The following is a 71,309-nucleotide window of genomic DNA, read 5'->3' as shown; positions in this document are numbered from 1 at the left end:
CAAACTGTCACACTTTGGTAGCGCTAACAAATAACGGAATAGAAAATGATTCAATTCAATTAAATTCAATGCATTGCAATGTATAAAATAATCACTCAACACAAGCAGCTGTGGTTTGCTGCAGTGCCAGGTGGTTTGGCAGGCGTGACGTTGGTTTGAATGATGAACATGCTCATTATGGGGCATTACATGTCAATTACACACAGCCGCGGTCACTGATATACACTCTCACCCGCACACACACATCGTCCATGGACTCAAAAGATAAAGAGAAACGTGTCTGCAGGTAGAAGCAAACAAAACACTGCATATTTGAAGTCATTAGAGGCCAATTTTGGGGTTTCTGGTTTCCACTTGTATGTCTGTTTCCTCTACTCAGAGGGAGGCTAATTCACCTAACAGCTGTGTGTTCCTGTGTGTGTGTGTGTGTGTGTGTGCGTGTCCAGGTATTACTAATGTTGTGGGGACCTAAACATGTTTACACAGTCACATTATGGGGACTTGTCCTCCTTGTTGGGACAAAAATCAAGTCCCCATAACGTAAATTACTACATTTTAAGGTGAAGATATGTTTTAAGGTTAGGTTAGGGTTAGGGTTAGGGTTAGGGTTAGGATTAGGATTAGGCCAGTAGTAATTGTGGTTAAGGTTAGAGTAAGTCTCCAAGAAATGAATGTAAGTCAATGCAATGTCCCCTCAAGTCATGAATGTCGAACATGTGTGTGTGTGTGTGTGTGTGTGTGCATAAGAGAGAGAGGGAGAGAGAGGACATGAATGGGAATGTATCATTTCAAATTGATAATCTTTCTCTCTCCCTCTCTCTCTGTTCGTGCGTGTGTGTGTGTGTGTGTGTGAGAGAGAGGGAGAGTTTGGACTTCCTGCTCTGACAAACACATTAACCTACAAAGAAGTCATCCAGGCTCACGGCCAGTTTCAGTGGGGACACTTTAGTTCAGATTAATTGTTTCCAACATTGAGTTTTCATTTTTCTGCGCTAACAAGTGGCAGCTGCTGAGAGGAAAAACAAATGTTAGTCTCAATACCAAGAAAATCAAGTTTCTTTAGCACTGTGGTCTACAAGATGGAGGACGGAGATGGGTTAGGTTTGCATGGTAACACTGATGAATGTGAGCGTGACTGAGAATTTTCTTTTTCCTGCTGTGTTTAAATCATTGTCTGGGATTTAAATGCTTGTATCTCTGTGTGTCCGTAGGCTGCAGGTTGCCTGTCTTAGTATGTTAGCAGCCAAAATTACATAAATAACACTTAAAGGTGCAGTACATAACTTTGGGTCATTTCTGCTTCGGTTTATGCCAGGATCAGATTTCACAAATACAGGCTGATTTTCAAGAGATTTTGACTATGAGTGTCATAAACACTGAACAAACATGTAGTGTAACATAGTGAAAGCACAGAGATTTGGTGTCTGGAACACTCTTTGACACCCTGGCAAGAAGTCTAGCATTTCCCTACATAGACTGACATCTTCTACGATGTGCTCCTGGACGTTGACCAATAGGGTAACAGAGTACTCTGATACGGCGTAACAAACAGACATAAACCGATTAACTTGCGCAGTGAGTGAGGGCTCATACTTGTATTGTCCTAGTCCTCTGAACAAGTAAAGGCAAGAATCCGTGCCACTGGGATTGATAATCTGACATGGAAACCAACGTAAAAGGCAAAAATATCGTGCAGTCTGATTACATCAACATCTTATCTGTATGTTGTGTCCTTCATCACTGTTAAGCAAAACCTGACTGGGGGAGCATTTGTGTGTATACAGCTGCAGCACAGTTCCGGGTGGTGCAAGAAGCTTTTATCCTGTTGAAGTTCTGAACAACCTGGATTTTTAGAGGCGTGCAATTCACTTCTTAAACTTCTCGTGGGTGCTTTTTGTGTTTTTTGCAACATGTTTGCAGCTGTCTCACTTTACAAGCACAATGTTGCTATTGGCTCCATCTGTCTGGATGTAAACTTAATAACTTCCTGTGCACAGCGCAGGAATGTCATCTCGCGACACTGGAACAAAACACTGTTACACAAAGAAACACAGAGAGTCAGGCAGAGCTGAAATACTCAATCAGCGTTGTGTGAACTCATTTGACAATTGTTGGAATGTCACACAAATGTTTCCACGTTTAGATTTGAAAATGATACAATACAGTTCATGCTCCAGGGAAATGATTGGAAATATATTGTATTGATTAGATTGTATATTTAATAGCAGGGATTTTTCAACTGGAGTGATCAAGAAACAGGCTACTATTACCAAATTGACAAAAATAATGTTAAGTAACTTGTTTCATTGTAATAAAGAAATGCAAACAGAAAAATGCTGAACCTTTAAACCTCCAATAACTGATTTACCTTTTTGTTCTAGCATTAGATATGACTCTATATGAAGGATATACCTGTCCTTTATTTGTTCCTCGCAGGGAAGTCAGAATGTAAGTGCAGGAGCTATTTGAGATTCTTCATTGGTCAAGGATACTCTAGATGGCGGGATGCTTTGTGGCACAAGAGCTTTAACCTGGGTCGTCAGGTCTCTAATGACTTTTCCACCTTGTGTCTAAGATCATAAAACTTGCACTTAACATTCAAAAAAAAGGCAGTCACTGATCGTATGATATACTACACCTATAACCATATTGTCCACATTAGTTTAGCCATGCATTTTATATTTTAACACATTATAAACACAGGTGTTACATGACCCTCCCTCATAATACGACTCAGAAAGGACCTCAAACTGTAGCTACAACAGCTTCTATGATTTTTACTGAGCAATAAAGGCATCCATTCAGTGTGAGACTCCAGTCTTGAGGGATATCATGATGACAACTGAAAGCTAGTTTCCTGTTCCTGCTGTCCTTCTTCAATTGCTTTACCAGCTCTCCTGAGTGAACACACTGGAGACAGTGCAAGGAAAGGACAGGATGATAAGAGAAGGGGATACCAAAAAGAAAAAGAACCCCAATAGAATTGAAAACATAAAGAGAAATGAGGAGACATGAGAAAAGGATGTGTCTGCACTATGGAATTACTCAGTAACTCTCACAGACTTGCACCTGACAGAGATAAAGTGCTGTACTTCCATCAAGAGAGCCAGAGCATTACGCTGCCTGACTTTCTCCTTATGAAAATCATATGTTCACTGGCCTTTGTTTTTTTCTTTCTTTATATGGCTTTGCTTTATCTCCATGTTACAATCATCCTCTTATTCTGCACTTTAAACATGATGACTGGCTCCACTATGCAAGAACTATGAGGATGTGGTAACTCAGTGGCTCTCTGTCCTGAGTCCTTTTCACCAGATGAGCACAGACAGACAGACTAATGCACTTCATACACAACAGATTTTCCCGGGCAATCAATTGTAATGCTCCACTGATATAGATATGCTTTCAGTTTTGCATTTTTTTGTCCAACTCTCTTTTAGACTCTTTTTAGGTTGCTTTTCCACGCAATGATGTGTTCAGTAGTGCACAGATAGATGTAGAAAACAAGCAGTAACTATAATAACAGTCGCATGTCACAGACAGGTTGACATAAACTCATCTTACATTAACTGCATCTGGAGTGCATTGGGTTTGGACAGAGAAGACACAATGTCTTTTGCATTTGGGTTGGGCTTGGTTAGTACTCTGTCAGGTTTGAGTTGGAACAGAGAAATGCTGCCCGTGCAGCGCTGTAGTGTACACTGAGTAGAACAGCCTCTAGAACCATGTTTCCACCTGGTTCTACATAGACCCATGTTTCCATTAGGAACAGTGCCAAAAATAACCTGATCCAACCATTCCATTTTTCGGTTCCCTTCCGTTGGGGTACCAGAGCAATGATATGTATGCAGTCAGCTGTTTGGTCGGTGTTTCTTCAACGCCCGCAGTGTATTCTCATACAAAGCTTGACGTCTTGCTGAAGGAAACAGGCTCAAATTGAGCAGTTGTCTGTTGTGTTTTTGTCAAAACGTCACGTATCACGCTGACACAGCCATCAGGCACAACGCACACCGCGCCTACCAAGTAAAGGTACTGTTCTCAGTCCAAACACAAGCCTGATCCAGGGCGTTACCATTCCAAACCGTACCATACTGTACCAAACCAAACTGTATCATGATGGAGACACGGTTTATAAGCCCCCTCTCTCTGAACTCACCTGTGCTTGGTCACCGTCTCAGCTGCTATAGCTGGAAAAACATCAGAGGAGGCGCTGAACCCTGGTTCCCTCCATGATTTGATTTACAGTACGCTGAAAGTTTTTTTGGGGGGATTACAGCTCAATATCACCATACATACAGTATGTTGCCTACCCCAGCTTTAAAGGGTCACCAAAATAAAAAGCAAACCACTGGGGCCAAACTTTTGCTTTAACTTCAATCATCAGACCTATGATGGAATCTCTGTTTGCCTGAAAACACATAAGCATAATCGGGGTCGGAAAAAGGTAAGGATAAAGAAAAATATAATATTAAGTAGTGCTGTCAGTTAAACGTGTTATTAACGGCGTTAACACAACCACAACTAGTAACGTTAGAACACCACACCGGATCTAGCTAGACTGGAAACAAAACAACACGCACGTTGCACACACTTGTTTGGGCTTGCGAGCTGGCGGTGACAGAAATATTGTCTCAATAAAAACAACATTTGCACAAAGCAAGCTGATCCACGTTTCTATGTTGATAAGAGCATTAAAATGAGAAAAACTGGCACAAATAGAAATCAAGGTACATTTAGAATAGATAACAATGTGCGATTAATTGCGAGTTAACTATGACATGAATGCGATTAATCGTGATTACATTTTTTAACCGTTTGACCGCACTCATAATGAGTCTTGTGTTCCTGACATCCAGTGTGATTGGGCAGCACCGTGAGAGCTGTTTGGGGGTCTACAGTTAATTATTCCAAACGAATGGAAAAGCCAAAGCAATTGGCGCAAAACATGGTGTGCTCCTTTAAGAATGTCTAAGTGAGGCCAATACATCTTAATGTCAAAAGCATTACGCTGACTGCAAGCCAAGTCACAGCTGCTTGGTTCAAGATAACACATGTCAGGAGAGGACTACAATATGATTCCCATATGTTTTCCATGCGACTCGGTAATATCATGTGCTGTCCATATATCCTCATACAGAAATCTCTTTCTTCATCCTTTGATAATAACAGTGTCCAGAAGGTTATTTTGCTTGTTTAAGAGACTAATTTTCTGACAAACAAACATATTCTATGAGTTTTACTAAACCACCGACTATCTGACATATTCATTTGTTTAAGGTTGTTACGCGATGACATAATTTCTTCAGAATCTTTACATTTTTTGAGACACAAAGCATAGGTACAATGTTTTTGGACGTATACTGAGTATAAGGACGGATGAAGAAAATCTTTAAAACTATTTTAAACAATTTTAATGGTTAGATTACCTTCATATTTTCCGTCCAAGCCCTGGTAGTAAATCTGTCAGTGTTTCAACATGGTTGGAGAAGCTCATATGGCTTTCAAACAAACTTTAAATACTCCATACACTCCATATAAAGGAAGTCTTAAAAGTTTACTTTCTGCTGTCTGCTTACTATTACAAAAAGCATGGACCTGGATTCATCACAACAATGTTAGGACGTAGTTATAGTTTGATAGAGGTCGTCTTTATGATAGATCATTCATGTGTAAGTGTTGATGCTCTCTGAAAATAATGATGGTGAAGAATGGGTTCCAAATTGAAGACAAGCTCTATTTCACTTCACTTTTCCTAATAGTTCTGGTTGGAAAGAGTCAACAGATGAATTAGAGCAACACTGGCCCCATTTGTCCCAACATGACAGTGAGTGTGAAATCTGATTTCAATGTCAAATGACTCCTCAAATGTTGCAAATACGACATCTAAAACTGTCACTTCACAGACAGAGTTATGTGATTTAACTGACAGCTCTGAAGAAGGACAATTGGTTACCAGTCATAACGCATTTCTGTAATTAAACTCAAACCCTGGAGGAAAATCACTCAATTTACTTTTCGGGCTGTTGCATCGACATATGAGATACATTTTCAAAACTAGTGTTCTGCACAGATAATTGAAAATGTTCATTGTGTTTTCATTGTGGAAAAAAAACAGACTCACCTGGAAATTCCCACAGAAGGGGTTAAAAAACCCACGCGCTGTTCAAGTTCAAATCAGACGCCAAAACAAGTCTTTTAGTTTTCACTGCAGGTGCAAAGTCAGAGTTTTACAAGAAAAACAGGCGTAAAAAGTATCCACTTGATGTTTTGGTCCTCTGGATGTTTGCTGACTTGTAAAGCCACTGATGTCCCGAGGTCTGTGAAAGAGAGAGTGGATGAAGCGCTGTCTGTGTGTGTGTGTGTGTGTCTGTGTGTGTATCAGTTTGACCCTCTGGCATCTGGATTTCAGATTAACTTCTTTCCCTCCTTCCTGCCCCGTTCTGTAACTGTGTGGTCAGGAATGCAGCTGCAGCTTCTCCATCCCCTTACACCTACGCTCCTTCCTTCACCTCCTCCAGTCATCTCCTCTTGCACTCTCTCCCTCTCGTCTGCTGCTTCACCTTTGCCAAACTCTCCCTCCTCAACACCTCCCCACCCTCCCCAATGAAACATTATCGCTTCCCCCTTTTTTTAAGTTTTCGCCCTCCTTTGTGTCCCATTCTCCATACCTCCACTTAATCCCTGCTTTCATTATCTTTCTCCTCTTTACACACTTTCAACTTTAACAGTGCTTCCACAAACACCCCTCCCACCCCCGCTCCCTTTTCAACCTCCTGAGATACATTACAGTTTTGTGAATACAGATCAGACGATTACAATAATCTGTCTATAGATGTCGAGCCTGTGCCGGTGGCAATACAGGCTGGCACACATGTTACAAAAGTTGGCAGCGAGTCAGTATTGTTCCTGTGATCTCCCGGGATCAAATTTACAGTGAATAAAGTCATCTATTTCAGACCAGTTGTCTGGCAAATGGGTGAGCCCTGGTACTGCACATAATACCTGCAGTGTTGACACACTCTGGCGCTATAACTAGGCTGTGTTGACACAGACGTTTACAGCACTGAAGACAATTTCTTTCTCAAAGAAATTCTCAGCTTGTCATAACATGGCCGGTTGCATGCATGAGCTGAATTTTGGTCTTAGAACTATTGTGCATTTTGACTGTGTAATAGGTTCCTTTTGTCGACACCATTTGGAAACACTTAAGTCACTGACCTGCTCATTTGTTGCTCGAGTGGAATTTCTAAACAAACCTATATGAATAGGCCTTTTGTTGAGGTGCTTCACCTTTTACGTCACTTTTATTTACTTCACCGCAGTGGGGGCAGAGAAAGAGATGCAGCCATTAATGTGTGGTTTACAAGCTAAAGCTTGTTAAATGTCCTTTCAGTTGAAATGTTTTTCAGTTTATGTTACTTTTTGTGTTACGTTAATTAATAGGTTTTGAAATATTTCCCTTATATAAATGTTGCATTTGCTGCCATTAGTTTATCGTCATCCTTTAGCTAATCCTACCCTGCTGTATATGTTTCCACTGCAGTCTGTTGTTTCTTTGACTGGTTTTGACAGTTTAAAATGTAAATCGTTCACTTTATTTGAGCTGATTTTGTGTAATTTTGCCTTTATATTACATGCTTCCAGCCACTTTTGAATAGTGTATGATTCAGCATATATACAGCAACAAACAGGTCATTTATTTTCTACACCACGTTCCAAATTATTATGCAAATGATATTTTTCTCTGATTTTCCTAAATAGTCGATGCAAATGACAGTCAGCATCATTTTCATTAGGGTCCTTGATGATATGAAAATGACCTCTGAAAAGTATGTGGAGTTTCTGACCGACCACTTTCTTCCGTGGTACAAAAAGAAGAACCGTACGTTCTATAACATAATCATCTTCATGCATGACAATGCACCGTCTCATGCTGCAAGGAATACCCCCGCATCATTGACTGCTATGGCCCCCATCCTCCCCTGAACTCAAGCCTATTGGGAATCTTTGGAGGATCCTCAAGCATAAGATCTATGAGGGTGGGAGGCAGTTCACATCCAAACAGCAGCTCTGGGAGGCTATTCTGACGTCCTGCAAAGAATTCAAGCAGAAAGTCTCACAAGTCTCACAAAAACTCAAGCTCAATGGATGCAAGAATTGTGAAGCTGCTATCAAATAAGGGGTCCTTTGTTAAAATGTAACTTGACCTGTTAAGATGTTTTTGATTTTCGAGTTGATGACTCGAAAATGATGCTGACTGTCATTTGCACTATTTTGGAAAATAAGAGAAAAATATAATTTGCATAATAATTTGGAACACGGTGTAGAAAGAAGGTTTTGTGCATTAAGAAGGAAGACAGAAAACATCATTTGGCCTTTGCCAGACCTCCTTCTTTCCTTCCTATCTTCCTTCATTCCTTCATTCATTCATTTCTGATCCTTGTCTCTAAATGGAGACAACTGTGGATCTATTTTTACATCAACAAGGATGCTTGAATGTACACGCGCACACACACACACACGCGTGCATGCTTCAGTCATCAGCTTTTCATAGTGATGACAGCGAACGGTGCCAAGTCTCGCTGGCATTCCTGCGCCACATTCTTAATGGAACACACACGCGTACATTCACGAAAACATAAACGTACACATACACACACATAGAACTGGGTAATCGTAAGTGATAACAAACGCTGTATCCTGTTTTGACAGGTTTCTTTCATGTGTACTTATTCACTGCGTACACGGCGCTCTCTGTTGGCATCTGAATTATGTGGTAGAAGATTGAAGAGTCTGATGAGCTACTGCAGTTTTGGTTGGATTAACTACTTAAAGTTCATTATAATTTCATAAGTTATAAGTTATTTTCATTACAGAGGTTTGCAGACATTTAACAGCCGTGTTTCATGTTGATCTGTTTTGCTGGAATTACTCTGACAAACTAAAACTCCACAATTTCATCAACCATACATTTGTGTTAGTGCACCCAATTATTTCATCTTTGTTTATTTCTTGCTTTTATCAGATCAAGCTTCTTCCCAAGAATGTTGTTAACTGACATTTAATCAAAAACAGTATATTCTGTGTATTCTGTCATAGGTTTATGGCAGGGAACCTCTCAAATCCAATCACTTTGAGTGCCAGTGAACCAAATTTTAAGGAATTCCATCACAGCATTATCACTTTCAGCAGGATGGACTACCTGAAAACATTATGCTTTTTTCTCAATTTACCGGGTCATATTTTATTTTTTATTTTTTTCATTGTGATTTCTATCTTAACATTTCCATCACACTGCTTATCTCCTTTATTTCTGTATTTCTGTTTGTGTGCGTCATTCTTTCCATCTCACAAGATGTGAGTCTCCCATCACAACATGATTTCCCCTTTATTTTACAGCACATCCCCTTTGAAAGGAAATCATCCGTTCATTTGTAATGGTTTTAGTGGAGGAGTGGCTTCATTTCAAATATTAGCCTGTAGATTAGACACATGTTGACTGTGGCTCAACTCGAGGCTTGACTCAGCTGGTGGGCCCCAATCCTGTGTTGTCTGTCTTTTTCCTTGTCTGCTTCTCTTGTGGAAAGTGAGAATATACACGAGGACATTTACTGTACATGTTTTATTAAACTGGGACAAGAAACAAAAGCAGTGTTATGAGAACCATCTGAGAAATGTTCAACATATTTGACACCTATAATAGTTTATAAACCAGACGGTGGCTCAGTGATAGAACGAGTTGCCTTTCAACTTGAAGGTTGTGGGTTCCCAGCTCTGCTAGTCTACATGCCCATGTGACCCTGGGCAAGACACTTAAACCCACGTTGCTCCTGAAGGCTGTGCATATGCAAGATGAGTGATGAGTGAAACGTGTGTGAGTGAATGGGTGAATGGCAAAACTGTAGTGTAAAGCAGCTTTGAGTGGTCATCATAAATCTTAAATGGTCAAATAAATGCAGACCATTTATTTTTTCAGGCTTCTTGTACCGTCAGTGGAGGCGGGACTTCCGGTACAAGGAAAGGTTTGTTTAGAAATTCCACTTGGGCAACAAATGTAGCAGGTCAGTGACTTATGTCTTTCCAAATGGTGTCGACGTTTTGTTTGACCCTGTGTGGCTCCTGTAGAAACATGGCGTTTCGCTGCTGAGGACGACTTTGCAGTAGCGGCCCGTGACCATGTTATTATAAATGGCTTATTCAAACGCTATGAAAATTATACAATAATTACTATACATCGATTACATAACACAGGTGTTCATAATATGGATAGTAAATTCGATTTTTGCTCATATATCCCCAGGAATACTACGAAATGTACCTTTAACACAAAACTACTTTAATAGAATGTCAAGAATTGTGAAATTTTCACTCAACTGTTAGAAATCCCAAAAACTTCAACTTATCAGATACCAGAGCCACATTTTTACACATGTATTGATTCATCTGGTGCAGATCAAGAGAAATCTTATTCATATGATAAATGACTTGTGATCTTTCATGGTCACCACATTGACATAAAAGACTAATTCATAATTACTTATCATGAGATTGCATTCCTAACATTTTACGAACAGCAGATACATTTAACAGTTTTAGCATTTGAATTCATGCTAAAATGGCATTAGAGTGATTTCAATGCACCTGCACCAGGTCTTTACATCTTATAGATAGCTGTACTAAATTCCATGACAATGTCAAACTTATTTACACAGGGAAGTCAAAGAGAGATAAAAATGTTTGCATCAATGCATTGCAACAGTTGTTGAGACTTTTCAGTTACAATCAAAGTGGTGAGTTTACTGACAGACAGACGGGTAACGTCGTTGTTGACGAGAGAATCGACAGGGAAGAGATTTGTCCCAATGTGGAAAAATGCTTGTTTTAAAAATTCAGGCTGTTTTAAATAACCCCATGACTGCACACTGCATAGAGATCAGTGTTTTAGATATAAATGATCATTTTCTGCTTTCACTGGAAAAACAGGGGAGCGATATCTTCTCCCAGTAGCAGTAGATGCAGACAGAGGTGAAGAGTTACAAGCTCAGTCAAAATGAACATTTAGACAGACAGACCCTCATGAACACATGCCACAAGCATTGCAGAAAACTGTAAAAGAGACAAAGATGGAAGCTGCTCAAATGGCAGTATTTGAGCACCTATAGCACTTTAGCACTGTAGAATAGAACATCAAATGACACTTTTCATAGATTTCACATGGAAACTCCAGAAACCAACATTTGCCTCTAAGTGTATATGAATAACATAGAGTGATACATGGTTGCGTTTGTGTTCTCATGGGTTTCCTCCTCCTCTGTTTTTGTTCTTTATGTTTTGCTGCTCTCAGGTCCATTTTTTCTCTCCAGTACTGTATATAGATAGTTCATGGCAGCTGTCTCGATTTGTCAGCAGCAATGAGAACAGACACAGAGCAAACTCAGACCTGTGTGTCTCTCGTCTATTTCTCTCTGGTGCGTGTCGCGCACTTTCTGTGTTCTGTCTTTCAAAGAGCCAAGATTCCATCAGTGGATGGACCATAAAACACTTATGTTCTCCATTTGCAGTGTGTTGCACTATTCTATGTTTTCCCCAGCTCAGGTTTATACATTTAAAAAAAAAAAAAAGTCATATTTTTAAAAGAGGAATGTTGTGCGGTTTGACTTCTATGTCAAACATAAAATGATTAAAAAAAAAGCTCAGAGCAAAGTAAGATATATGGTGTTTTTGCATGTATCTATCCTCCCTGCAGGTGAAATCCATTCAGAAAGAGTCCCTTTACACCACATCCTCTTCATTTTCACAGGATTTAAAGAGTTGTTTTTTATTCTGCCACAAAAACAACTCAGTAGATCAGTTATGCAAACACCCTTTTATGATCCATTGTTGTGTTTTTGTTGTGAAGCAACATCTTGTGGGCATGTGAGGCAGGAGGTTCCAATATGACATTATTTACATTTATGTGACAAGGCCCTCTACTGGCCGTGATTATAAAACACATCAGGACAACACTGGGATGAAATTAAGGTTGACGATTATAAGTTGAAAAATTGTAATTGTAATTTAATATGGTAGACTACTTTTTATCCGGTTTCTTAATGTACCTTAATGTAACCTTAACTTAACACTGGAGTTCCTATTTTATTTGAATTTATATTATGATAGTTTATTTTATTCTCGCCATTGTGTGCGTGGGTTTCCTCCCACAGTTCAAAAACATGCAAATGTGGGGATTAGGCAAATTGGACACTCTAAATTGACTGTAGGTGTGAGAGTGGATGGTTGTTTGTTGATTATTATCACCTGTGTCTGTAGTTTAAGGATGAATGTGCTCTCACAATTTAAATCTAATTATTAGAGTCTGATGATCATCACGTACCCTAGAGCCAACATTTATCCATCATACAGTGTCTGTGGGTTAGGGTCCGGGTTTGTTCTTATCCAAGGAGAGCCAATGAGGAGTATAACATTTGATTGGGTGTCATGAAATACTTTATATACCTGGATGCACTTATGAACCTTAAGATGAGATATAGCGATTGCTACGTGTTTTCATAAAATTCTCCTGGGGGAAATAACAGGCAGGGTTCTTTAGATGTGGGGAAAGGTATTCTGTCCTGCTTGCTACAACAGGTTTCTCTTTGTTTCATAAAGCTTAGTGTTACTCGCACCTATGGTATCCCTTGAAAGTGTTAGGTCTTCGTGTTAGATATATTCTCAAGTACATTTTATATCTCTTAGCGTCTGCAGGGCCTCAGGAAATGCAGCAGCATCTGCATTTGGTTTTATGGAGAGAATATTAAAAACATGAGACTATCTTAAGATATGCATATTTTAATTCTCAGCATTAAACAGACTAGATTATAGTGAGAAGTGTTTTTTTCCCAGGAGTCTGTTGACAGGAATCTGCTCCTGTCTTCACCTCTCTGCTGACATTTGAGCACTTCGTATCACAGTTCTGTTTTTTTTAACTAGGAAAGCTGCCTATTTATAAATTTGTCATTCAACAGAAACAGAATGAGGTGTCAGTTTGCCAGCACATCCATTCAGTTCTCCTGAACAGTACACTTTATAAACTGCTCTAAATCACACCTGTCTTGCTCTGCGTCAACGCTTCACTCAGCGTGACAGAGCTGGCAAACTGCACACAAATGAAGGGATCGTTTTTGGCAATTGTTTGCATGACAACTCTCACACTTTTACAGCGCATCTGTCTATCTCTGGACAGACTCTTGTGACGCTTGTGTATTTATAATATTTAATCGATCATTTATTACGAGAGTGGTTTGAAGAGTACTTTATTCTCAGCCTGCAGAGGTCACATATAGATGAATCCTGTCTCTGTTGGCAAAATTTAAACAGTTGAAGTTTTTCCATTGAACACTCATAGTAAAAATGAAAGGAAATTAGTGACTTTTACAGAATATCTTTTAAACTGTGTTTCTTTTAGCATCACTCCTATCTATAGATTATTGTGGTTATTATACTATTTTTCTTTTTCTCCCCTGTTCATTCCAGACAAAGCAAATTATTCTTCATTCACAGTAATGCCCTAGAATCACCTAGAATCCAAATGTTGTTGATATAGCTCAAGTGGATACTGTTATAGTCTGTCTTCCATCAGGTCATCTGGTCAAGCAGCATATTATTATCATGCATGCGGTTAGATTTATTACCTATAGCTGTCATAGTAAGTATGCAAAGGAGGAAATGAGGATCTGGTATGTCTGCTACATGGTAGGCTGGAGGACTTGATATGCCATAGAGTCACTATGCTAATATAGAAATAAATCCTGAACTGGATGAAATTAACATTTAACCAATATTGTGTTAGAGAAACAAACCTGTGACATTAAAGTGCACATATGTAAATGTGCATGAGTAGCTCCACCAAATATTATCTTGATGTGGAAAAAAATTCTAGCAAATTGCAATTGCTAAGCATCAAATGGCGCGCACACAAAGTCGGACGGTGATGAAAGAGGAGCTTGACTCATTGACAAGATGGCCTTGTGGAAGTAGTTAGCATTTGGAATACGGAGTTCTTGTGAACTTTGGGAGAATGAACTTGTATCATCATGAAAGAGATGATCTACAGCATATATGACACTCATCAATCAACATCTTCACTGTGTCTTTATACTGTAGAAGAAAGGAAAATCTTTTATTCAGTTGTAGATGGGTCCCCCTCACTCTTGCTGGTAGGTGGCGGTCTCCTTACTGGGGACCTGGACGAAAAGGTGTGCCCGGGATGGTTCAGCCCCTGTCCGTGGTCCTGTGATTCCGTATCGTCCAGGGGTTGATCCTGGAGACACTTGACTTTTGTCTCTCTCTCTTTCTCTCCTGCCCCCCTCCCTCCATCATATAAATTACATGGGAGTTTGTGTGTGCTTTTAACCCTTTCGCTTGTTTATATTTTAAATAATAATCTTAATTCTTTTGTAAAGGAGGAGCTGCACCTGAGACAGTAGAAAGGTACATGCTGGAAAGCTAAATTCGTATTCACCGTACCTGATACAGGAGGCCAAGAAGAGGAACTTAAAGGTAAGAACTATTTTGTTGCTTTATTACTGACTCACCTAATCTCTGGATTTAAGGAAGATGTGAGATGACAGACTGTGTTACTGGTGTATGAATGCACTTATGTCTGCACATGCCCGTGCTATGCATGTTGTGTTTGAAATGTTAAGTGAATCTGACACCAAAGCCAACTAAAGCCATCTCGATTCTTGAAAATGCCTGAAGGTTTGAATGGGGACATGGTTGGTTGTTTACCTTCACATGCTGGACTGAGGATAGTGTGTCACATGCTCACCTGCAGTTGAACACACTTCGTGCTGTACCTATAATATCAGAAATACATCATAAATCATACAGAAAGCATTCAATCCGAAGAAAGGTTGCCATTTAGCTGCAAGCAGAGCAGCATGGAGGTGAGTCAAGATCGGTGAGAAAGAAAGAAAGCGGTAACTCCGACATACATTAAACATGAAACAGCCGACAAGCCAATACACATCCGTGGAGGAGGTGAGGCCGCGTGTTGCTCTGTGAATTACAATCCATACCAGCGTCTTTATCACACCCTCTCTCTCTTTTACACACATGCAAAAACGAAATTCCATGTTTGCAGTAACTTCAGAAAGAAGCATGTTTTGAAAACAAGGCAGCGCAACCTTTGCTGCTTCTATTCGACCCCCATGTCAATAATTCAGCATTCCCATAAATAATCCCATGGCTCTGTTGTACTTGCAGCATCACTCCCAGTAGCCCTTATGGTGGAATGTAAATGCAAATGTATCATTAAAGCATTATATTCTACAGACAGACAGGGAATCAGCAGAATGTGGGTGGTGAAAAAGGTTGATGTTATCTTTAAATGTTATATATAAAGTAATAATGTCGTACATACACAACTATAGATCTGTAGCTTTTTTCAATTTTATAAATGAAACCCTCACAGCCTCTTGTCTAGCCTGCATACATAAGGATTTGCTCATAGGCATGTTGAGCACATCTGATATGACTCTCTCTGACTCACACACACAATAGGTATGTGTGTGTGTGTGTGTGTGTGTTTTTAACTCTCTGAGTATTAAATCCTCTGGATGAAAGGTAACATGTCTGCTTTGTGTTGTCCACCTTTCACCTTCTTTCCACTGCCACGTGTATAAAGTCTGGTTTCCATCATTTTATGATCTGGAAAATTCTGTAAGGTCTATGGAAAAATCTCCAGCAATATCTTGTTCACAGGTTTGAACCAACAGGTGTTTTAAAAATATATGCAGGCTGATTTCATGCTCATCATCTGCTCCTGCAGTTAGAGTTAGAGGCACATCAATGCAACACAATAGGGATGATAATCACTCAAAGCATGAATTTGAATCAATGTTCGCATCCACCTAACAACAGAATTGTTTCTGTGCTGCATTTTCCAGGTCGTGGTGACAGGATGAAACAAAACATTATAAAATAATAAAAATACTACACAATTCAGTCACTGGGACTTTAAAATGTAAATTAATTAATTAGTTGTGTACCACTTTATCCTACACATGAGTGTTGCAGGGGAGCTGCAGCCACCCTGGATATAAACTGTTTCAGCATGGTGATTCTGTCATGATGCACTGTTGGAAGAAGGAGTTATTTCACCTGAAGGAGGCTGGAAGTCCTGGGTCATAGGTCAATTTTCCTCACAACTGTTATTTGTTAGATTATGGAAAGGATGGTTACTGACCGATAAGAGCACAGACTGGAGCAAAGTGGGTATTCCTCTCTTGCTCAGAATGGGTTTAAACTGGCCGAGGGACTATGGAATCTGTTTTGATGATTAGTCATCAAGCTTTTCAAGAATTTGTGGCAGAATTTTTTACTGGATTCAATATTTTTCCAAGACTGTAATTATAGATAATAAGACGCTGCAGAGGTGTGCTATTACTCTTCTCGCGGGTGTCTAGTGCAGAGGTCTGCAACCTGTGGCTCTAGAGCCACATGTGGCTCTTCAGCCCCCCTGCAGTGGCACCCTGTAGCTTCAAAAGAAGATTTTTGTATTTCAAAGTGAACACCTCACATAGAGAGGTGATAAATAAAAGTGTTTTAATATTTCATCAACCAAAAATGTGTATCACAAATAAAGGAAGCACAAAAATAGGTCTGTGTTTTAGTACGAAATAGGCCTCCAGAGTATTTTTTTGTAGTTTTATTTTTTTGTAGTTCTTAAATTTCACAAATGCAGCAAACTTTAGTTTTTATATTTATAAAAATGTATGCATGATGTCATCTAAAATTGTTTTTGGGTTAAATCGGTTTAACGGCTCCAGATGAATTATATTTGGGTGGAGAGGGGTCAAAAATGGCTCTTCTGATACTAAAGAGTTTTTTTTATTTTTTTTATTGTTAAATAAGAACAATATCTAGTAAGGAGATATTGAAAAAAGAAGACCAATATAGTAATATTCATTGACATCTTGCCACATTTGTGTCCTACAGGACATCCTCACAACAGGACACCAAATAAAATGCTTGAAATTTAAATTATTGTTTGAAATTTTAAGGATCATCTGAATATATCTGAATAGGTCCAATTTTGAGTTATTTTAATACAGGCAGAATATTTGAATAAATAGATGTTGTGAACATTACTAAGATCTTATGATATCTTTTATTTACTGAAGATTTATTGTTTAATGATTTAGTAATACCAACAGACTGCTTCATATGGATAAGGGGAGAACTGTCATTTATTTTGTTGTGTATGTTTTGATTCACTGTCGTTTTTATGTAGGAGAGAGGAGAGTTTTACTTGTTTCAACTAAAAATCAAATGTGGGAGATGTGGACCTTTAGAGATTAGGCTCTAAAATGACTGTAGGTGTGAGTGTGAGAGTGGATGGTTGTTTGTCTGTATGGACCCTGTGAGTGCTGCCTGTGCTTTCTTAAAATGTCGGTATTATGACTCGATGAGGGAGTTGTACTTCCGCACCAGTGGGAGGCAGTAATGCATGGAACGTGGCGACTCTGCCGGTAAGTACAGAAGAAGAAAACACAGACGGCACTGTTTTTACTATGGCGGGTTTCTGCTAAGTGCAGAAAAATGCGAGTCTTTTAGCTTTAAGCGCACAATTTTTCAAAGGAAGGAAAGCCAGAGGATACTTTTACACAATGAACAACAGAACATCTTATTTTTATGACCCAGACGTGGGTAACTTTCATTACGGTGAGTTTGGCGGTCGTAGTGAACAGGCCTACAAAGGGAATGATGCCAATATAAGCTAGCTACATGCTAACCACCTCAGGGTTGTGTTTTACTTTTACATGAAATATTCAGTGCATCTCAGTGCGCTATACAAAGTTTGGTTTGCTCGTTATCTTTACAATCCCGCCTTATATTCACAGCTTAATGTATGTGTATACATGTTAGAGTAGCGGTTTGCTTAGCCTGCTAACTTGACGCTTCATGCTCTCATCTGCATTGACATGTATTATAATGTCTGTCTGATTGTTTAAATTAAGTGTAAATTAAATTCCTGTGCATATTATCTCTAGTCAGATGCTGTAACGTTAAAAAAAATACACACGAAAAGCTGAAGAGCTAAAGTTAATTATGCATGTAACACTGTAAGACTGTTATTGCAAGTGTATGAGCCATGTATAGCGTATTCTTTCTGTGGAATATTTTCTAGTATCTGTGATTTTATAGCTTCTTAAATGTGAATCTTTTCTGGTTTCTTTGCTCCACATAACAAATAAATCATTAGAAAAAAAATCGTTTTTGGTTTGTGGACAAAACAAGACATTTGTCAACATCATCATTTCCAGGTTTTCTTGACATTTTCTGATTACACTGTTTGTCAGGAGTCAACTATTATGACAAATATATGGGCAAAAGCTCTATTTCTCTGCTTTCCGGCAGTTGAAAATGTAGGCAATATTGAATTGTCTAGATTTTGCAGGAGTGATGGTAATGAGAAGTATGCATACCAGATCCTGTCAGTGACAACAGGATGGTAACAGAAAGGTTAAAGTCCCTGTAATATGCACACAAAATGCATTTGTGTAACTGTATAGTAATGTGTTAACTGTGAATGTCTGCCAGGTTCGGGTCACCCTATGAAACCTCACCGCTTGTCTCTGACACACAGTCTGGTGCTTCACTATGGACTCTACAAGAAGATGATGGTGAGCAGTTCAGTATATACATTTTAGAGGAAGCATTCAGAGAGTTCAAATATCTGCCAATGCTACATTTCAACATATTTCAATGCTTACATCACCATCAAAATCTAATGACTCATTCCTTGTGCAATGACAGAGTTTCATCTAAATCTGTTCTTTACTTGTAGAGTTATTCTCTAAAAAATGTTTTGGTTTTTGTCTTGTTTTCAGATGTTTAAGCCATATAAAGCATCTCAGCATGACATGTGTAGGTTCCACTCCGAAGATTATATAGACTTTCTGCAGAAGGTCAGCCCCAACAACATGCAGGGCTTCACAAAATGCCTCAACACATTTAATGTGGGAGACGACTGGTGAGTACTAGTGATTCTCATGAAAAATGGTTTGTTTAAAAGAAATATCAATGTCTTGAATTGTCACAGATACATCAGTATATTGCATTGTCGTCTTATATCCCCTGGCTTCATCATCTGCTTCAGGGCATTTCATTTCCTCCACGATATTTTAATGTAAAACCTTCAATCAGTTATTTTTATGTAATTAGAACATTAGCGTCCACAGAAATATTCTTATGAGTGGCAAGACGTTAGTGTCAGACAGCTGTTTCAATGCCACTGTGCATTTCTTACACTGTGTAGTCCAGTTTATTACTAGTTACTGAGAAGAGAACTGACAAAAACAACTTCCTGTCCCAGTCCGGTGTTTCCAGGTCTTTTTGAATTCTGCTCCAGATACACAGGAGCCTCTTTACAGGGAGCCACCCAGCTCAACCACAAGGTAAGAGATACAATGCAAAACAGCTTTTGGTTCTGCCACTGTGAAAATCAAAGATTAAAAAAAGGATTGTGAAGCATTGATTTAGTACAGTTTTGTCATTATTTCTGCTGCAGCCACCTCAACTTCCTCTGCTGCTTTGAAAGTTTGCTAGTTAAAAATGTTGGTGTGAATGTGGACACAGCAGCAACATGGCTGTGGTACGACCAATGCAGTGTGACATTTGGCTGATGATGATTTTTGCCTGTCTTTTCCAGATCTGTGACATTGCCATCAATTGGGCTGGAGGTTTGCATCATGCCAAAAAATTTGAGGTAAGAATAGCATCCTGTAAAATAGTGTTAGTCCTCTCTGCCATCTGTCTCTCTGTCTTAAATAACGATCTTTGTTCTATGTTTGCAGGCGTCCGGCTTTTGCTATGTCAATGACATTGTCATCAGTATATTGGAGCTACTCAAGTAAGAACACTCTTCTGGATGAAGGCATGATAATGTTCTTGTATTTTATTCTTACTGTACAACTATCTTACACTCTGTATTTGTGTGTGTGTGTGTGTGTGTGTGTGTGACAGATACCACCCAAGGGTTTTGTACGTAGACATAGACATCCACCATGGTGACGGCGTCCAGGAAGCCTTTTACCTGACAGACCGTGTCATGACTGTGTCCTTCCACAAATATGGAAACTACTTTTTTCCAGGAACAGGTATAAGCTGTTTTAAGCGTCTAAGACAGGGGTTGCCAACTGGCTAGACAATGTCCTATACAGACCCTGATCTGTGTTCAGTAAATTATTAAAGAATTCTTATTTTTGACGTGGCTTCTATTTTAAGAGTTGCAGCTTTTCTAGACTTCATGGCACTGGTTTAGCACATGAGGAAACTCGCAGGCCAATTGCATTGGAGTGCGATCACCATGTGATCTAACTCCTTTCTAAAAAAAGAAAGGTAAACATATGCTCCGACACCATTGCACTCATTAAAAGTAGCAATGTGAAACGCCATTATTGATGGAGGTGTTTTATATATGTGTTTGTAATGTTTTTGAATTGTGTTTTATTTGACTTGACAGTCAGTTGTTAATTACATGCAGACATTGATACGACGAGGCGACTTCAGTATATATCGCACTAAAACTAAATCATAACGCAAGTTAAACATTATGATGTTGCGGACATTTGAATATTAGTTGGTTCCCCCTGCTCTAAGCATAAGTCATACAAGTTATTTTTTTCTCTTAAACTTAAAACGAATATCTATTAACATAGTTTGTGCTTGTGTTATGTGAAGGTGACATGTATGAGGCGGGAGCAGAGAGCGGCCGGTACTACTGCCTCAATGTTCCTCTCAGAGATGGCATCGATGACCAGAGTGAGTTTACTAAATATAACACAATAATAGCAGTTCTGCCTGTTGGTCATAGTATGAACTACATTCAACTGCTTTGTGGCCTTTTCAGGTTACAGACAGCTGTTCCAGCCACTTATTAAACAGGTGGTGGATTACTACCAGCCAACCTGCATCGTTCTACAGGTCAGTGCACAATTTGGACCTGATGCAATAATATTCTTTTGGTAAAATTAATAATTTATTAGCAGAATCTCGGTGAACATATTTTTAATGTGTTTTCAGTGTGGAGCAGATTCTCTGGGCTGTGACAGATTGGGCTGCTTCAACCTCAGTATACGAGGACACGGGTGAGTGTCTTGTTTCTAAACTCTGTTGATTGAAACAAGAAAAGTATTATTTTTTTTAAGCATGAGATGAAAACTAATTAAATTAATTTTATAGCTGTGTGTGTTATTCTTTGTAAACCTTATACTGTCTGACTGTTCATTATTTGTAACTATCATTTGTACTTTTGTCAGTATGTTCTGTCTGGGCTCATGTTAACAGCCAAGTCAGACTAATAATAGTGGGCTTTTTGTAACCTGTGCATATGTGTGGTTTTATGTCGTGCAGTGAGTGTGTGGAGTTTGTAAAGAGCTTTAGGATTCCTCTGCTGGTCCTGGGAGGAGGAGGATACACTGTGAGGAACGTGGCTCGCTGCTGGTAAGTCTGATACACAGACCGGACACATGAAAGTTCCCATTAATCCCATTAGTCGAAGCCAATGGTGGCCCGTCCATAGAGGGCGCTAGGGCGCACCATACACCATACTGTCACAGCAAGAGACAATACTCTGTGTGTGTCTCTCTCGGCTCCGAACAGAGCGTCATGTCTGATCTCCAATTGATCGTGTCAGTTTTAATTCTTTTAATTGAAAAAATGCCCTCAAAAAAGTTTTTATCACCAGCCGCCACTGGTTGAAGCTCTGCATAATTGTGTTGAAAAAAAACTTTGGAGGCAGTTGTTGCATATATTGGCTTCTACAGCAACCATTAGAGATGAAAGTGCTTAACACACACACGCCAGGAATGACAGCGAGTCAGTCTTGACAACAGCCTGCTAATTGCAATTTTCCTGACAAATATTGTGATTGCGATTTAAATTTGTGACAGTATTCACCGTGTTTAGGATCGAGCTTGACTGCTTTAGAACATCAAATACTAACCACTTTAGACTCTAATGCTTTGTCTAATGTTGCCCTGCTCAAACACACCTGATTCAGAGAAACAGCTCATTACCATATATTTCGTTGTGCAATTTCGGTTGTATCATGACAATAAAGATGATTTCTTTTCAGTTCCTTTCATCTCCTCTAGTAGATAGTGGAATTTCTATTGGGTGTTAAAAGATTGACAATTGCAAAATTGGTACTGGTGATGTGTTATCACAACATCAAAGCTGTTTAACAGGAATAAAATGGACATATTAATATACAGTTACAGGCCATACAATTTCATTTCATATTATTTTTGTTGATTTCTGTGCTGTTGTGTTGTAGGACGTTTGAGACGTCCCTGTTAGTGGATGAATCCATCAGCGATGAGCTGCCTTATAGCGGTGAGTTGTACTTAAATAAATCTGTATGTTACATGCTGTATACATCAAGCTATGCTACACCTAAGTGTTTTGTTCACTTTGTAGACGTGAGTTAGCAGTGATTTTATTTTATTTTTGTCTCCCCATGCTCCTCCAGAGTATTTTGAATACTTTGCACCAGACTTCACATTGCATCCTGATGTCAGCACCAGGATAGAAAACCAGAACTCCAGACAGGTAAAGTGACATCACTCTCTAGAGATGTGACAGTGTTACTATGGTTACAATGCTTCTTTAAATGGTCCCTACTCTCTTAGTGTGAAATACTGATGTGGATCCCTTATATTCAGCTTGTTAAGTTTTTGGTATTCAATGCTGATTGGTTTTTGTTGGGTTTGAAGATGTGAGGATACTGCTGTAGCACCTCAGCTGTGCAGTTGTATGAACTGTGTGTGTGTGTGTTTGTGCAGTATATGGAGCAGATCCGCCACACTGTGTTTGAGAATTTGAAGATGTTGAACCATGCACCCAGCGTCCAGATTCACGACGTTCCCTCTGACATACTGAGCTACGAACGAATCGATGAGCAGGACCCCGAAGAGAGGGGGCCGGAGGAAAACTACACCAGGTCAGTGTTCCTGCATGGGACTGAAAAAGAGTGCAGTGGTTTGCAGCATTACTTCAGTATTTTAAATCTTCTAACCGTCTCTCATTGTTATCACTTCCACAGACCAGAGGCAGCAAATGAGTTTTATGACGGCGAACATGACAACGACAAAGAGAGTGATGTAGAAATTTGACCCAAAAGAATGGAGAGAAATGGAGTTTGCTTGCTGTCTTGTGTTTGTCTCACCTGCAGTCGTCAAGCATCACGTAAAAAAAAACATAAAGACCTTAAGGCATTTCCTCTCTTTCTGACACGGCTGCCTCCTCATAACAAACTGTCAGGTTTGCAACTGAGTCTGTTTTCAGACACATTTTTTTACGGTTTGAATCGACTCACACAGAAGTCTATGTTTTCATATTTACAGACACAGACAAATGCAGCTGCGTTATTTCCATTCATATAAATAGAGATTTCTGGTTAAAATCAAAGTTGACCAACAAGGATTTTATAATGTCTTTTTTTCCACTTGTAATCACTTAGATGCTTTTGAAATGGGGAAAATATCAATGGCATCACTTTTTTTTTTTTAAACTATTTTAGTCAACTTCATGTAAATTCCAAGCAGCCTTACATTTTCAATAGAAAATGAAAGCGTTGAACACATATTGACCAGTAGAGATGTTTCACGAGTAATGAGGTGTCATTTTACTCCGATTCTCATCTGGGAACCACTATGATTTTGTTTTAATCACTATTCATTTACCTTATAGCTCTGAACTGTCAACCCCTCATAGAGAATGGCATTTTTCACCACTTTGGCACAGATTTGGATTTCTATAGGTGAACATTGGTAAATGAGGTGACTGACTTGGATCGAATACAAACAGCAACTACTACGTTTCATTCCTTTCTCTGCTCATTTGTGTATATATATGTATGTATGTTTGTACTGTGAGTGTGTGTTTATAATGTAGAAGAGGAATAGAGGTGACGTGGGTGGTACTTTGGCAGTGAAGTTGTTTGTACACAAGGAGGTAGTTGTCTTCAAATACCAGTGACAGTCAGACTGTGTTTGATGCTGTTGTACAAACACTTGGTACCATCTCACACCTCCGGTCCTCTTTTAGCCAAAAACAGAACTAATGTGATTTTTGATATTGTTGTCTCCAACCCTTTTTCTTTTTTTTTTATAAATAAAAAAACACAAAATAACAATTCACATACTGTACTGTGTTTTCAGTGTTGAGTATTCAAACATAGCCAGTAAAGCACAGCTCGAACCCTGTCGTGCAAGAGTGTAATTTATTAATTTGTGCCGTCAGCTCACGAATAAAAGCGTATCAGGAGGAAAGCGAAGGTCACACAGACTTTATTACTCATCCACCCTGTGATATATCAGGATCAGAAATATTTTATTGATCCTCTGGGTTAATTGCTTTTGTTACAGCTACACAAACCAAGAACAGGAAATAACAGAGATTCACAGCCTCTACTAAGATACTATGAACAAAGAAATACTACATTAAAAGAATAAAAATGTATAATACATAGTAGTCAAGTACCTTTTTTGTATCTTGCGTGGCTGTGGCGCAAACGATCACCTTTATAAAACATGATGATATGTAACCTTCAATCTCGCCTTGCAGCAAGAAGACCTGGGTTCGAGCCCTGGTTGGAACAAGGACCTTTCTGCATGGAGTTTGCATGTTCTCCCCATGTGTGCGTGGGTTCTCTCCGGGTTCTCCGGCTTCCTCCAACATGCAATGTGGGGATTAGGTAAATTGGACACCCTAAATTGACCCAAGGTGTGAGTTTGAGAGTGAATGTCTCTGTCTCTATGTGTGTGTGGCCCTGCGATGGACTGGCAAACTGTCCAGGGTGTACCCCGCCTATCGCCCGATGTAGCCAAGTTTGGCACAGCACCCCTCGCGACCCTCTGGTGGAGGATAAAGCAGTAGATGATGGATGGATGGATGTTTAGTTTTACTTGTGCGAGGGAACGAGTTTCCATGGAATTATCCAGTGAAGTCAGCTTATTTCTGTGGAGCAGAGCAGGAGTCCACTGGGACTACTACTCAATGTACATCAGTACATTGAGTAGAATTAACATTTCATTTAATAGGTCATTACATTTAAATTAAAGTTAACATAAGAATCTGTTTCCCCGAATGTCTTTGGCAAAGTTATATCATGTTCCACTCATTTATACTGCAGTCTGATGACTGGTGTGTTCAAAGTTGTAAACCAAAGTCTATTTGGATACAGTCATTGGACTTATTTTTTGAATGTTATCAATAATTCCATCATTTTTAGTTATCAATACATAAATTAGCTTCATTGACCAACTTACACGCACTGAAGGGGACACAGATCCTTAAATTCACATTTCATGTTTCAGATTTTTAGGAACCAAATTGGCTCTGTTTGTCTTGTTTCAGGCTTCTGTTGATCACTGCCTTTTCCTCCAGTGCCAACATTTGGGGCCAGATTCTGTTCATTACGGAGCCTCTTCATTAACGTCCTGTCAGCACGCAGGTCATTTTCAGCTGTCAATCATATCATTACTATGGCAACATTAAAATGACCAGCGTGTAAAATGTAGAGGGTTGTATTTGCAGAAATTGAATGTACTGCCCCTAAGTGTATATTTACTTTAAAATAAGAATGTTTTATGTACTTAATACAGAGGCCTTCCTTTACCTTTAGCACTGCCATGTTTCCACAGCAGCCCAACGAACAAACTAGTGAGAGCATGTTCACATTTTGATCACATTCACATTTTATTTGTCAAACCTGGAGAAGAAATAATACACTGGTCAGAGTAAAGAGGATGAGTGCATTGTTTTTGTTTTGAGCCCAAATATGAATGAAGCCAGCAGATAAAAGAGAGTCATTTGTGTAAAGCCCTTTAATTAGAGGGGCCTCATTAGAGAGGTGCATCAGGGAGAAAAGGCCGCGGATCACGTTTGGTTTTCTCAATGGAAGCATAGACAGTGCTGTTGTTGCTGTACACAACAAAAGCTCTAATTCAGTCAGGAGAGCAGTTCACATGCCACTGGGGTAGGACACTGGTGTTCCTGTTTGGCATGATGCCCTGTGATCCTGGTGACAGGACTGGCCAGCCAATAATGTGCTCAGGAGTTTGTTACATTTCTTTTTTTTACTCCACAGCCTGAAAGAGTCCTCATGTATCGCCGTATGAGAGCGGAGCAGTGGTGATACAAAGTAAACCTGTATTGTCAGTAAGATGCTATTGTGTGTTTCATGTAACAAAAAAAGGCACAAGGAGTAGAGCTAGAAGAGGAGAGGAGTCTTACTGATAGGACATTCTATCATGCGCACATATGTGTTAATCATTCATGTTTACAACTGCGTGACGGTAATCACTGGGAGGAAACACAAGCCAAAGGTCGGATCCTGACATCAGTGGAAGGAAAGCTTCACTGTGGATTTGTCTGGTAAGTCTGTTGTGTTTTCAATTAGACATTTTGCATTTCAACTGTCAGTATTTTGTGACTTGTTGACAAACAAACGTAAAAAAGTCATGTCATTATACTGAATTTTTTTACATTAACACAGGTAACTGGTTTTATTGATGTGAGTGTCTTGAATCTCTTTGTGTCTGCCTGCGTAGAATCCCATTCCAGTTATCTTTGTGACTCGTGTGGCAAAACGGCAAAAATGTCCTGATCTTTTACTTTTATTTATTAAACAAGAGAAAGTGTGAATGAATTTATAATATAGTAATTAAAACGAATTCTGATTGCTAAACATTCTCATGTGCATCGATGTAATATTACTTCGGTTACCACGCTATTATTACTCTTATTATCAAGGTGGGAATTGCATTAAAAAGTAAATTTATATATATTTAAAAAAAATAAAAAATACAATACTATTACCATGCTGGTGCTGAACTGTAATGATAACTGTCATAAAATAGGAAATTATATTTAAATAGGTATTAAATGAACCTCTGGTTAAAGAATCAAACAGGGAGCTGACACTGCTTTCCCTTCCTTAAATAAAACTTTTACCCGCGTTGTCCACTCAGTGACGGAGCATCCTGATCCTAGCTGGCATTTTTACAACCTGCTCTGATGCTGCTAATCTGGATGCAGTTGAAAGTGCAATATACTGTTAAATTTCAACCCAAAACAAATAAAAAAAAAAGGATTTACGGATCATTTTTACTGTTTAGCAATGAAAAAGCAAGTTAGATCTTAAAATGGTTGTGATGATATTGGTGCGTTTCCCATGGGAATACAATTGAATAATAATAATAATAACAATAATAAATCAACATACAATGAAAGAAATATCAACCAAACAGCAGCATAATCATCACTGTGTCAACTTTATTCATTTCTTTATGTTCACAGACATGGGGGCCATCACAGGAAGTATTCTACTCCTGTGTCTTATCTTCATAACCCCTGGTGACTATTTATTTATTTTTTATATTTGCATCATTATGTCTTAAATACACTATTTAATACTCAAATACTGTTTCTCCAGCAAATACTGTTCCAGTGATCAACCAAGACACTTACGAAGTCTGTGGAGACACCCCTCTAGGTAAAAAAAAATGAATTATAAAATTACTTTTATAATAATATGTCTCACACAGTTGTATTACACGTTCCACCAATGTTGTTTTCACAGGTGCCTATGCATTTACTGTACAAGCAACAAGCACAGAGGGTCAACCACTGACTTATACCTTCGGTGCGTCCGATTACTTGAAAGGTGACAGTCGCACTGGGGTTGTGACAACCAAGCTGGAAATATATCTTGCGGTATGGTCACAGTGAAGCAAAAACCTTTCATTTTTTAACATCAACAAACAAACAAACGTGTTTCATCAGTTTGTTTACTTTCTTTCTTAAATGCAGGGTACTACAATTCTGTTTCCTGTTACTGTTTCTGATGCTTCTGGTGAAGTAAGTGACATCTAATTTAATGTTCATCATCTATTTTAGATCAGTTTGGTTCATTGTAAAATGCAATGTCTTTCAGATAACTAAGACATTAAGAGTTTTAGTAAGACGGGCCAACAACTACAAACCCATATTCCAGGGGTCATATGATGTTGAGATTGCAGAGGTAGGTCAAATATGAGTTAATATTTAACAGTTTTATACACTGTTATAATGAGGCTTCTGTTATATATCTTACACACTGGTCAGTGCTCAGAGACATTTATTTTGTTCCCATTTCATTCACCAGAATACACCTGTAGGTACATCTCTGTTTAAGGTGTTGGCTATAGATGAAGACAGTGGTATTCCTGGTGTTATTCGCTACAGCATTGATGAAGTAAGTTTTCTAAATATAAGTATATTATTACTATTATATTCTGATGTTCTAGTAAAATTACTAAAGCCACTGCTCTGTTTTGTAGGTGATTCCAAATGATGGATTCGGTCTGTTCACTATTGCAGACATAACTGGTATAGTCACATTAGCAGGAAATCTGAGTTTCACGTCGCTGAGCACCTTCTATCGACTTAAGATTAACGCTACTGTAAGTACCGTGCAAGTGGTGTTTTTTGTTTTATTAATAAAAACGTAAAGTTTAAATATGCAAACGCACTGTACCTCCATGTTACTTCACATTTCCTTCACAGTGTCATTGTACACATCAATCATGGAAAGCACAGTGCACCATTTACAGCCACATAATTCAGTGTCGTTATTGCCACACAGTAAATGAACCCATTTCACATGTAGTGCAAATTTACCCTTAATTTGAAAGGCTCTTTAAATTCAAATGAATTCTTTTAAGACATATATGTGATTTACTTCACTCCATATTGCAATTAATACATCTTTCCTGTATGTAAATATAATTTTTCATATTTTATTGCTCTATGTGCTTCAGTGATTCTTTCATGCACCCATTTTATGAATTACATGTCAAATTTAAATAAGAATTTGAATGAAATGCTATTACTAATAACTTGATGAATAGATTCTCATTCAAGCATCAACTTTACATGATTTCAGGATGGTGGAGGCCAGTGTCATTTTAATTATATAAACTACAACTCAAATGTGGTTTATTCCTTCGTTTCGGTGAAGGATGTCCCAGACATCAACCCACAGTTCATCGGTGTTCCCTACATAGGGAGTGTTATGGAAAATACTCCAGTGGTGAGTGCTTTTTTCAGTGTTGTTACCATTTGTGCTCTTGCCATTACATGTCACTAAATGTTATTTACTGGCTCTTTAATGAATTGAATTGAGAAAATATGTTTTCATTTCATCAAAATCTCACACAAACTGACAAACCAATTTTTCCAAATAGCAGAAAATATAATTGTTTTTATATTTGACAGGACTCGACTGTGTTTAAAGTGAATGCCATAGACCCAGACATAGGAGTCAGTGATGTTATCCACTATAGCATTGAAGGTCAGACTCGACAACTTGCAGATAATTTATGGTTTGCACTGATGAAATAAAAAACAAAACAAAAAATCACCACTTTGTTTTACAGATTCAACGGTAGAGGGTCTGTTCAGAATCTCAAGAACTGATGGCGTCATATCTGTGATGTCAGCAATTGACAGAGAAGTTGTTGGTGATACCATTAGCCTGACTGTAAAGGTACAGTTGTTTTTCTCCCTTCTGTTGTTACTGTTGTAGTAATAGTTTTACAGTGAGTAAAACAATGTGTGGGGTTTTACTCCTTTTGTCCATGTAGTTTTGTTTTAATATATCATTTTTTTGATAAAACTATTTCATTGGTAATCTTCTTTTAGGCCACAGAGTCTAAACTAAACATCCATGGGTTACATGGCAGCACCACAGCAAATGTATCGATCAACATCCTCGACGCCAATGACAACAGGCCGGAGTTTTACAAGTGTGGAGGCTCAGGAGACGAGCGCTCCTGTGAGAAGGCGACTTCCTTCACAGGAGAGGTCACTGAGCACTGGCTGGGGTCTATTTCCATCAACATGACAGTCAAAGATCCAGACAGGGTAAGAAAATATGATAATAAAGTTTTCCCCTAATGTGTGCGTGATTGTGGATCGAGCATGAATCTCCTCTATTACAGTTTTCCCGCACTAATCTAAAACTGGAGGGAGCTGACAAAGACGTTTTTACTGTGGCGCCTGATCACATCACATCAGAGAGCATTGTTCAGCTCCTGGTCAAGCAGCCCCAATTACTGGACTTTGAAGTGACACAGCAAATGGTTGTACAGGTAAGAAGTAAAGATAAAAATAGGCTGTGAGTCTGTTGAAGTAATTAAGGATTGAGCCGATTCCGTTCCGATTTGTATCGTTCCAAAACTGGTCCAAATCACTGGATGGTAGATTAAAAAAGAATAAGATGAAGTCCCCAATATCATCCTAAACATCTTATGTATCTTAGAAATGCTTCGGGTTGAGTCGGTTTGTGTGTGCTTTTTAAAGTAATTTTAAAAATGTGTAATCTTATTTTTACTTAAGTATGTTTTTTTGGAAGTGCTGTACTTCACTACGTATTACATCACATCCGCAGCGGAGTAAAAAAATGTTGGCCTGAAATAATAAAATAAATATAACCACGCACTGGAAACTTTGGCAGTGAACAATGAGGACAGATGAACGATGAGGACAGGTGAATGACGAGGACAGGTGAATGACGAGGACAGGTGGACAATGAGGACATGTGAATGGCGAGGACAGATGAACAATGAGGACAGCTGAGGACAGGTGAATGGACGAGGACAGGTCAACAATGAGGAGATGTGAATGATGAGGACAGGTGAATGACGAGGACAGATGAACGATGAGGACAGCTGAACGACGAGGACAGGTGAATGATGAGGACAGGTGAATGACGAGGACAGGTGAATAACGAGTGAGTGCGAAAGTTAAATCATTTGTGACCTTTGACCCATTTTGACTGATACATTGTGTTTACATATTTTATTTTGTCAGCCCTTTAATTTGTAAAGTTTTAATTTTAAACAAGCTACTTTTTTTACTTTAACTTGAGTACATTTTTTATCAAAATAGTGGTACTTTGAATGTTTCAGTACTCTTTCCACCTCTGTATGTATACACATTTTGTATAAAACTGTATTGGACCAGTTTTGGAAGATACTCAGACTGTGACCCCGAGTAATAATACTAAGTAATATATCTTTTCTCACTTGTTTGTCATATTAGTGATATTTCTAACCAGTCACAACAAGTCTTTTGCTTGTGTCACATGCAGGTGGTCGCCACAGATGAAGATCAATCCAGCTTCCACTCCACTGCAACAGTCACGATCACCATCAAGGACAGTAATGACAACAGCCCCAAGTTCCCAAAAGACACATACAAGCTGACTGTTGCTGAACACTCTGCTGTTGGGACCCTAGTGAAAACCATCACTGTATGTAGTTAATTATTATTCATATTCACACAGTTTGAAATGATCTGCAACAAAAAAAAAATGTATTGGTGCGCCTCCAGACAAACATTAATATTGTTTTTGTTTCTTAGGCTGAGGATCCTGACACAATGGATAAAGACAAGATCACTTACAGACTTCTTCCAAACAGCATGTTCGTTTACACTCAAACAAACATCAGTTATTTCCTTGTTGTTTGAACATGTGCCTCTTCTCCACACACACTGAGACAACACCGTTGTGTATTGCTCTTTTCCAGACTACAGTATTTCTATGTGGACCGACTTACAGGCTCAATTTATGTGCAGAACGGAACTCTGTTGGATCGCGAGGTCAGATCTCTGTATTCAGCGACTCTACAGGCCATGGACACAGATGGGAAAACTGGCACCACACAGCTGGAGATTACTGTGACGGACATCAATGACAATCGTCCGGTCTTCAACAGAGACTCTTACATGGTGTTTGTGAAAGAGGGAGAACCGATTGAGGTTAAGATAGAGGTAACATGATAGAATGATAAGACAACGCATCACATATCACATGCTCATGCACATTTCCTCAGAGTTCTGGACATAATGTGCGCAGCTAGTTAGTAGAAACTTGAGCTGTTGAGAATTCTATTAGGTGAGCCCTTTGTTAAATGTCCATGTCCCAGGCTGGTTCTTGGTGATGGTGATGCGATTGATGAAGTCAGTGCTAATTATGTGCAACTTCCCCACTTCCAAAACCCAAACTATCATTTTAACACCTGTACTTATGGAAGTTAATGTTTAAAATACATTCTGTTTAAATTCTTTGTCCACGTGAAAGGTGAGTGTATATATAAGAAATATAATTTTGCCTTGTAATCATGCTCTGATATATGCAGGCTACTGATGCAGATGACCCCGATACAATGAACAGCCAAATTGTGTATGGAATTGAGCCCAGCACGTACAGTGATAACTTTACCATCAACCCAAACACTGGTGTGCTGAAAAGCAGTGGTCCGCTGGATCTTGAGGCCCTGAACCCAGACCTGAAAGGAAGAATTGAACTCAACGTAACTGCGACTGACAAGGGAAGTCCCCCTCTGTCCGCAGTTGTCGCAGTTATTGTTAATGTAGAGGTAAGATCTGAGCAATAGATGTTAAGCCACTGCTGCTGTGTCGCTACAGATTGCTGCCACACTTAGTGTCTTCTTCTGACGCAGGATATCAATGACAACTCACCACAATTCGAGCCCCCCGCTTACAATTTTTCTGTTAAGGAAGGAGGTCTGTATTTAATAACTCACAAGTGGCTTTTCTGTGTACAGTATTGTGTGGTCAGATTTTAATTACATTTTTTTTATTCTATCAAAATCAGATGCATTTGTAGGTTTTGTTTACGCTGAGGATTTGGACCAAACAGCAGAGTTTAACCGCATCTCCTTCAGCATCATGAGCGGGAGCTTTGGCACCTTCATTATCCGCACCGATGCAGAGGAGCGGGGCTACAGGGGAACCATCCGTGTGGACCCAGACGTTGAACTGGACTATGAGAACACCCACAAGCAATTCATGCTGAAGATAGAGGCAACAGATCTGGAGCAGAAGACAGCTGTGGCGATGGTGGAGGTGAACGTATTGGATGTAAATGATGAGAGGCCCGAGCTCAAACCGATGGCGCCTGTGCAAGTCAAGGAGAACACAACCATCAGTGGGGCTGTTGGGAAGTTCACAGGGCAGGACAAAGATGGAAATCACTCGCTGGTGTACAAGTTGGAATCCATCAAATGCAGATGCAAAAGCAACAGCTCTCAGCATTGTAGCAACTGGTTTATCCTCGATCCGACAGGGGAAGTCAGACTCAACCCGGAGTACACAGTGGACTATGAAGAATGTGACCAGGTGGAGGTGGAGGCTCGGGTATTGGACGAGTACACAGAGAAGGGGGACAACCACAGTCTCACCACAGGTCAGAACTGGGTGGTTTAGATATAACAAGAATAAAAAAGTCACATGTTAAAGGCGTTGTAAAAGCAAGTTTCCATCTCTTTCAGGAAAAATGGTGATCCACATTGAAGACATCAACGATAATTCCCCGCAATTCATTCCCTCGGATTCTGTATTTTGTCAGTGCATGTCTGAGCATTTTTCCACCCTGTGTCTCGTTGAACTGAAACACTGAAACTCTGACGTGTCTCTGCTTCTCTACTTTAGTTGTGGTGTCAGAAACTGCAAGTAAAGGGACTTCGGTCGCAGGAGTCACCGTGAGTATGAAAGGACACAAATAATTCCACAAATAAGTGATGTACGGTGTCCAGATGATCCTGCATGTATCTCCTGCTGCTCTCAGGCGACAGATCGTGACACGGCGGAAAAAAACAGGCAGATTGACTTTAAAGTAACGTCAGTCAAATTTAAAGACAACAATCACACAAGTGACACGAGGATGCTGTTTGAGGCCATCACCACACAACAGAAAGATGTTTATGTCGGGATAATTCAGTGAGTAAAAACTCATTCATTCTGCTCTTATCATAACTTCTCTGTGTATTTGTTACCAATGTCGTTACTTTTTCTCAAGGATTTGAATTATGGTTAAATTAGGGTTTGGCATTAACTGGTTATGGTTAAGGTTTGGGATAAAGTATGAATGGATGCAGTGTCCTTTCAAGTAAAACAAAAACAACGAGAGACACAGCTGAAAAAGATAAAATGACCCCACAGACAGAGACTGGGCTTGTATCTCTGTGTCCATGACTGCTCTCATAGTTTCTTTTACTTCCCACAGAACCACAGAAGGTCTTGATATGTCACTGAAAGGCAAATATTTGGTAACAGTAACTGCAACTGATGGTGGCGGCCTCTTCAGCACCACAGTACTGGAGGTGAGTGCTTAGAATATAGAAGAAGACATCACCTACATCGTCTGTGTCTGTAAAACCCCAGTGTTCTGTGTTTATACCTCTGTTCTTTACATCATGCAGATATTCACAATTGATAAAACATATCAAGTTAAACTTGGGTTTACACGAAGCATGGAGGAGGTTGAACAAAATCGCAACAGCATCGTCAGGTAAGTGTTTACAGCTTGAATCTGTTCTTTTCACTGACATAACACTCCTGCCACTAAGGACTTCCTGATCTTCCTGTATTTGCAGTTCACTGATTGCCGCCACCAAGGCTACGGTGGAAGTGGTTGCAATCCAGCCTGACACTCCTGAAGAATCCAGGCATGTTGGTTTCCACATCGACTCTAGCTTTGAATCATATTATCTATATTTTCTGTGTGCATAGGCCCTAAATCATTGTTGCAAGTTAAAACTCTGCTTGTCAAAAACAACTGTTTTTGTCCACTAGGTGGTGCATGTGCACCTGAGAACAGTCATACTGCTGAGGTTATTTGATTAAAAAGTGCATGATTTTAGATTTTAAGATTAAAAAAGCCAAAAGTGCTGTTTTTAGTTTACAAAGTAGATGAGAGTATTCATTTGTTTTTCTTTCTTCTCTCAGGGCTTCCATCAGCACTATCATGGTGGCATATTTTGTCTACCCCAACGGGACAGCTCTCACATCTAATGAAGTGGAGAAGATGCTCTCTAGTCCTGACCACTATCCTGTACTGGCCGGCCTTGGCCTCATATACATTGTAAGTATACTTTTAAATTCCTCTTGGGAAGTTTTGGAGTTCAGGATTTCATTTAATCCTGAAATTTGACCAGTGAAGCCTGTCACTGCACAGAGATGCAGCCATGACACAGATTATTCCACTCCTTTGGGGGATTTGAAATAATGATCACCTATAAATTGATATTATATTACATTCTTCCAGCCTGAGCAACACATAAGTAGTTGTTATTACTTATTTGATGGATCTTATAAAATATTTTTAAAATAATTGAGTCCATTGCATTAACTGGTATATGTTATTTCTCTATGTGGATGTTTGATGTATAAGTACGCAGCTCCCTGCTTATCTAAACATATATATGTGTATATATATATGTATATATACATACTGTAAATATATATATACATATTACAAATTATTATTCAGACACAAGATGTCAGCTAATTTTAGTTTTTGTATAAAATAAATTGTTCATTTTTGTTGTTGTTATTTTTTACTTTTTTTACATTGTAGGGAAATATTTTAATCCAGAGGATAAAGTGTAAATTAAATGTTATTGATCATCAGAAAACAACAGACAGATTTCTGATTTGTGTTTCAGGGAAAGGCAACCGTGGTTGAACCAAAAAGTGAACCTGTAAAGTACATCCTGCTGGGAATAGTGGGAGGCTTCATCATTTTACTGGCTGTCCTCGTCACCTCTCTGCTGTGTACGCGCAGAAAGTAAGAACACTGATTAGGAATAAAGTTTAGGGACAGGACTATAATACAGAATGCATCCAAAAACACGGTGATACTACTGACCTGAAACCTGTGTCTGTGCAACAGCTACCAGAGGAAGCTGAAAGCCGCTAAAGCAATGAACTCTGCATCCATGGTGACGTCCAACAACCAGAAAAGTGGTCCCGTGGTACCCGGAACCAACAAGTACACCATGGAGGGGTGAGGAGACAACAGCATCTGCATTAATAAAGGAATATGAGTTCATGTATGAAAATATTTTTTGCCATTATTCTGTGACAGGGCCAATCCTGTTCTCAACCTCAACATTGACACAAACCTGGTCCTGGACTTGGATGAGGGGAGCTCAGATGTAGACAAAGTCAGGTAATGACCACCTTTCAGACTGTTGTGTTTCTCTCTGCCATCTGCTGATTGTTCCCTCACCACTGTTGGGTGAGTAAGTGGCTCACAGTAACACGCGACATCTCTCTCCTCACTATGTTAATAAACTGGGATGGTTTCCAGGTGAACAGTTTGTCACAGTCTGCTCGCTGCAGCATGTTGTGACAGAGAGGTGGCGTTCAGCTTCCATCAGTGCTGCGCGACCTGTGAAATTAAACCACAAACACTGATTGGAGTGGAAAACTGTGTCTTTGGCAGGCGACTGTAAGAATTAGGATTATTTTTGATGGATATTTTTTTCTTTCTCAATAAAGCCTCAACTCCCTCGACTACAATGACGACATGACAATTATTGGAAGGGACACAAAGCAAAACATAGTGAGTTTACAATTTTAAAATGTATACACTTATTAGAGTATTGTCAAATCATTTCACCTGCCTGTTTCTCCTTTGCAGATGTTCCAGGAGGAGGAGGAGGAGGAGGAGGAGGAGTACAGCGGTTCCCCAGAGTACATTGAGCCTCTGGGTGAAGCACTGGCCCAAAGGACACCGAAGAAAGACAAACCATATTTGGGTTTTAATAACCCTGGTTTCAACAGTACTACAGACCTGTAAAGGGAATGCTGAAGAAAGAGGCGCCAATCGTAATCGTAAGGTGGAGATATGTTGCTTCTCTTTAACCAGATTTAACCAAATATCAAATCAAACATACAGTATATTACAGAGCCAGCTCTCTCACTCCTACCCGCACTGATGAAATGTTAATGCACTTGTGTCATATGACTATTGTGTTCTTATTTACTAAAAATACATAAAACATGTTGTATATTTTATATATATAAAAAAGGCTTTTTAAATGTTGAATCGCTCTTTCCCACTGTTTTCTGTGTTAATGCTAAGTGCTTACCTCAGCTCAGCAAACTGCAGCAAAAACAATCAAAACAAATGTTCGTTTCACATATAAATAACTTTATTTTGTTCACATAATAAGCAATGGTTTTAAAAAAAAAACTGTTTGGTTTGAAGTCAGTAAATGCAGTTATGCCAACAACACACGTGCTTATAATTATTACAGCAGATGTTTCTGGAAAGAATTAAGGAAAACACAAGATATTGCATTCGGTATGAAAGTAAAAAGGTTTAACCTTTAATGATTAACATTGCTTGGGGTGTGCGATAGTTGCTGAAATAAAACATGCAGTGTGACGTCACGCGAGCAGCTGAATGACAAGATTATCTCACTGTTAACTGACATCTAAATGAATGTATCACAAGTGCAATCTATGAATAAAAGCATTGTTTTTCTTCAAATGTGGATTTCAGCCCACTCATGAAGTTAAAGCATGGTCACCATCATCACCGACACTTTCTAAATCCAAACACATAAAGAGTAAAAGTTTCATCACGTATTTACAATGGCATTAATTCAAATACAGTAAGAGTAAGAGTCATTGCTTTTCTAAAATGCTCCTGATTGTGCTCGTCGTCAGTACATTTTTTATACTTTTCACAACACACACACACAAGTCATTGTCCCAAATCTGAAAGCAGAATGTAAGACGAAAAATGATTTGTTATTTAATTCATATATCAAAAACATCACCCCTAGGTTGTAATAGAATCAGAATCCAAAACTGTCTCCCTACTATCATTTCTTTCAGCTGAAGCTGTGCGGGTTGTTAGCAACCAGGAGAGAAATAGATGGTTGCCATGGCTTCATATTATCTTAGGTGCATAAAAGGGGAGAAAGCATCAACAGCGAAGATGACTCAGTAGGCAATGAAAGGGTGAGAAACATTCAAAGATAAGAGTTAACAATGGCACTGATATATGACCCTCATTTTTCCAAACACCATTAATCTGTCACTTTGCACGTCAAAGAGTCAAAGAGAGTGAAAATGCAATATCCAAAAAAGAAGAAGAAGAGAGAAATAAAAACAAAAACTGTATGAAATGCTTTTGTGCTTTTCTTGTCTCGAGTGAGAAGGTGCTTTGCTTGTCACTCTTCCCAAGACAATGTCGCATATCAGTAAATCATTGCACATCATTTCTCAGATGTCACGTGATTTCCCAGCCAGTTGTTGTTATTCCACTCCCGTGTCACTCGGTGGTGTGAGCTTTGGAGCAGCAGTGTGGCTGCTGCACGTTCTCCATCAGCAGACGGAAGGGGTTTCTCCTGCGTCTGCTCACCTTCCCGTCCCGTTCACTTCTCTTCCCGGCCCGGCCTTTACCCGACCCCGAACACCCCTGGGTGACCTCTGAGGTGAGAGGCGTGGCCAAGGGGTTGAGAGGAGGAGGCGGTGGCAGCGAGGGCTGGATCTTCTGCTTCTTCACCTGTTTCTCCAGGTGTTTCTGGATGGCTGTTCCCAGCACGGATACCTCCACCACCGCCCCGTACACCTCCCAGGTCATCCCTTTGTCGTCCCAGCTCACCTCCTGCACTGGCTCCTCACCTTTCTCCTCACCTTTCTCCTTACAGTTTATTGTTTCTATTTTGTTCTCTTTGGATGCTTCACCTTTTTTCTTCTTCTCCTCTTCAACTCCGTCTTCTTTGTGTTTCTTACCCTGCTCGGTTTCAGCCTTTTCCTCCACTATCTTCTCCTCTATGCTAGCCTCCTTCCTAATCTCAGGAAAGGTTGTGGTGAGGGGCGTTCTTGGGGTCATGGGCGCTGTAGCGACAGAACGAAACTCCACCTGTTGACCCACCTGCAGCTCAGCATCTTTAGTTTGTGCTCCCACAGCATCACATTTCCCAAAGGAACTTGGGAAGTAGAAGGCATGGTCTCCCTCAGGTGGAGTCATGGGGCTGGTAGCTGCAGACTGACACTGCACCACCTCCAGGCTCACCTGTGTGCGCATGTTGTGGCAGCCGAAGGGAGCTGGAGATTCAGGGACAGAGTGTTTTGTTATGGATATATTATTTGACTCTTCAGTGACAAGTCTGTTTTCTCTGCCTTTTGAATTGTCAGATTGTATTTTGGTGATTGGTCGTTCGCTGGTTTCTTTTTGGAGAGGATTTGTATCCTGTGCCTGATCGAGATGGACTGTTTCCGTGGATATCTTTGTCTTGCCATCCCATCTCATCTCATCAGTCTTGTTTTCACTGGGTTCTTCATATTCATCGATCTTGACCATCTCTGGCTCGATGGAATAAAGAGACAGCTCTGACTTCTCTTCACCGCCTTCATCACTGTTGCCATAATGGGTCACCAGGATTGTAATGTCCTGATCCATACTTCCCATCCTCTGCTGCTGACACTGCTGAGTTACTTGCGACTCTGTTAACCCAGCTGCACCTGAGCTGGAGCCTTCAGTGAGCTCCTTTGATGTGGTACATTTCATGTCTCCAGTTTTCTCTGACTCAGCTTCTGTCTGACGTCTTGTTTCTTGTTGGCCACTCTCCCTCCGCTCCTCACACCCTTTCACTTGTCCCTGTCTCTGTAACATATCCCTACCAACCAGCACTGGGAAAGCAGTGGTCGATGGTGTCTTTGGAGTCATCGGGGATGTGGCAACAGAACAGAACTCCACCTGCTGTCCCACCTGTAGCTCGGCATCTTTAGATGATCCAGATCCCCCAAAAGAGCTTGGAAAGAAGAAGGAGTGGCCGCCCTCAGGAGGAGTCATAGGGCTGGTGGCTGCAGAGCGACACTGAACCACCTCCAGGCTCACCTGTGTGCGCATGTGGTGCTGCCCAAAAGGAGCAGGTGAACGGGGGTCAGGAGAAAGGGGGTTGGAAGGGTCTGCAGTTGTTGACACAGGCACCAAGACGCTCTCCATTTCCTTGTCTTTTTCTTTGTCCTGAATTTCAGCACATCCACCGCCGTTATTCAAGAACTTCTTACTGATTGCCATGTTGTTATGTGTAGCTTCAGGCTGTTGTGTCTCAGTCTGTGTTAAGTCTTTAACTTGGATAGAATCCGGGTTGTCACTTGCCTCGCCTGGTAGCACTTGATCTTTGGATGTTGGGCTCTTCCCTCCCTCTTCAGTGTGGCTGGCATTCATTTGCAGTTTTGGTTGATGGTCGTCTTGAATTGTTGACTCTTGACATGTGTTTGTCTGAGGTCCCTCAGGCGCTGCGCTGTCATTTGAGCCCCCTGGATGTTCTCCGTCATCGGTCTTTGTCTGCTGGTCCTCTCTGAGACCGCTCATCTCATTCTTTAGACTTCCCATTCTGTCTCTGCTTTCAAGTGGCACAAGTACCTGCAGGGGGTAACACAGCGATGTTTGTGCACTTTGGCAATACGTTACTATAACAACAAGCCCCAGAATGAGTGGAGTAAAAAAAAAAAATCAAAACAAAACAAAACTGTCTGCCACACGATACTGATGTCAAATGCTGACATGCAACACAAGCTGACGTAGCTGCTACTACTCAATGGAAATTATTCATGTTTGCTTCAGTATCCCACTGTAATCTGAGACATGCCAACTACATTTTTCTAATCTTCTTTTATAGAATATTTTAATGTTGAACCATCCAGATCATGCATAGCTCACATTAGATTTGTCTATTTGAGGTGATAATCATGTGAACACAGAAGCATGCACAGGAATGCTACGTAGTTGCTATTTTTGGAGGAAACACGATAAATCAAATGGAAGGAAAACACGAGTCAGAGACATACCTCAGCAGTCCAAGTCAAACCGTAGTCTCCCCATAACTCAGCCTCAGATTTGGGTCAAACGGAGAAAATCTCAGCCCTGACTGAGACCCACGTCTGTCCGTACATTTCCCCTGTTGATTTGAAATGATTGCAGTGGCTACAGGTTTGTCTCTAGAAGAATCTATCTTAGGCAATCCCCACTCTTTAAGCCGCGGCTGTGTCTGTTGAAAAGCTTCACATTTCCAGTTTCCCTGGAAACCACGTTCGAGTTCTGGCAGTGAGTGGTATTGTAATGACAAAATCTCTGTTCAGCTCCATAATCATCAGTAAATCATAGTAATTATGTCCAGGTTCTCATAGCAACACAAATGCAACTGTGTGCAGAGAAAGAGACGTATGAATTGCAGGAGGATTTTTATTTTTTTTTTTTTAAAGAGGCATAAATGAGTGATAAAGGCTTTAATGTCACTGCAACTGGACAGTGTGAGGACGTCTGAAGGAGTCAAAGTGTGCAAGAGGAGGATTTGTTTTTTATTATGGTTTTACATAAGACAGTGTTGTGTGTGCGTGTGCCAAGGCTACATTTGAATGGACCACTTAGTGGTCAATAGAAGACAGAAAAAAAAAAGACACTCAAGAATGAAAAAAGGTGCTTCCTCTGAGCTAGTTCTGAAAGATTCATAACAGGAGCATACAGATAATTGCAAGCTTAGGGTCTTGTGTGGGAAATGTGTGAAAAAAGCCCTTTACTACTGCAACTGTGAAAGTGCATGAAAAAACAATAAGACATTTCAGTTGAAGAAGCCGACAGAGAGCCGCGAGGAAGCCAAGCCGTACCTCCCACACAAACAAACTCTTATAAGTTACCTCATCTTTCATAATCTAGCCCCCATCTCCAACCTCTCCTCACCGCGGCGACACACATCGATGACGAGCCTCTGCTCTTATGTCTGAGTAGGTGTGTGGCACTGAGGATGTTTTTAGTTCTTTAATTTTTCAGTCTTTCTTTTCTTGGTTTTTTCGTGTAGTGGTGGGTTGCAGCTTGGCCAGAACACTGTGTACTGACAGATGTATTCTCACCATTAATTCAAAGGCCTCCACCAATCCCCAGCCGCTTCAGAGTGCTGTTGCCTAGCAACCACACAGTGTGATGTAAGGAGGTGTGCTGCTGAGGGGCCAAGGTAGACGGCTCCGATCGCATTCTCATCAGGAGCCATCAGCCTGCCAAAGGCCATCTTCTTGCCAGTGTGCTGGTGATAATGACTGTAGTGATTCATTGACGAGTGCTCTCCACAACACAGATGCACCACAGACACAATGACCGGTGTTAGTCCTGCTGTTTGTAGCAGGATATCACGTTCTTCAAAGCTGACACATAGGTTGGTATCTGCTTTTATTTTTCTAAAACAGTCATTTACATTACAATGAAACACAGTTGGAAAAAAAGTCAGAGTTCAAAAACAATTCATGGAGATGTCCTTTGGAATGCTAGTTTGTGTGTGGTGATTTATCATCTGTATATATTTTGACAGGTTTTCTGATGCCAACATAAACCTCCATTCTAACATTTTAATTTGTCTCTAACCCATGGATGATCAGGCAAGTCGGCTCCAGTATTGTGGCTTAGAGTAGTTCATATTTTAAGGATCATTTGGTGTCCAGTTTCTGTCCAAACTCCTTGATGGTGTCCGTGGCCTTGTCTGCAGCTTTTCCTATGGCTGCTTGGGTCTGTCTGCTGGCATCTTGAGCAGCTTTAAAGAGAACAAAAGTGAAGTCTCTGTTAGTCACTATAGGAAATCTCCAACTGGAACCATTTTGAAGAGCTTTAAAATCACACGAGTAGAGCCGCAGTGCTAGATATAACATGCTCTTTTAAGAGATTAATGATTTAAGGGGCTAATCCTTTATCGACATTCAATCACTTCCATTATTCATACCTTCTAACAGCTTGACTCTGCCCTTCATGACTTATCTGCTGACTACCCCATAATGAAGATTTAAAGACAGAGGAGTGGGCTCAGTACCTGTGTTGGCTGTTTCTTTGGAGGAGTCTGCCACCTGCTGCACAACTTCTTGAGTTGCCTGCACTGAAAAAAAAAAGTCTCAGATATTTTCTGTTTGTCAGAGTTTACATACTGTACATCCTGTGTTATTTCACAGCTGTAGTTCTGTACCTGCGGCGTCTGTGACTCCTTTCGCAGCCGAGTGGCTCGTGCCTTTTAGGCTCTCAAAGGACTTCTTGAACGAGGCCATCGCTCCTGTCTTTGTCCCTTAAACATCCACTCATCTGTCTGCGGCAGCAGCGGCTGGGGTGGCTGTTTAATACCCTCTGTCTGAGGCCGACGCCCCCGACCCTGCACGTTCCATCTGGATTAACTCACAAAACCTGCCCAAAGACCTGATCAGACTGGCATCCCAACTATGGCAGTGTCCTACCAGGGCCCAGAGCCCACTCAGCAGATTCTACAAATCCTGTGGTCCAAACGACCCCCAAACAAGCATGTGAGTATCGTACATAATAGAAACTCATTTGAATCAACAGGAAAACTGAAATGGTTACAGGAGGTTTCAAATCCGACGAGTGATCAATACTAAACAACAAAAACAGATGGTTTCTTTTTTTACTTTTTATTTACAGAGGATTTGTATGTCTGGCTTAACACATAAACCTTAATATTGACAAGTCCTGCAATTTAAAGCACATTTTGATATGACAACCATTATGATGTCAAGACATGATATATTGACTTGTTAAAATCTTCAGTACACACAAACACACGCACGCACACAAACATGTATACTCTGTCCATTTCTAACAGATAGTTTACTGGAATGATTTTCACAGGCAACTATAAAGATACAATTTAAAAAACTCTTAACTTCAAAAACAGTCAAATAAATCTCCAAAGAAATGCAAAAAAGAAAAGACCCACAAACAGGCATTGTCGACACTTAAGGGAATATTATTGTAATCTTATCTGCTTGCAACCGGACATATTTATTTTTTCACTCCCAATGTCTCATTGGAAGATGATGAACATCTATTGCACATTTCTAAATACAGATACACACAAGTACAAAGTCACAAGTCCCGGCTCTGGTCTCATTTCATTGGGAGGGAGTCAAGGAAATGAGACTGAGAGGACAGACCCTACATCTCAATAAATACCTACAGCCAACACATTACATTTATAACATGACATTTACAATATAGAATAATAAAAGATTTGTCTTGAAGGAAGAACTTTTTCAGTGGGAATGCTTGTCTTTTTCGTTGTATTTTTTTGCAACGGGGTATAATTATAATAGTTTCAGCATTTGTCCTTTTTATTATTAGAAATATTATTGTGCTGCTGGTTGGATGGTGGCTTGGAATGGTGATTTTTTTTTTTTTACGCTTCTGGCTCGTAGTCCTGGCTCTCCTGGGAAAAGAAAAGAGCAGATTTTCAGTGACGGGAAGGTCACGTCAGCAGCAAGGAGAACAACAATCCTGATTTAAATCCTCACTCTAAGACTTTCATTGAAATTGAGTCACAATTTAAGGAGACTGTATATGACATATGTATATGTTTATGGTAAGACATGACAGCTCTGTGATAGATAGATAGATAGATAGATAGATAGATAGATAGATAGATAGATAGATAGATAGATAGATAGATAGATAGATAGATAGAGAGATAGATGGATAGATAGATGGATAGATGGATAGATGGATAGATAGATAGATAGATAGATAGATAGATAGATAGGTCAGTGTCTCGCTGTAGTCTGCAGAGGGCAGCACAACTCTACAGCAGCCTCAAGGAGGAGTCGTGAGCACAATCCCTTCATCCTTGTAACCCTGCACACTCCTCCTCCTCCTCCTCCTCACACATGACCATGAAAAAAAAAACACAACACAGCCTCCAGGAATGTACAATAGTCTTGGGTCATCTCCTGCAGCAACAGATTCATGTGCACATATGGGGTGGGCAGGTTTTTTTGTTGTTTTTTTTTTTCAAATACATTCACATGTAGGTTCAGCTCACTGTGCAGCAGTCAAGACTCCATATTTACAGCAATGCAGGGAGACCCTGACATTACCCACAATGCAACAAGGCAGAGCGCGTCATCACCACACCCATTCAGGCAGAGCGAGCACATTGCTGGTGTAGCAGAAGATGGGGGAGGGGAACGAGATGCGGAGGAGGGGGAGAGAGATGGAGGAGGACACGGATGATACAAGCTCCTGAGAAATTCACTTTTAACATGCATCTCAGGAAATATTCGGATTCTTTCCATCAAATGCGATAATCCACAAGTATGGGAGAATGAGGAGGGAAAATTGGAGTTGAAAACATTATAACAGATCATGTCATAGCTAATATTAAATCCTTCCACCAATATTTTCATATTAACATGAATTTGAGCCGTTTCTCCTTTAAATATTACACCTGTTTAGGATCAGTTTTCAGAGCAGTGGATCCGACACGGTTAGTCTCGCTCCTGGCAGCCAAACTCCAAAAATAGCCATCTGTGTCAGACTCACATCCTACCTCCGCTCACACACGACACACACCCGACATTGTGTGTAGGTAGGTGGTGCTATATTCACTATACAACTGGCTCGTTAAACCCACCATTTTTATCTCCAGAGGCAAGAAGAATTACCTCAGCGAGAGCCGCAGTGTTTGTGTGGGACACAAGTGGAGGGCAAGTGTGAAGTGCTATTGAAATGCAATCCATGTAAAATGAGTAACCGCACAGAGCTGCTGAATACTGATGAGTGAATCTGTTTCCCCGCTATATGTGAATGGACTCCTCCTCGCTGCCTGTGGCCTGACTGACGCTTTGTTTTCTCAAGCTTTTTGTGTGACGTACAAAGAGGATTTGATTTGATATCTGATATATATATATATATATATATATATATGATATATGGTATATTTTGAGACCTGAGATGCACAAATGTAGAGCAGACACTGTGTCGTGTTGGCTGAATACCTGCTGGGTCTCATCATATGTCTCTCCTTCTGCCTCCAGCATTGCCTCTCCCTGGCCCTCCATGGCCTCCTGTCCATACTCCTCAGGCTGCAAAAAAGACAGAGCGAAAAGGGAATAAATAAAAAACAGTTCCGTCCTCACGCGTTTCTGCACAAGTGTGGATTTCTATCCTCAAATTGTGATGATTTGCAGGGAGCTCCATGGTCTCCATGGTCTCGTTTTACTGCACAATAAAAATAAAACATAGTTTTATTGATTAAAGGATCAGTATCATTTTTCAAACAGCAGGCTACACATTTTTCTTGGCTCTATTTCCAGCTGTGGATATTTTCAACAGTGGGAAGTTGTTTGTGGGATAAATAAACTACAGTAACATCGTGGACAGCAGTGAAATTGGCTTTGTCCGGCTTTGGACTCACATTAGTAGACAATTCATTGTTACTATTTTGATCACTTTTTTAACAGGGAAGAAAGAGACAGATGTTGTCCTCATCCATATTGTGCCACTGTCTGAGGTCTTTCTGAGACAGACAGCTCTCCGTCTTTGCAGCACCTGCTACTACAAGGCCTTGAAAACAAAGCTAGTGGGTCGCCGCACATTTATTTTTAAACCCCACACTAATCAAGTCAATTAGGTCAGAGAAGACGAGGCCATAATCCCATGTGCTGTATCAAGCTGGTGTAAGTCCATCATCATGATTAGCATGGCCTTACAAGCACATTGGTAAACCTCCACTAAAAGACAATGATCAGTATGATTGTTGATAATTTACAGGGTAAATTAATTTTGTGTGAGATTTGGCAACCATCTGTATTCAGTGGAGACTCAAAGCATTATTTTAAGATCATGTAGCAACAGTATTGCAACTTTAAAGTATTACAAGTATAATGTCTTGTATAGGTGGATGGATTTAAAGTACAGTATTAGTTCTCTCTTTAAAATGAGTGTATCAGCAGGATAGACTTGACTTAAGTGGATGTGCAGCCCAGCTAAATCTGCAACATGCTAAATATGAACCAAAAATTGACATTGTTTGTATATAAAGATAGATGTGGGCTTCTAAGTCACCAGCACGCGTGTTCTATTTGAAGTTATTATTGTGCTCTGATGTTTTCTTTATGAACGTGCAACCTAAAGTAACCTAAAGCAAACCAAACTTCCTCCTGCTTTGCAGCAATGAAGCCAAGCTACAACGACAAAGGCAGTCCCATGTTGTGCAAGCGATTTCTTTTGGAGCTCTTTCGTTTGTCGTATCAATGTCCCATTGAAACGCTCATCTAATCAATCGCAGCTGTCAGTCATGACGTGTCGTCTCAACCCCCTTTTTTATAGCATCAAACTAAATGGATCGCTCCATCATACATCTGTGTGAGACAAAAAAAACAGCTTTTTTTTTTTTTTACAAAAGTTGCTTGACGTGTAGTTTGAGCGCTACCAAGGAGGGGGCAGGGTTTATGACCAGTGAGACACCAGAGGGTGATTGAGATGTTCTGGCTTCACTTTTGGGGAACTGTCCTGCTGTCCATCATTTTGTACAGTCATTGCTCTGCACTTGTGACAACAATGTCAGCAGTTTAACGGCCTGTTGTCAGGTTGTTAAAATGAGTAGTTCTATCAGTCAGACTGCGCCTTGTTAGAGCAGACAGTCAGATTGACTAGATTAGAGGGTCCAGCTCTGAAGGACAGGACAACACGCTCCTTGTCTCACTAACGGACGGACTGAATGTCAACAAGCTAACAGCACACGAACAGGTCATTTAAGGAGCACAGAAGCAAGACGGGCTGTGATTATAAAAATGTGCATTACTCAAATTAGATTCTTCTTTCTATGTTTGTAGAAAGTAATTTTTTTCCCCACAGTTCTCGTCTCATCTCCAGGACCTGATTTATGCAGAGACATGAGCAGAGGTCATCAGGACAATGATGTAGGGAAAAAAGAGAGCTGATAGTCCCACAGAGAGACTGTTCAGGTCATTCAAAGGCACCTGAACAATGAAACTAGCCTACGCCTCTTTATTAAAGATTGAGGGGAACTGTGAGTGTAGAGAAGCATGTGTGAAAGCAGTGTTTCTCAATCCTGGTTCTGGGGACCCACTGCCCTGCACATTTTAGATGTTTCTCTGCTCCAACACACCTGATTCAAATGGTCAGGAAGCACAGCAGAAGCCTGATATTGACCCATTTATTTAAAATCAGGTGTGTTGGAGCGAGGAAAGTCATAAAACATGCAGGGCAGTGGGTCCACAGGACCACGATTGAGGAACACTGCTCTAGAGACCTGATATTCAGGAACACAGCTAGTATAAAACAAGGCCACTGTGTATTTTTCATTAAATGGACGGAAAATAAATGGAAATTCATTCTTTTTTGAATTACTCTTCATAAATAATGCAAAAATCATCTTTAAAAGCCTTATGGCAAGCTACAGAAAGTGTCTCTGCTGATGGCTGAGGAATAAAATAAATGTAATGCAGACTACAAACTTGTGCACATTAATCAGGCGTATAAATCTTGGCTTGTGCCACAGCCACTGTCAAGAGTCTAATGGAAACAGATTACAGGGACTCGCCAACTGTAAGTGAGCGCTGCATCGGGAACAGATCAGGTTTCTCTTTCTCTTGCAGAAGCACTGTGCCATGTGTGAGCAAACATCAACGGGCTCAGTCGAGATTAACAGTGAGCTGTCGCCGCACCGTCACCATGCATGTACCACGCAGGCATGTTGATGTTGTACATACGTTCATGTCGGAGGGGAACTCGTCCTTCTTCATCAGGCCAGTGGCAGCGGCGATGTTCCCCATAGCCCCAGTGGTTTTCTCGGCCACTGTAGAGTCACATACAAGTGTCAGGTATTCACACACACACACACACATACATACAACTTACTGTAATTATCTAAAGGTTTGACAAACAGTGGTAAAAACTCACCTGTGCCCACACTGTCTTTGGCCTTGTTACCTAAATTAACAAGAAAAAGACACAAGTTAGCAAAATGAACATTTCATATATTATTTCCTGTGTGTGTATGAAGGGATTCTATGATTCATCCGCTCCACACAGTCTAAATATCCCTCAATACACTATTTTTAAGTGACTCGTTCTTTCACTAACCTGACAAGTCAGCCGTGATTTGTGACTTACTGACATTTTAGTTTACTAAAACAATGAAAAGCAGCAGTAAATCAGTATTACGGCACTGCGGCTTCTGCTCACACCGTGATAAACCTGACGTATAAATGAAGCCCCCCGACAAAGATTAAGTCTGGGAAAAACGTCACCGTTCAAAGTTTACATCACAGCAGAGTAATCACAGCTTCTCTCTGCCGTTATTGAAAGGCCTTATTAAACCTTGTTCAATTCTCTGGCCTTCTGCAGATGTCATCAATCTACACTGTACTCCGTCGAGCTATTTGGGCAATCTACTGCGAGCTCAGTGGTTCTGATCACTCAAGCCTTGTCATCCTCTCCACTCTCGGCAGTCACATGCCTTATTGGTCCCTGAAGACGTTTAAAAGCCAACTGAGGAGAAACAAAATAATGAAGAAGGGCAGAAGCGTCTCTACAGAAGGCCAGTCTAAAAAGCCTAAGACACATGGACGAGACGCCATACAAATGAAGACGGCTGTAGTCGTTATATCTGAAAAACATGTATTTCATTGAACAAAACAATAGGATGAAATCTCAAATAAAGCAGAAAAGAATGAAATAATGTACTATATGGTACAATCCTATAGTCTTTAATGGATCAGTGAGACAAAATTTGAAAAAAAATGTTTTTGTTAATTAACAGGGGAGTTTTCACTCTTTTCTTTTTATTCAGGACAATATTTTCCCTATTTCCCTATAAAGTAATTTCTTTGTTTCCCCAAGTAAAAACAGAAAATGGTGACTTTTCAAAACATTGTTAAACTGTCACGTGTTGTTTATCACTTTTAATGGTACGGACTATTTTAACTGAGAGATGCAGCTCAATGCAAAACAAAATCACTTCTCTGTTGTCAGCTGAGAAACGAACGTTGGCATCAAAGCGATGATGTAAGTGAAACAGATGCGGGCAATTTGAGGCTGTCGCTATAGTGTAATTAACTGTCATATACTGACACTGACGGGGTGTGACTGTGAGGTTTCACCAAAAAATAATTACACTTTCAAAATAATACTGTGTGTAAATATCCCACTGAGTCATAGACAAACGCTCTGTGAATGAGACTGTTGTGACGTTAAATGGCATCTAGTACAGCAGGGTTTTCTCACTGCCGCCACTCCTTCTTGACTTACTCAGCTCAGCTGGGAGGGCGGTCTGCAGCAGCAGCAGCAGCAGCAGCAGCAGCAGCAGCAGCAGCAGCCGCCGCTGTCAAAAGGTGGGCCACAGACCTATCAGAGCTCTCTTACCCCTCCTCCAAGAGGAGCCTTCAAGCAAATCATACGCCGCTTTCTAGGGCACCACCATGCTCTACAAGCAGCCCAGAAGCACACAGATGCCAAAGAAATGCTCGCTTCCTGTGTGCAGCAGGCAAAAGGCAAGTAGAGGCGTAAAACATGCAGAGCCTGTACATGCTGAGACATGTTTAGCTGCGCTGACGTGTGACAGGGACACGGTGTGCATATATGTGGATGTAATTAGACTCCATCTCTGCTGCAGACACATGTGACAACTTCATCCGGAGTTTTCTCCTGAATTCACCCACAGCAGATGAATCGGTGAATCGATGCTACGAGATCAGCATTTACTGAAAACAGTTTAAAATAGATATGTTTCCTTTTAGGCAAGGGACTTGTTTTACGTAGACTAGCATCTTGTGCCGCCATGTTTCTATCAACAACAAACCAGTCGGAGCCTGTACTTTGCACTGTAAAGCTAAAAGAGTGACATTCTCTCTGCTATGTGAAGGCCACTGAAGTTCTCTGATGCACTGAAAAGACAGAGGAGTCCTCCATTTGTTACAATGTGCACTTTCTCCATTAGATTTGACTAATTCTTACATACTGGAGCTTAAAATGCTTAAACTGGGAGGTGCACTTCATGTAAGATAAAACAATTAGTCCATTAACAGATAATGTCTGAAAATCCTGAAGCTATGTTTAGATATCTATAGGTGAGGAAACCAGGATGAATTTAAATTTAAATTTGGAACAATTCAATATTCATCAACATGTAACTTAAGTCAGGATTTCTGATTTGTGGTTATAATACTTTTTTCCACAATTAATTTTTAATTTAGGTGGAGCACAACAGAAACTGAAGTACGATATGAGAAAAAGGGAAAATGAGAGATTTTATTTGCCTATTTTTTATTTAATTTGTTTTGCCCTGCTGCATTTTCAGGAGTCTGTGTACCTCCACACCACGCGTGTGCTCCTAAATCATGATTTAAAGATGTTAAACGGGGTCAATAATCTCATTCACAGCCTCTAAACTGTGTGGAAGTGTGTGATGGTGTTACATTACAAATTAGGCAGCCTTTGGCCCGTGGCTCCAGGAGGTGATCACAGGGCTTAGACTGTTTACCAATCTGCTGCCACAAAATACACGGACATGTGGCAAGAGCTGCTCCCACCATCCTGCTGCCCCACCCCCACCCGCGTTCCCATCTCCTGCCTGTCGCCCAGAAAAGTCAAGACGAGAGAGAAAAGGACACTGAGAACCTCACATAGTTTACACAAATAACTCCATATCCCAGTGTATCATCAAACACACATACTGGAAGCAGCCATTTATCAAGCCAGTGAAGAAAGCTATTGTATAATTTAACCATTTGTTTCAGGACGTATGGAAATGCTGCATGAGCTAAATCATTTTTGTTGCTCCCTGTGCTTGGAGCAGGGGTCTCACATGTGTGTGTGTGTGTGTGTGTGTGTGTGTGTGTGTGAGGGAGCGATTTGCATGTAAATAATCTTACCTACAAACATTACTCCTTCTTTAGTCTTTTCAGCTGCAACTGCAACTCCTTCCTTGGTCTTCTCTGCAGCCACAGCCATCCCTTCTTTCGCTTTAGACAAACCCTTCATAAACACATCCATCTTGGCCAAGCTACTGTGGAGAGATGGACCAGAGGTGCGTCAGTCACAGTCACAGCAGCTGACCGTGAACACATGACACATTTTTAGTGTGTTTTTATACATGAATGTCATTTGATTGCAAACATTATTCAATTATTGAGATGTAAATCGATCAGCCACGACATTAAAACCAGGAATATGTTGTAATGTTGTGACCCAGTAGTTGAAGTGGACCAGTAATATCATTTCTCAGTGTGCACTACGTGATATTCACACATGAGATTCTCATGAGAATCTAGTGTTTTCTTATTGTCTAGATTTATTTTTATTGTTAAACTAGAACAATATCTATTGGAACATTTTTTTTTACTAATTAAGTGATATTCACTGACTTATTTGTGGACAGGACAGGACACTAAATAAAATGGACTGTTACTAAATCATTAAACACAAAATTATGGAACATTTTAGTCAATAAAAGCTACCAGAATATGTTACTGATGTTCACAACAGTTATTTATTTTTTTAAATATTGATTCCATATTAAAATAACAAAAAACTGGACTTATGTTATACATTTTGCCAACAACAAATTTAAAATTCAAGCATGCAGTGATACTGTTAACTACACATAAGCCAGTGAATATAACTTAATTCATAAAAACGTTCCAATAGATATCGTTCTTGTTTAACAATAAAATTAAAACCTCTGGACATTAGACATTGAACGTTAAATCATGTTAGAAAAATGTGTAACATGAGTCCAGCCTTTAGGTATTTTAATATGGAATCAATATTTTTTTTTAAATAGATTATGTGAACATCGGTATAATCCTCTGGTGTCTTTTATCTACTGAAAATGTTGATAATGTTGTGTGTAATGATTTATTAATACTGGTGACATACACGCCTGATATGGATAAGGAGAGTACTGACATTTCCTTTTCTTACTTCACACCCATTATTGTATATCGTCCTTACACATATTCCGTTTTTCTGTCAGCACACTGTTATTTCAGGTCATTTCTATCTACATTTCCTATTCATCTATTCATCTTCTGCACAGAATATTATAAAACCAGACAGGCAAGCCCACATTTATTGACTTGGGTAATGTATAAGACAATGACACCTTTGTATCCTTGTATTTAAATTAAAACAGGATTTTACTAAAATGTGGTTGCCATTTGTCTTTCTTTAATCCTGATACATTACTTCAGTCAACAATGTTCACTTGTTTTCATTTAATGCTGCATTATTATTATCATTATTTTTTTTTTTACACATGTTTTTAATCATGCATGTGTTCACACACTGATCCACAACCTCTATTAAAACAGATGACCGGTTTTATTGTAATGGATGATCCGTCTCACTGTGACTATGTTTTAAAGAAGGCAGCAGCGCCTCCTGTGGCAGGTAGCGGGAGCTGCAGCCGTCAGTCTGTAGTAAAAGCCCTGGATGTGCTCACTCATGCATTCACGTCCTCGTCAATGCATGAAATATTCAGCGGCCAAAAGATTTGAATGGAATGGTTAATTGTGTGATGTGCTCATGAATTATTGCTCGGCTGAAATGCTACTCTCTGTGAGACAGAGACAGAGACAGAGACACGGGACAAAAAAAGCGTAGGCCCATTTTTTTTTCTCCACCGGACTGTTCGCACATTACTGTACACTACGAGGACACAACGTTGCTGGGGGAAGGGAATCACGAAGTCCTGTGCGTGATATTTGCACGGCGCAGAACCGCGAGGATGTGAAACCTGAGCGACAGACAGACAGACAGACAGAGAGAGAGAGAGAGAGAGAGAGACTGACACACTGACAGCTCCATTCCTGCTCTCTCGTCAAACCTCCGTGGCTCCGTCCTACATGTTACGGGTCAAGCGTGAATATGTCCACCATTTGTCACCAGTGGACATCTTCACCTTTGTCTTCCATACACGGTTATTATTAAAGGTTAAAGAAGAAGACACATGACTCACATCTACACGCACATGCAAGAATGTCATTTCAGTCAGTCCATTTTGTGTTTTTTTAAAGCTTTATATGACGACGCTCGTTAAATGGTGGTGACCTCTGTGTGCTGTTATAATAATAATAATAATAATAATAATAATCATAATAATAATGAATAAAGGAGAATCAATGAAGAAAACGAGTCCTTACCTATGTACAAATAGCCTTCGACTTGTCCCCTTATGATGGTGTCGCACAGTCGAGTCTAACTATCGCCTGAATGGGAGATATCTTCAAATGATCACTACGTGGGCCTTCCTCGGGATGATCTCCACCAACAGGGACGGCCCCCTTCACGGTGCGGCTGAGACTACCACCCCCACCCCCACACCCCCTCCCTCCCCTCTCTCCGGCTGCCGACACCGCTGATCAGCCTCAGCTGTCACCTACTACAGCACAGGCAGCAAAGAGTTAACAAAGGCACACCACGTCACGTCACTCTACCTCCCCCCTTTTTCTTTTTTTTTTTTTTTTATTATTGCAGCTCTAATTCCAGGTGCCCACATGTAATGTGACCAAAATGGAATACTACATTATAAAGATCCAACAATGCTCTGTAGTCTGGACAGACACACTCCCATTATATACACTCACAGGTGGTGATCTGCCTTTTTTTTTAACTGAAGACGATGAGGATTTGAGGAGAAGTTCTCCATTTTGGATCTAAATTCACACCACAGCACAGCACTGAAATCTGATACCACCTCTTATTCATTAGACCTTACAGTCTATTGCATCTTTTATTTCAACTGCCCACATCAGGCGGCTTATGCGTGACATTAAAAGCATCATCACGTGTGTAATGTTTCTAATATTGAACTACAAAGACCAGTGAGTGAGAGTTGAGGTTGATACCATTTGTTGAAAAGACTGGGGGGTAGATTAATGTTCCATGAAGCCACACAAGGCTCTGCTGCTGTGAATCCATATTTTAACTGACAAAACAACCAGATAGTCATTAAATAAAATAATAATATTACATAATAAACAAATACACAATTTATGTCATTTAATAACAGTCTGAGCAGTCTGTAAATCAGACAATATCACACACTAAACGTTGAGCTCACCTTTCAGTAAAAAGTGAAGACTGTGACTGACCTACTGCACACTCCCACACATTTCCCTCACTTCAAAGACACAAAGGGTTAAAAGCATCACCACCGCCTCCTATATTTACCCCCACCGTCTGACGTAATAAGTGCAGTGACGCCATTCCAGTTGTAGTGGGCGAGTGATTACGAAATCTCCCCCCTCCCCTCCCCCCTCTCGCCTCAACCTCCCTTCAGTTGAGGAAATCCCAGATACCCTACATCTCCTTGGATTGTCCTGTCCTGTCTCATCTGGTCAGATGAGACAGGACTATCATATGTCAGAGGGTTTGTGAGGGGCAGCAAAGAGAAAACAACCATAATGACCTTCATTTTCATCCTTCCATTCATTATGCAAAAGTCTTAGGCCTCAGATTTGTTAATGCTACGCTGACCATACAGTGTAATTATGTCTCAACCACTTTATTGGAACATATTCAGAAAAACATGTAAGCAGTTGTAAAATAATTAGTGTGACCTAATTAGCACAACACTGGCTCTCTTAAACCTGGAGTGGAACCCTGTGTTGTCCCTCATGTGGACAAATATCTGCTGTGAAAAAAGTCTTAAAAGTTTTATTCAGGTTTATGGTTGAGCATTAATGATGTTATTTTATCATACACATGTTTTATGAGTCATTCAAAAAATGCCACCTGACAAACATAAAAACAGCAAATCTGGAGGAGCCCTGAGTCTTCTGCACAGTACTGTTGCTACTGTATGTTACTGTATTTTCTTATCACCTTGATCAGTGACTGAAGCTTCCTCAGGAGCTCTCCTCGGTGCTGAACTGTAGCGTGACTCTGTCCATGGTGCTGATCTGCACCAACCAATAGTTCATAGCCCTGCAGGAGAAATATGCAAAATTAGACTTGAAAAACACAAAATCAAGTGTGTCAAATGAATTATTAAGATCTCCTGTCGGATTAGGATTACCGTCAATTGCTAAAAAATAAATAAATAAAATGGTTTCCTCACTTCATGTTTGTACTTGTGAGGCAAATCTGCCCTCTTGTGGTGTTTTGTAATTATTGCAGGTTAGTTATTCAGCATTTGAAGCATCTGTCACTGAAATTATGTATGGAGGAAATGTTAATTACCTCTGACAAGGGAGTTATGTTATTGGCCCTGCTTGTCTGTGAGCAGCATAACATACTGTAATTAGAAAATTCCACTGCAAAATTTTGAGCGTGCCTGCTGTTCTTGCTGCCGATGTCCTCGGGTGCAGGAATTGTGCTGATAAAGGAGGGACATTTGGGTGGATTGAACCTTTAAAACTTGAAGTATTTAGAAAAAGTAGTATTTCGGTGGAATCACCCATTAAAAAAGACTGAATCTTAAGTTGTGAGGATCCAAACTGAGCTGGGTTGTGATCATTTCGTCGATCGTCTCCCATTCATGTGTATGTGGAAATTATTTGCAGTTGTTTACAATTTTTATCGCCATTGTTGCTCAAACGCTTAGAAAAGTAATAGCCCGCCATTCTCGATCAAACTGCATGTTTTGATATAGGATGTGAGGGGGTTTTCTCAAAACTGTCAAACTTTGACATTTTTGTCAAATTTTGGAAAACATACTAAACTATGACATTTTTGTCGAATTTTGGACGGCAAAAAAAATCTGTCAGAAATGTCATAGATTAGTATGTCTTCCAAAATTAGACAAAAATGGCATAATTTAGTATGTCTTCCAAAATTTGACAAAAATATCATAGTTTAGGATGTCGTCCAAAATTAGACAAAATGGCATAGTTTAGTCAGTCAGTCATCATCTAACCGCTTTATCCTCCACCAGAGGGTCGCGGGGGGTGCTGTGCCAATCTCAGCTACATCGGGCGATAGGCGGGGTACACCCTGGACAGTTCGCCAGTCCATCGCAGGGTCACACACAGATAGAGACAAACAACCATTCACTCTCACACTCACGGTCTATTTAGAGTGTCCAATTTACCTATTCCCCACATTGCATGTTTTTGGACTGTGGGAGGAAGCCGGAGAACCCGGAGAGAACCCACGCACACACGGGGAGAACAAACTCCATGCAGAAAGGCCCTTGTTCCAAGCGGGGCTCGAACCCGGGTCTTCTCGCTGCAAGGCGAGAGTGCTAAGCACTATACCACCGTGTGGCCCATGCATAGTTTAGTATGTCTTCGAAAATTTGACAAGAATATCATAGCCCTGCAGGAGAAATATGCAAAATTAGACTTGAAAAACACAAAATCAAGTGTGTCAAATGAATTATTAAGATCTCCTGTCGGATTAGGATTACCGTCAATTGCTAAAAAATAAATAAATAAAATGGTTTCCTCACTTCATGTTTGTACTTGTGAGGCAAATCTGCCCTCTTGTGGTGTTTTGTAATTATTGCAGGTTAGTTATTCAGCATTTGAAGCATCTGTCACTGAAATTATGTATGGAGGAAATGTTAATTACCTCTGACAAGGGAGTTATGTTATTGGCCCTGCTTGTCTGTGAGCAGCATAACATACTGTAATTAGAAAATTCCACTGCAAAATTTTGAGCGTGCCTGCTGTTCTTGCTGCCGATGTCCTCGGGTGCAGGAATTGTGCTGATAAAGGAGGGACATTTGGGTGGATTGAACCTTTAAAACTTGAAGTATTTAGAAAAAGTAGTATTTCGGTGGAATCACCCATTAAAAAAGACTGAATCTTAAGTTGTGAGGATCCAAACTGAGCTGGGTTGTGATCATTTCGTCGATCGTCTCCCATTCATGTGTATGTGGAAATTATTTGCAGTTGTTTACAATTTTTATCGCCATTGTTGCTCAAACGCTTAGAAAAGTAATAGCCCGCCATTCTCGATCAAACTGCATGTTTTGATATAGGATGTGAGGGGGTTTTCTCAAAACTGTCAAACTTTGACATTTTTGTCAAATTTTGGAAAACATACTAAACTATGACATTTTTGTCGAATTTTGGACGGCAAAAAAAATCTGTCAGAAATGTCATAGATTAGTATGTCTTCCAAAATTAGACAAAAATGGCATAATTTAGTATGTCTTCCAAAATTTGACAAAAATATCATAGTTTAGGATGTCGTCCAAAATTAGACAAAATGGCATAGTTTAGTCAGTCAGTCATCATCTAACCGCTTTATCCTCCACCAGAGGGTCGCGGGGGGTGCTGTGCCAATCTCAGCTACATCGGGCGATAGGCGGGGTACACCCTGGACAGTTCGCCAGTCCATCGCAGGGTCACACACAGATAGAGACAAACAACCATTCACTCTCACACTCACGGTCTATTTAGAGTGTCCAATTTACCTATTCCCCACATTGCATGTTTTTGGACTGTGGGAGGAAGCCGGAGAACCCGGAGAGAACCCACGCACACACGGGGAGAACAAACTCCATGCAGAAAGGCCCTTGTTCCAAGCGGGGCTCGAACCCGGGTCTTCTCGCTGCAAGGCGAGATAGTGGTATAGTGCTAAGCACTATACCACCGTGTGGCCCATGCATAGTTTAGTATGTCTTCGAAAATTTGACAAGAATATCATAGTTTAGGATGTTGTCCAAAATTAGACAAAAATGGCATAGTTTAGTATGTCGTCCAAAATTTAACAAAAACGTCATTGTTTAGTATGTCGTCCAAAATAGACAAAAATGGCATAGTTAAGTATGTCTTCCAAAATTTGACAAAAATGTCACAGTTTAGTATCTCTTCCAAAATTTAACAAAAATGTCATAGTTTAGGATGTCTCCCAAAATTTGACGAAAATGGCATAGTTTAGGATGTCGTCCAAAATCAGTCAAAAATGTCATTGTATAGTATGTCGTAGTTTAGTATGTGGTCCAAAATGTGGTGAAATAGGCACGTTTTACAGAGACAATCAGTCCCAGTAGCCTAGAGGAAAAGTCACTGGCCTCCTAATCCAGGAACTGTGGGTTCAAATTCAATGTAAGACAACCCTGTCACAGTTTAGTATGTAGTCAAAAATGTCCAAAATCAGTCAAAAAAGTCATAGTATAGTATGTCGTCCAACGTCAGTCAAAAATGTCATAGTTTACGTATGTCGTCCAAAATTACTCAAAATAGTCATAGTATAGTATGTCGTCCAAAATCAGTCAAAAATGTCATAGTATAGTATGTTCTCCAAATTATATTTTTTGGGCTTTTAATGCCTTTTATTGATTGTAATGTGCAGAGAGACAGGAATTGGGGAGGCAGAGAGGGGGATTGACATGCAGGAAAGGACCGATCGATGCGGGATTCGAACCTGGGCCACCTGCAACAAGAACTATAACATCAACATAGGGCGGCAGCTCTAGTATGTCGTCCAAAATGTGACAAAAATGTCATAGATTAGTATGTCGTCCAAAATTAGAGCAAAATGTCATAGTGGATTGGACGACATAACAACCTATGACTTTTTTGTCAAATTTTGGACGACATACTAAAGTATGACTTTTTATCACATTTTGGGCAACATACTAACCTATGACTTTTTTGTCAAATTCTGGACGACATACTAACCTATGACTTTTTTGTCAAATTAAAATAGTTTTAATTTACCTTCATTTAACCAGGTGAGTCAGTTGAGAACCAATTCTCATTTATAATGGTGACCTGGGCAAGAGGCAGCACAACAATAAACAGCACAAAAAACAGGACGAAAGTGCTGAATTGTTGCCCTCACTCTTATTTCTGACCCCTCAGAGAAGGAGCCCAGTGAACCGACTCAGCATTTGTGTATAAAAAGGCGAATCCAGTTTATTTGCTTATATTTTATATACGTTTTTGAAATATTTTGTAAAATATTTATGTTTTCTTTTTTTAATGACAGGTGGTTTAATAAATGTATTATGCACTGTATGGATAAAAGTATAAGTAAAAGTATATATGCATTTATAGTGCACAGATCATTCCTTGAACTGTCTCTGTTCATTTCTGGAGTCTGACTGTGCAGAACTCCAACTCTAAAGACCCTCCAGTCCAAACTGAAGCACATTATAGTCTGGCAAATAGACAGCTCCAAAAAATGCTAACACAGTCAGATTTCTCCGCCCAAGACGTCAGTGTGGTCCTTCCAACCACCAGCCGACCTGCCCTTATCTATCACGGCTTCTTTATGGCCTGAACTCCTGCGTGATGCTTTCCCCTTTTACAGATCCATTGAGTGGAGTCAGTCAGTCACAGCAGGCACAATATAAGTCCAATCAATCTGAGTTATAAAATCCTGACAGAGGCTGAGTCTGTGGTACGGCCGAGATTTACAGCTGTTTAGATTGCAAGTCATTTCCCCGTGGCATGTGCATACACACAGCATCTGCCCTGTGAAGCTGAGGGAAAATAATAAAAACACAACAACCCATGACTGTGAGAGATTTCAAATTTAAGTTTTTACTCCCTCTTTGAAGCAATCATGAGTGACTGGGTACATTTACGGCACCAGATGACTTTAATATTCTTTAGCCGCTCATAAACGGAGGGCTCTCTGGGCCAGAAGCATTCTCGACGTTTTTAAGGATGATAACAACAACAAAAAAACTGTTGTAGACTGAAACTGAAGAAGCACTCAGGGCCTCTAGGTGGCAGCAGAGACTGTTTATCTTGTCCAGCAGAGTAATTACTATTCACAGCACTAACCAGTGTTCATATCAACCCAGGACATGCGTGAATCGATTCAGTTTAATGTATACCCACGGCCGCACAGAATGAAATATTTACTTGTATACATGGCACTTCTCTGGAGCTTGAGAGTGGCTGTTACTGGACACAACAAAATGCTCTTGTCATCACCTTGAGCAGATTAAGCTGTGTGTGTGTGTCTTTGAGCCCAAGCAAGTTTATCATCCACACGCAAAGAGGCAGCAGAAGAACTGCTGTTTCACTTTAGAGATGCTGGAGAAAAAAAAGTAGAAGCAATTTTTGCTCATTTTTATTATAGACACTGCAGCCTGTGACTGTCAGCATGCGTAGAAGATTTGCGCTGCATTTGTTTTTGTTTGTTTCACTGCATTTTGTCATGTCGGCGACGCTGTGACCTTTCCACACATCTCGAGAACACTTTTGATAATGAGGATTCATTTATGCCACATCTATTTTGTTAACATATTTGTTTTGGTAATCCTTTTATCCCCTGTACACATTATGCACATGTCTTAAGTCTGCATATTAAACTATCCTTTGGGTATAATACTGTATACACTGGCATTAAAGGCCTTATGCTAATTGCACATATACGGCGCTCAAAGCTATCTCCATTTTCTTTATGCACGCAGGCTTAATTCAACGATACTGCGCGAGAGCACTTTCACCAATGATTGAACTCCATATGCAGCACCTGAATGGAAGCCAAGCTATACAGATTAACAACATGACATACTGGAGGCAATATCACATTTATTTCATGGCAATCTGTTAAACTGTCTCAAGGCTGACCACGTCGAGCAGAAAGACATTCATCCACATATGTGTGCACGCGTGTCCGTCTCTGAACGTGTCCATTCCTCTTTTATTTGACAAATTCTGGCAATTATATAAATCCGCCCTCAGCTGCTTGGTTTCCGGCACAATTGACGGCTATTAATGTTGATGCATAATTGCATTATGTAATGTGTTGTGCTGTGTTTCAAAGGAGTCAAACAGCTGTGGCTATTGGCCGTCGCTGCTGTGCACCGAGTCAAACATTCAACTCTATTAAACCGCCAGATGACTGCTTAATCATAAACGGGGCCCGTCAAAGGTCACGGCCAATTTTAAGCCGTATCAATGGGGCTTTTTGTGACTGCTGCAGTACTTCAATATATCTGGTCAATGACTTGTAAGATTTTAAGTCCAGTGAGATTTGAGTCATTTATGTTCTTTTAATAGCTCATTTAAAAACAGCAGTCGTACAATGTCACCAGAGACAGACAGAGGAATCAATCTCTGTTATAGATAGATAGATGGATAAATAGAGAGCGACAGAGAGAGAGAGAGAGAGAGGGAGAGAGACACACACAGAGAAAGAGAGGGAGAAAGAGAAAGAGACAGAATAGGAAAGGGCGACAATTTGCCGCGGCTGACTCTGCCCCCAGGTTCCCCAGCAGATGGTAGTGCAGCATCGCCGGGAAGTTTCTCTCAGAACCGGATGAAAATGGTGCAGGAGACGAGCTGTCTGAAAATGAACACTGCAGATTCTGAGGTATGAACCTTAATGGGATAATAGGATAATGTCTTACCTGCGCCACCATTGTGCAAGGCAGCACATTTCCTTATTTAAATGACAGAATCATGAATGACAGCAGTATATCGTCCAACGTCTCCCATGTGCTGTACCCAGAAGGACAATTAAAAGTAGTGCACATTCATAGCGCGGGTGCAATGAATGTCTGCGTGTATGGCTGCACTGTTGAATCCAGTCGCTTACATAAATGAGGATTGAATGCGATCATAATATTAAAACGGCATATAAAACACTTAAAACGGCAGGTGCAAAGACATCCAGAAAACATCCAGGAAGGTTTGCAGAAAACAGGGAGAGCAAATATGAAATGTGTTCATGTGTGATAAGTCAAAACATGTCAACAAACGGCCTCATTTGCATCACAAAGGGCATATTTTACTGAAGGATGTGTGATTTTTGTGACATCAGACGTCGCTTTGTTGTGCAAAGTGTCTGAATGTGAAAAACAAGTACTCTGATGTCGTATATAAAGCACCCTCCACCTGTTACAAGGTGGAAACACTTTCCTATTTCAGATTTAGCCTTTAAATGTGTGCATGTTAATGTGAGATCAAGCTGGCTGATTCTTGAGAGTTTCCACCTGCCTCTGCCCCAAAACACAAAGTCAAGTATTGTCTCTGGGCTGTATTGCATGTCATTTGGGAAATATCTCAGCTGTCTCTTATCTCTGTGGTGCATGCTGCAGACAGATTCACACGCTCAAAATGCTTGGGAAAAAACCTGTGGTGAAGGACGTTTGTCACGGTGTAGAAAATGCACAAAATAGGATCAGAACAGGAAGTGACAAAACATGACAATGTAGCATTTGCCGCGCTCCTCTTAATGGACACACAAGCCAAGATGTCACGTTCAGGTGATGCAGGTGACAGCAGTTGAAGGCAAAACTTTTAAGGTATCTCTCACATACACATGCTGTATATCATCGCTGGAAACATCAACCACAAGTACTGAGGCAGGACTGAGTCCTTTGAAGTTGTGCAAAATGGGTCTCATCAGATAAGAGCTGTACAGACGGAGACATCCAGCATTAAAAAAATGCTGTGATTGGAACCTGGTAAGCTAATGAGTTTGCACTTCTATCTTCTCAATTTGTTCAGGCTTTTGTGCCAAGGCCTTTGAGGCTTCTCGGTGCCAAGTCTCGTAATAGTCTTCTCATTGTTCGTCTGAGAATCTGACACTTTTCCATGAAACTTAGGGGAAATCCATCTCTAAACTTTTTTGCACATGGGAAGGACAAGATGGCTGTAAAATAAAAAGAGAAAATCACTGTGAATTATAGATTTTGCTGCAGTGAAATTAATATGACAAAGAAATGGCAAGGAAAAAAGGATCCTGCCTTAACTGGCTCCAAAGGCTGGATATTTCACTACTGCATCCGAGCTGCAATGCAGTGTAACGAGTCATAAGTGGTTCTTATTAAAGACTTATGGAACCATATTGCACCCCCCTTCCACCCCCGACCCATTGTGTCAGCCTGAGGGACTGAACTCCTGCATTTTTACAAGCAATAACCATCTATAACTATTAGCTATTGGCTTCCTAAATAATGTGTATATAAGAGGCTCATTTTTCCTGTCAGAGTATTTGCTATAAAAGTGAAATTATTTAAGGCCAGTTGTGTGGAATAGCCTTCTCCCTCTCCTCCTCTCTGGCTCGTCTCTGTCTTAGTAAACCACAAAACTATCTGATGAATACGCCACAAATGAGGAAGGGGGTTTTACACTTACATTATTGGGAGGACAGTGACCACAGTGCTTATTTGAGCTTAAGATGCAGGCTGTGGATCTTTGCTGGAGGCAAATCTAAAGGCTGGTTTAGTCCTTAGTCTTCAGGCATGTCCAATCCTATCCATTCAACCATTAATGCCAGAGAATAGCCCAGCGGAAACGTTACAGCCCTCAGATCAACTCAGAGGCAACAAGTCCATGGTCCCTTTGCTCCTCAGACTCTCTATATCCTTTGACCAAAACGGAATAAGTCTAACACATGGCAAGACAGTATAGCACTCTCTCCCTCTCATCATCATCACTATGTTTGTTTGCGCGACTCTATTTTCTTTTAATTATAGTTAGTGTCAGTGTGATAATCAGCTGTCTGGGGACTTTGGGTTAAATACACATTGCTGAGTAGACGGTGCACATTATGTACTTTGTCGTTGTGTAAACACAATTACTCACAATATTCTACAGGTCACAGCAGGTGATGAGATGTGGAAGATAAAATTAAAACAAATACAAAGAATGAACTGTGTACAGTACAAACAGACCACTCACCTCTGAAACACACACGCACAATGTAATGCTGTGAGGCTCAAGGTTGTCATGCTTATTGAATATATCAACTTAACCACTGATGTCATTGATCAAAAAGCCCATTCCAGTACTTTTATTGTGTTAGAGGGTAAAACAATTGCCAAATGACTTTGCAAGATGCATTCACTTGGTAAACAGATCTGAGATCCATTAAAGCCTCGGAGATTATCAAGCCGCAGTCCAACAATTTGTGGAGATTGCTCTGAACACCTTGCCGGTGACCTTTCACGTCCAGCTCAAAGTCATTGGTAAATGTGGCAAGAAGCCCGCCAGTGCCACAAGCGCCCCCTGCACTTTAATTACACCGCACCACAAAGGCTGACTCTGTCTTTGCCCAACCACGTGTCCCTATCAATACCTTGGAAGCACTCATACAGTCCAGATGTGCCATCGGCTTAATAGTCCACATGATAATGCTGGCCACACTTAATCAGAGTATATTTGCTCTGTGATAGATATGAACTACTTCTCATTAATATTAATGTCAGAGCTTTGTTCCATTCTGTGCTTTGTGGTTTACTGTAGCTGCCTCTCTCTGACCTCTGAGTGAGGAACGTGGATGTTTTCCATGTGCTTAATCATAATGCACAGTGCCTACTGCATTGATAGGTTAATGTACCCCGAGAGGATCAATGCAGTCTCGAGGACGTCTAGTACACTAGACATTTAAAGGTTCGGGAAAGGCTTTAACAATGAGTGCAGTCTGTCTATGTTAGGATCTCTTTCCAGCTTAATTAAATGAGGTTGCATAAGGTCTGGTGACTAGTGTGATGAGTGAGTGCAGATAATTGGTAAAAGCAGCTGTTGTGAAGAATGGAAATTTAACTAAGAGCTCGTTAAATGCCCATTAACAATATTTTATTACCGATCTTTTCAAACTTATTCCTAAAGATTTGCATTAGTTCAAGCAAACGATATAATGAACGTTTAGAACCTAAAGGTTTCTAAATCAGATTAAGCTCAATATTGTTTTTGTATGTGTATATGTAATGTTGGAGTAATATTTATGATATCTGAAGATGAAAGATCTGAAGATATCTTGAATAAAGTAAAAAGGGTTTGACAGAAAGTTTTTTAAAAAACGATAATCTCCATAAAACTTTATGCAAATCTGTCTGGGAAAAAGGACTGGCTCTTTGCCAGACACAGAAAAAAAACACCGGCCAGAATCTATTTTTAACCCTTTGTGGTAGATTAATGTTTTCAATCTGGTATTTGTCTTCAAACATGAACACTTTCTCCTTTGTAAAACAACACTGTGCGTCACTGTATCTTTGTCCCCTAAAGGGGGAAATACCTCTGCGTGGATACAGAACAAAACATTTGCTCCATATGAATAATTAATGAAAGGAAATGAGGTGCTGCCATTAGTTTGCAAATGAGACATTTTCACAACTTCAAGCCAGGTTTTGGGGGATCACTTACCTCACGCCATGCAATATGCAGCCAAATATAGCAGCACTTTTAATGGACTGGTACTCAATCCTGACATAAACCAGCTTGTCTCGTATATGTTGTACAGATGTGATCGTGTTATTCGTCTAATGTATATATTACCTTTCATTCATGTTTGTACCCATGCAACTTATTTATATACGACAACTTTCAGTTCTATCGTGAGTCTGCATTGCTTCCCTGCTGCTGCACAGCTGATGAAGACGGTCCTCACTAAATTTACAGGCCACCGTTAAGCATCTGCAGATCTGCAGACCAATTGTCTTTTTTATTTCCCATTGTCTGGCAATCCATAGCAGAGTTTTACAGTCTAAGGGTTGGAAAACTGCTATATTTTTCTTGTTGGAGACCTGAAAACAAACAAAGTCATGTGTCAATGACTGGTTGGCAAGACATGGTCATTTATCTTTAGAGGACACTGCGTATGGTAAATGTAAAGATGTTGAAATAGACTTCTCGGTAAACAGCTGTACAAAAATAATAATTAATATGTTGCGTCACAGCAGGGGTGACAGCAGCATCTGTGCCGAGAGAGCCTCTGGCAGACGTGAATTCATTGACTCCCAGAGTCAGTAAATTATTTAATTAAATTATTTCACTCACAAACAATTAGCTTTGTTCCTGTAACCGTTGACCATGTTTCAGTTTTCCAACCCAAAAGTAAGAATATGCCAAATAGCAAAAAGGGGGCAACTCCACTGGCTGCAAAAAGAATTTAACCCTTTTACACCTAAGCTTCAAAATGTCGTCAAAAAGCTTCAAAGTGCCTTTGAACAAAACACTGTTGTTGTACATGAACAGCAGGTTTGGCAAGTCAAATTTAAATTTTGACCAGTATGACACATTACAAAGTAACATTTGTTTGTCTTTGTCTCAATGTCCAAAAACAGGACAAAACCTGGAAACAATGTACAACTCTCTCCTCTCTGGTGACAAAGACGCTGATTCTCCAGCTTCCTGCAACAGTGCAGTGAGTGAAATTACCGCAATAACCATACGTTGGCTTTGATGCGCAACTTCTCAGCTTTCAGAAACCGTTGGATTTTTCGGAATTTGCAGTAATGCGTAAGTGAGCTTGCGTAAACACGTCGTCTGCGATACGCTCGGTGTTCATTTGAAGTCTATGGGAAAATAAGCCCACTTCCCATTTGATTTGCAACATCAGCAAATATTTTCCGCAGGAGTTAATGGTCTCGAAAACTAGTTTTGGGTCTTCGTCAACAAAACATGACGTCAGCATGATGGCAAATTATGGCACAGAAGAGTGGACAGAGTGGACCAGGTTGCAGGTGACGTGTGTGAACTTCAGACTCTCATGGGTGAAGTCACGACTCAATGTCCACATGCCTTTACCTCACAGCTCTTTCTTAGCACTTTCCAGAGAAGAGATCCTGATAATGTAGGTAAACATTTTAACATCCCTTTGTTGGCAAGTATTTGAGTGAGCAATGATCTGTCCCAAATGAAAAATTATTTGTGACTATGAAGCATTACATCACTTAACGGTAAGACTAAGGGAAAAAAAAAAATCTTAATTACAGCCTCCAGAGAGTAGAAACAGATCCAAGATTTCAAGGGTAAGACTCAGCCAAAATCTCAGCCAATATATTATCTCTCACATTAGTCGGCGCTCCACTGCAGGACAGCACTCTTTTCATTTGGAGATATACAATATGGCAGGCGCTGATGAATAAATGTAAGTCCTGGTCGTGAGCCCAAATATTTTTCATGTTTAATTAACCAAGCTGCCATCAAGCTACTCCCACTCTTCTACCCAAGTCAGGTTTGCATCATACCCCAATTATGTATGTTTGGCTGCATTTTATTTCAGAAAGTAGCGGAGGAGAGGTTCTGTGTTTTCCATGGGAGCAGTGCTCGAGTGCTTGTTAAACATTTCAAAGGGAGGCTGAACCAGTCTAGGTGTTTTCAAACTGCTAAAATAAGATTGAGTCGTACAGCTCCTGGCTGGAGCCGAAGGTCTTAATTGGCATGTGATTGCCTGTCATGAGTCATCACGGGAGCGCTGGGTGTTTTTCAGTGTTCAGCTCACTGTGTGCAAACATGTGGATCCAACAGATGGCAACATTGTTCCTTCTTCCTCAAAAACAGGTTACTCGCTGATACGCCGGTGAGGTATAGGTACATCGACAGACCCTCCAAAATCAAAACAGCCATCAAACACATGTGTGGGTGATGATGATGTGACTAATTGTTGCCATGGTGATCTGGCCTTTGAGATAACGTCTAACGGTAAGAGAAGGAGAGCCAGCCACAGTAAGAGTAGAGGAGGAAAATGAGAGAGGAAGATGAAGAGGATAAAAGAAGGAGGTTCTAATGTTCCACATGGGAGAAGAGGAAGGAGAGATTTCACTTCATAATGTAAGGTTAACTCAATGTCCATTCATTTAGTCAAGAAGTGGCCTTCATTCATAATGGATTTTAACTCAACATCACCAAGCCTATAGCAAGTACTGTGGGTTTGATTCTGTGACATCTCAGTGACATCTGAACAATATCACGAACAGTTTAGATAAAAAAGCCAAGAGGTTCTTCGACCTGAGTTTAATTATTTTTATTGAATTCCCCCAACAGCAGAGAAATGCAGGTCTATCCAAAATGTTTATAGTCCTTTCCCACACTGGTTCTCTAAAAGTCAAAAATGACATGCCCATGTATTTCTTGCTGTGAGAAAAAGGATTAATATCTGCCACGAGCTGCAGTCTGCGCAATGTACTTATCCTTTCAAACACTTTTTGCCAGCCCTTGTCTATGACTGAGGTAGCATGGCCGGTGCATGTGTGCTGTTGTTACCCAGCAGCAGTGAGAGCAGTGAGTGCAGAGTCAGTGTCTGCTGTGCTTATGTGGTGCCAGGGAGAGACGCCTGACCACAGACTGTTGCATCAGCCCTTCCCTTTGTTTTACAGGATAATGAATCTTGGATGTTAGTACATGCAAGACAGAGAAAATGAAAAAGGGATAAAAATAGAGAGCATAACAAGGAAGAGAGGCTCTTCAGTTATATAGAAAAACATCATCTGGCCTCTTTGTTGAAAAAAAAGAAAGACAAATCAGACTAATCTAGTTTTGACCCCCATGGTCAAGGTCAGCTCTTTAATAAGGCAGATATAAATCACCACCGGGCTCGTATTTCCCCTTAGTGCTATCTGAAACCCTGCAGTGCTGTTGTGTTATGTATTATCACATGGGAGCTGCCAGTGGTGTGGCACAATATGCTGAGCTGAGGCTGTCACAGCGCTGTGTGTCATATGACAACCTGCTACCTGGCAATAGTTTCCACTGGTGCTGAGAGATAAGAAAGGCGCAGCAGATAAGATGTCTCCCATTCTGGATGTGGCCAGGAGTCAATGCCATTTACAAGCAAGTAACCGATCGCTTTTAGAGCAGTGCCAGGGCTTTTGTCCCACAGCACGTTCACAGCAGGAAACAGCCTTTGTAGTGCATTTGGCGTCACTCACCAAGAGAGCCATTAGTGGCTGGGATTTTGACTTGCCATCACTGCCATCTTTTTTTTTTTTTTTTGGAGGGGTGATGAATAGCAGCCACCACTGTACATGACTAATCATTGCTCACGCCTTTGACTGCAGTGTGCCTGATAACGACGCAGGAAGGTGGGTTTGTCCTCACTCCCACACATGCTCCTGCTAAATGACAGCGGAGTGACGGGTTAGTGACATCACTCATGTCGTCGTTTGTCGTGAAGAATTCTTCAGTCACACCCGTCACTGTGCCACTTGTCATGGTGCTCATGCACTCTCATCTCTGTGCTTGTCAATGCAATGTTACAACAACAAAAGTCAACCCCCTTTCCCCTAAATTCCTCCTCATGAGAGGCTCCCATAATAGAAAGGCACTTTCACTTTCTACATTTTCTAATGCAGGAAAATTGCAGTAAATGTTTCTTGTTTTTTATGTTTTTTTTCCCAGCCACATCATGCTGGGAGAAAATGATGTTTTTGTGGTGTAATGCACTCCTGGGTGTGCTCTCTGCTCTCTCCCTGTGTTTACAGGACAGTTTATTTCTGCAACGAGCACACAACAGGAGTGTGTTAGTTTAGTGGCACGTGTGTGTCTACAGGTCTGTGTGGGCAAATGTGCATTAGGCTTTTTTCGTCCGTGCGTCTGTGTCTACGCATGCATATGCTCTCTTATGTGCTTCATGTAAGCTTAAAGTAGGCAGTTGCAAGGAACGCCGCGTAACAGCAATCAGCTAAAGCTTCATTAAAATGTAAATTCATCCAAGTCTCTTGTGAGTCTTTACAGTGCTTCCAAAATAACTGTGCAAAGGCCTTCTGGGGACTTAACGTATGATCTAATCTGTGTGTCTTATTTGAAACCTCCCTCTCTCTGTGCAAGCAGAATTGAAGAGCCCAATCTGATCTGGGGGGAGCAGAACACTTAGACCCGATGCCTGGCTGGCTTTCAGACCGTCCCGCTTTCACTGTTTATTTGCTTTTCAAGAGCAGCACAAAGCTAATTAGACAGCTGGTGTTGAGCCAATTTGTGTCCCTCAGTCTGTTGTTTACCCACTTTTTGCATAATTCAGACGTGATTGTTGACATTGTATGATGCCGCTACACACTCACAAGTGGCCATTTGGTTTATTTCCCTCGGTGCCGCGTGAGTGGCAGGATGCGGGGCTGAGGGGAGGACCATGGGAGTCAGTTGTGTGTCTTTGTGTCCAATGCACAATTAAGAGCCATGCAGCCTAAACACCACACAAATAGTGAGGTAAGGTGAGCACAATCGTCAGTAGGCAAAAAAAAAAAAGAGTAGAGGATAATATTGTATCTAATCTTAAATGCATCTTACAGGCTGCCCAGGAAAATTACTTTTCTAGCAATTTAATCTGAAAATGAATTAAATAGACTTTTTCTTCCACCAGTGGCAGCTGGTGAGATTTCTTTTGGGGGGGGGGCAGGTGTAGTATTTAAGAGTCAGTCTGCACTGTAACCATCCATCCATTCATCCATCTGTTACCGCTTTATCCTCCACATAAGGGTCATGGGGGTTGCTGGTGCCAATCACAGCTGATAGGGTGAAAGGTGTGTCACACCCTGGACAAGTCGCCAGTCCATCACAGATCCCAGGGACACATATAGAGACAAACACCCATACACTCATAGTCAATTTAGAGTGTTCAATTTGCCTAATGCCCAAATCTGCATGTTTTTGGACAACCCGGGAAAACCCACACACACTCCGGGTTGCACTGTAACTATGTATGAAAAAATATAACTTCCACATATTCCACACAAAACCTAATAGTCAGTTTGAGCCCAACTTGAAAAAATGTCCTCATTTACTATTTTGTATGACAGCGTTTCCCAAATTGTTTAAAATAGATACCCACTTTTTAAACATGGCAACCTATCTGGCATCATTGAAAACGTTAGGTTGGTTTAACATTTCTGTCTATTTTTACTCTTATTTCTGTAAGTTACAAAAATATTACAGACTACTGTCACAAACTGTCACACTTAATACCTGCTGTGACAGACTGTAACACCTATTTAGAATAGATAAACTAGATATTTTCA

At 40.3% G+C, this 71,309-nt stretch overlaps 4 protein-coding genes and 1 long non-coding RNA gene across 7 annotated transcripts; 3 read left to right on the top strand and 2 right to left on the bottom strand.

Annotated features, from left to right (window-relative positions):
- The first annotated feature begins 14,456 nt into the window (after nt 1-14,456).
- hdac3 (histone deacetylase 3) lies at nt 14,457-24,188 on the top strand. 2 transcript variants are annotated; one of them, XM_044040366.1, is made up of 15 exons: nt 14,457-14,538; nt 18,586-18,668; nt 18,876-19,018; nt 19,361-19,442; nt 19,697-19,753; nt 19,842-19,897; nt 20,011-20,144; nt 20,728-20,808; nt 20,897-20,970; nt 21,070-21,134; nt 21,400-21,489; nt 22,325-22,383; nt 22,520-22,599; nt 22,833-22,990; nt 23,093-24,188. In XM_044040366.1, exons 2-15 carry the CDS (start codon nt 18,600-18,602, stop codon nt 23,160-23,162), a joined length of 1,218 nt encoding a protein of 405 aa, XP_043896301.1. In that variant the 5' UTR covers nt 14,457-14,538; nt 18,586-18,599; the 3' UTR covers nt 23,163-24,188. The 2 variants fall into 2 exon arrangements, with proteins under 2 accessions (XP_043896301.1, XP_043896300.1); XM_044040365.1 differs by lacking the exon at nt 14,457-14,538 and adding an exon at nt 17,498-17,706.
- Nucleotides 24,189-26,343: 2,155 nt separating this feature from the next.
- On the top strand, nt 26,344-37,402 carry cdhr2 (cadherin related family member 2). The gene is made up of 31 exons (XM_044039992.1): nt 26,344-26,427; nt 27,352-27,408; nt 27,488-27,547; nt 27,635-27,768; nt 27,865-27,912; nt 27,989-28,075; nt 28,199-28,288; nt 28,374-28,496; nt 28,979-29,125; nt 29,311-29,386; nt 29,472-29,581; nt 29,737-29,958; nt 30,036-30,185; nt 31,187-31,348; nt 31,459-31,520; nt 31,626-31,869; nt 32,238-32,477; nt 32,562-32,625; nt 32,717-33,307; nt 33,393-33,464; nt 33,553-33,602; nt 33,689-33,840; nt 34,127-34,223; nt 34,323-34,411; nt 34,497-34,568; nt 34,849-34,984; nt 35,568-35,689; nt 35,795-35,908; nt 35,990-36,073; nt 36,406-36,469; nt 36,548-37,402. Exons 2-31 carry the CDS (start codon nt 27,354-27,356, stop codon nt 36,704-36,706), a joined length of 3,876 nt encoding a protein of 1,291 aa, XP_043895927.1. The 5' UTR covers nt 26,344-26,427; nt 27,352-27,353; the 3' UTR covers nt 36,707-37,402.
- A 591-nt stretch (nt 37,403-37,993) lies between these two features.
- On the bottom strand, nt 37,994-42,101 carry LOC122778279 (G protein-regulated inducer of neurite outgrowth 1). The gene is made up of 2 exons (XM_044039994.1): nt 40,720-42,101; nt 37,994-40,294 (listed from the first exon to the last, which is right to left on the bottom strand). The coding sequence occupies exon 2, from the start codon at nt 40,262-40,264 to the stop codon at nt 38,192-38,194; it is 2,073 nt and encodes a 690-aa protein (XP_043895929.1). The 5' UTR covers nt 40,265-40,294; nt 40,720-42,101; the 3' UTR covers nt 37,994-38,191.
- Nucleotides 42,102-43,118: 1,017 nt separating this feature from the next.
- On the top strand, nt 43,119-49,536 carry LOC122778281. Its single transcript, XR_006361425.1, has 3 exons — nt 43,119-43,200; nt 48,310-48,534; nt 49,061-49,536. It is a non-coding gene; the product is annotated as an uncharacterized LOC122778281 (long non-coding RNA).
- On the bottom strand, nt 43,311-54,011 carry sncb (synuclein, beta). 2 transcript variants are annotated; one of them, XM_044039996.1, is made up of 6 exons: nt 53,857-54,011; nt 51,586-51,716; nt 48,614-48,643; nt 48,424-48,509; nt 45,685-45,771; nt 43,311-44,120 (listed from the first exon to the last, which is right to left on the bottom strand). In XM_044039996.1, exons 2-6 carry the CDS (start codon nt 51,704-51,706, stop codon nt 44,091-44,093), a joined length of 354 nt encoding a protein of 117 aa, XP_043895931.1. In that variant the 5' UTR covers nt 51,707-51,716; nt 53,857-54,011; the 3' UTR covers nt 43,311-44,090. The 2 variants fall into 2 exon arrangements, with proteins under 2 accessions (XP_043895931.1, XP_043895930.1); XM_044039995.1 differs by having other exon boundaries at nt 51,586-51,719; nt 53,857-54,010.
- Between the last annotated feature and the right edge of the window lie 17,298 nt (nt 54,012-71,309).

Source organism: Solea senegalensis, linkage group LG12 (genome assembly GCF_019176455.1).
Source record: "Solea senegalensis isolate Sse05_10M linkage group LG12, IFAPA_SoseM_1, whole genome shotgun sequence".
Taxonomy (NCBI): Eukaryota; Metazoa; Chordata; class Actinopteri; order Pleuronectiformes; family Soleidae; genus Solea; species Solea senegalensis.
This window is presented reverse-complemented; position numbering and strand designations above follow the sequence as displayed.

Excerpts from the sequence above, each read along its gene's own strand:
- hdac3 (XM_044040365.1), top strand. The coding sequence starts at position 17,652 with ATGAACAACAGAACATCTTATTTTTATGACCCAGACGTGGGTAACTTT. Across the intron at positions 18,669-18,875 it reads GACTCTACAAGAAGATGATG|ATGTTTAAGCCATATAAAGC; the intron begins GTGAGCAGTTCA and ends TCTTGTTTTCAG. Across the intron at positions 22,600-22,832 it reads AAAACCAGAACTCCAGACAG|TATATGGAGCAGATCCGCCA; the intron begins GTAAAGTGACAT and ends GTGTTTGTGCAG.
- cdhr2 (XM_044039992.1), top strand. The coding sequence starts at position 27,354 with ATGGGGGCCATCACAGGAAGTATTCTACTCCTGTGTCTTATCTTCATA. Across the intron at positions 34,224-34,322 it reads TCAGCACCACAGTACTGGAG|ATATTCACAATTGATAAAAC; the intron begins GTGAGTGCTTAG and ends TACATCATGCAG. Across the intron at positions 34,985-35,567 it reads GCCTTGGCCTCATATACATT|GGAAAGGCAACCGTGGTTGA; the intron begins GTAAGTATACTT and ends TTTGTGTTTCAG.
- LOC122778279 (XM_044039994.1), bottom strand. The coding sequence starts at position 40,264 with ATGGGAAGTCTAAAGAATGAGATGAGCGGTCTCAGAGAGGACCAGCAG.
- sncb (XM_044039996.1), bottom strand. The coding sequence starts at position 51,706 with ATGGATGTGTTTATGAAGGGTTTGTCTAAAGCGAAAGAAGGGATGGCT. Across the intron at positions 45,772-48,423 it reads AGTTCCCCTCCGACATGAAC|CCTGAGGAGTATGGACAGGA; the intron begins GTATGTACAACA and ends TCTTTTTTGCAG. Across the intron at positions 44,121-45,684 it reads CATATGATGAGACCCAGCAG|GAGAGCCAGGACTACGAGCC; the intron begins GTATTCAGCCAA and ends TTCTTTTCCCAG.